Source organism: Rhodnius prolixus, unplaced genomic scaffold (assembly GCF_049639745.1).
Source record: "Rhodnius prolixus isolate KJV_2025 unplaced genomic scaffold, Rpr scaffold_5, whole genome shotgun sequence".
In the NCBI taxonomy this organism is placed as follows: Eukaryota; Metazoa; Arthropoda; class Insecta; order Hemiptera; family Reduviidae; genus Rhodnius; species Rhodnius prolixus.
The window spans coordinates 22,569,445-22,641,533 of NW_027411624.1; the positions used below are offsets into that span (position 1 = coordinate 22,569,445).

General features: G+C 33.9%; 1 protein-coding gene across 3 annotated transcripts; it reads right to left on the reverse strand.

The window, feature by feature from the left end:
* Window positions 1–47,257: 47,257 nt before the first annotated feature.
* On the reverse strand, window positions 47,258–59,378 carry LOC141458009 (uncharacterized). 3 transcript variants are annotated; one of them, XM_074135483.1, is made up of 10 exons: window positions 59,185–59,378; window positions 58,920–59,096; window positions 58,672–58,806; window positions 56,218–56,479; window positions 56,007–56,145; window positions 53,517–53,615; window positions 53,296–53,392; window positions 51,205–51,328; window positions 50,671–50,767; window positions 47,258–47,490 (listed from the first exon to the last, which is right to left on the reverse strand). In XM_074135483.1, exons 1-9 carry the CDS (start codon window positions 59,251–59,253, stop codon window positions 50,703–50,705), a joined length of 1,167 nt encoding a protein of 388 aa, XP_073991584.1. In that variant the 5' UTR covers window positions 59,254–59,378; the 3' UTR covers window positions 47,258–47,490; window positions 50,671–50,702. The 3 variants fall into 3 exon arrangements, with proteins under 3 accessions (XP_073991584.1, XP_073991582.1, XP_073991583.1); XM_074135481.1 differs by having other exon boundaries at window positions 50,671–50,838; window positions 59,185–59,375; XM_074135482.1 differs by lacking the exon at window positions 58,920–59,096 and having other exon boundaries at window positions 50,671–50,838; window positions 59,185–59,376.
* Between the last annotated feature and the right edge of the window lie 12,711 nt (window positions 59,379–72,089).

Genomic DNA, 72,089 nt, shown 5'->3' on the forward strand with positions numbered 1-72,089 from the left:
CTCCAAAAATCATTGATAAAATCCATGATATGGTGATGGATGACAGAAGAGTGAAGGTGCGTGAGATTGCTAGTGCTGTGGGCATCTCGAATGAACGGGTACATAATATTTTGCATCAACATTTGGACATGAAGCTATCCCAAGATTGGTGCCGCGATTGCTCACGCTTGACCAAAAACGAAATCGTGTGAAGTGTTGCAAGGACGGTTTGCAGCTGTTCCAGAAGAATCCGCAGGACTTCAAGCGTCGTTTCGTCACTGTGGATCACCCTCGGACTACTATTTGTTCCACAATATGAAGAAATGGCTGGCGGGAAAAAGATTTTATTCAAACGAGGAGGTGATTGCAGAAACGAATGGCTATTTTTCAGACTTGGACAAATCCTATTATTCGGAAGGGATCAACAAACTAGAGCAGCGTTGGACGAAGTGTATAAGCTTAAAAGGAGACTATGTTGAAAAATAAAAAAGGTTTACCCCAAAAAATTAAGTAGTTTTTATTTTTGCACGGACTTTTCAAACGACCCTCGTATAACTTTCATAATCAGACTTGAATAATTGAAGAACGTTAACATAATTTGTTTATCATTTGAAATAAATTTAAGCAAAAGTATTTAAGGTTCAATTAAATTCTTAAATATTATTATTATTACTATTATTCATTTACTAGAAAGGATCTTAACTTTAGTATTTCTATAATATAATGGTGCCCATTGTTCAACTGTTGGATTGAGCAGATGATTGTGAGAATAGCAGTCAAATTTGTGTAATTATCTACATTGAATATATATTTAGATAAATGATGTTTTCTAAGTGGTGAATATATTGGGCAGATCAAGAGGATGTGCTCCGGGCTCTTTTTACAGTTTAAATTACAGAGGGTACAGGCAGTGCTTGTCTCGATGGAATGGTATCCATTTCTATTTTTTATTCTTGGAAATTTGTCACTAGAAATTCTCAATTGACTAATCATCCTCAGTTTGCCTATAGCACATGTATAGTGAATGTATACCTCTGGGAGTCCTAACAAACTTATCTTTCTGTATATGCTACTCGTACTTGTTATTAGTTATTAGTACGAGTAATTAAAAATTTAAAAAAATATTTTTCTAACAAAATATCCCCAAAAATAATGTCAATTTTGAGGAGATACTGTTTTGAACTAATACTTCATCTAAAAACGAGAAAAAACTAACTTAATCTAATTAGAAGTTATAGTTTAATGGTGAATAATTTTATTTTGGCCTTCGCTGAAATATTAAGAGGGACTCCTGAACATTTGCCACATACTTTTTTTTTTTTTTTTTTAAATACCCGTAAACATTTCATTAAGAGGGTTTCAGGGAAGTAGGAGTCACAGATGAACGCCAACCTAGAGTTAAGTAAAGTCTATTTTCTCTAAGCCTATTTTTTCAGGCGGAGTTTAACATCCAACTACCAAATTCGGTGTCAAGGACGGTGGTGGATGCTCAAACTTAACTAAAAACAATTTTTTCTAACAAATAAAAAGTAGTCATGTGCGGGATTCGAACTGGGGATCTTCTACACACAACGCCATGATCTTGACCACTAGACCAACACCTGCCCCACCTAGTGAAGGTAGTAACAAGTGGAACAAAATTGGAGAGGGACATAAGGCGCCCTCTTCTCAAATCTCTTCCCTGTTTTGATTTAATTACTTCGTAATTTGATTAGCCTTTTTTATGATTGAATACTAAAATAAAATAAAATAGCTTTCAATTCTCATTATGCCGTTCATATAAAACTGAGAATGAATCAATTACAGAGATAAAAGCATGTGATTAAGGAACGGCTGGTAAGTGCTAGTTTGGGTAGAGCTGACCGCGTCACAGATTATAGAGCGCACAGCGTGTTCAACCAAGATATCCCGCCTAGACTACCAACCATGTTCCTAATACATATTTAAGTGGTAATCAGAAACTATGTATTCCACTTTGTCCAATAGTATAACTAACCTTCTTTTATTCAAAAAGTTCTCTCCGCCACTCCACTGTCCGATGCCAAAGTATATACTTTAGTTTTTTTTTTTTACTTGGGACTCACAATCTGTTTCACTCCTAGTAACTATACCATAATGAGTAGATCCTCAAGCACGTTTGTATAATGATGCTTTGATAACAGGTTACAAGTAAATACTAGGGCACCTTTTACTAGATTATTGTGTTTACAAGTTTTCTTCTTCTTTGCTTGAACGTAACTTCTAAACTATTGTTACCTCAAGGTATTCGTTAGTGACGCCACTATGAGCCCCCTAAGGTGGTATATATATGTACTTAGTAATCACTACGTTCTTATAACAACTCATTTTAACGTGCCGAGTTGTTCAACAACGTAGATGTTGAATAAATTGTTCAAACAATACACGCGTTTCTTTTAACGATGAAAATGTAAATTTCCAAACTCTTGCTGTAGAATGTAGATCATTTTATTCAGTACCTTTTTCCACCTTGTATACCGTATATTTATCTTTAAGATAATTTTAACGATTCTCTATCTTTTCTAGTTTTAAACAATAGTTAGTTTGTAGATTATTTGCTTCTTTATATAGACAGAAATTACCAAGGCGGATACTAAACGAAATATCAACACGAAATTGTTCTTAGATAAGAAGTTTAAACACCAAATTTTGGTTTGTTTAATTTGATTCTCTTTCAGACAAGAATGGCGCCCTGAATTAGGAAAATTTACCAGAAATGGGCGCACAGTTAAGGCTCTTGCTATAAATAGTTAATTACCTCATCATAAATTGGTAACGGTGTAATGAGTTTAGGAATAAACAGGCAAAGAAAAAGGAGTTTATCAGGATTCGCTTTTTCTAAGAATGATGTGTTCTCTAGCTGCAGGTGATTTGAAACAACAAGACATCAATAAAAACCATTTTCAAAAAATAAGAAGTGAGTTCTTATTTATCTTTTATTTTTGTTTATTCATTTACCGAATCAAGGGAGGCCCTAATCTCACGCTTAAATCTTTCCCCCTAAAGGTACAACTGCTCTTAATTAACTAAAACGATAAACTATGTCACCTTGAGAAGCGGTGGTAAGTTAGATGGAAAGAAGCATCAAAAAGCTTCTTTTATTTTGTTTATGAATACAGTCGAACCTCTCAATAACGGACACTGGCGGGAGAAAGCAAAGTGGCCGCTGTTTGGAGGTGGCCGTTAGAAGGAGTGTAGGCAAGTTTCATAATGAAAAAATATGTTGTTTTTTTCAATCATCTATTTAAAAATTGTTTATTATTAATAGATTTAAAAACGTACATAATTGCATAATTAGTTAGCTATATGATATGCATCAAATTTTTCTTAATTATCCAAAAAATTGATCAAAAACTACATATTATTGACTTATTTAATCATTTTTATAATATAACATTTATTCGTAACAATAATAATTTAAGGTAAAATTATCATCATACTATCATCTATTATTAGAAAAATAGAACAAACTTTTCGGCAAGTTGACGATGGCTCGATTTGTTTTTTGCCAACACATTTATTTTCTCTTCTAGAGTTAACCACTTACGTTTGAGAGACATATCGGAAAAAATAATATTGTTCGTCCAAAGTAGTATTGAAAAATGATTAAAATGGTACAAGATGTATGAGCTTATATAGAAAACTTTAGAAAAAAAACAGAAAAAATGAAAAGCTTGAATATTTTGATCACCGCGACAAACGAACTTTTAATAATGAGGTGGTTGTTGGTGGGAGGTGAAACATATAATCCGTTTCCCAAAATCAATGTCCGCGGTCGCTATGTAGAGTGATTGTTAGATGGAGGGTTTTTTATATAGAAAGTGTATAGGGGTAAAACGGGGAAATCCAAAAACTGTCCGTAAATGGAGGTGGCCGCTAGTGAGAGTGTCCTTTATTGGGAGGCTCGACTGTAGTTTAAAGAATCATTGCTGAAACTTGCAATATTATTATTAAGACAAAAAGTGCATATGGCCGTTATGTTGGCCACCTCCTATTGCTGGGCAAAAGATTAACCTATATTTCAAACAAAATTAATTGTAAAAATTACTTTTTTTTGCCTAAATAACTTGTAGTTTAGATTACAGTGTTTTATATTGTCTAATTCATCAGTTTATTACTTACATAAAATAAATTATTAACTTGAATAGCACAATTTTAAAATAAATTAACTTAATTACCAATAATTGGATAGTATTTTACCTTCTTTAAATTTAGTACCCTTGTTAAAATAAATAATTGTAAAGCTTCAAACAAACTATTCTTAAGGTTTCCTCAAATTGGATTGGTTTAAAGAATGGGGAACCTTTAAAAGTAGGCTAAGGGAAGCTAAGACTTCGTCTTAAATCGAAATGAAACTGAAGCAAACATTTTTAATAAAAGAAAATAAAAAATAAAACAAAACAAAGCAACTGGGAACAAGAAAATGGAAATCATCTTAGCTCTAAAGTATTTTATGCTAGTAAATACAACTTAAAACTATCTAATAAAATAATGCTTAAACCCGCCCAAGGAATGTGCAGGTGCGCCAAGTAAACTTAAGATATACACAAGAGTGGTAAGCTACAGAATGAAATGTTAATAGTATGCAGCTGTTCTGTGCGGTAGAGAATAATCAGGTTAATTATTGATGGTAAACAAGTTAATAATGGTGTACTGGAAGTCCAACGGTCAGTTGAAGAGTTTTCAAGTTAAAGGTTGCTACAATATGTAGCAAACTAGAACAGCCTATGCCATCTAGCGGATATTTTGGTTACATAATAAAAAAATAAATATATTCCTTATGTAGAGCACCTTAAAACATTTATTTATTTTCTATGAACTCTCCATTTTCGAACATTTTAAAGGGAAAGCATTATTTTCTCTTATCATAAAAAAAAGCAAAATAAAAACATTAAAACTTATGACATCAAATACAAAATCTTAAGCAAACCAAAAAGAAAATTATCTCTAAAAGCGAATAGGTTTTTAAGTAAACCTAGAAACAAAAAAAAAGTGGTAATATCACTTGATAATAAAAATAATAATAGGAACAGATAAAGGAAGAACAAGCGAGAAGTTAGTAAAGGAGAAACTTAGATATAGTTAGGTAAATAGTAGAAAGAAAAATAAAGTAGATAGTGTGCTCGATAGTCCCGGTAGTGTTTTGTTCGTTGAGATAACGTTAAGAGGAGAGTTTTGCAGAAGGATAATGGGCGAAAAAGATCACTCTGTTGAAGTGATGATGCTATGTACATCCAGAACTACGGGACAGAGGATAACTACGGTTGTGAAGAAAAGTTGTTCCTCTACAACATTGTAAGAGAGTATAATGTTGTCTGTGACGCCTGGGTTGCAAAACGTGGTCACTGTTACTACCACTTTTAATGGCTCGTAATCGGTGCACCACAACCAGGGTAAAAAGCCAACCTTAACTACACGTACAGAACTTGCTAAGCACTGGGTGGTTGCATGAACGGAGGGAGATTTCCTATTTAATTTTACTAGTCGCGTACCAATGATGAGAATCTCTCAACCTCTCGCCTGTTTATGGGCTCCAGTTACGGCCGTCATTAGTGAATATTGTGGTTCCATGAGGTACACACCTTTATCTTTAATCTTATTTCTATCTACCCATACCTCTTATTCAATTAAATTATTTTTCTTTTAATTATTTATTACTGGCAACGCTCAGGTTTGTTGAACTTAATTAATAGATATTTGTAAATATCTAAGTTTATTAATAAGTGCCAATGCTTTGTATTCAACAGTATTCCTCCATGAATGACCGTTGATGAGCCAGTTTTACCTACGTGGCTAGTCTACATCAGAGTAATTCCACGTAATTATAGCATTAGATACAACACCTGCTGAAAATAAACCTCCCTTGAAAGCAACCCCGTATGCTATTTAGAGTATCCAGTAGTTAAAATGGCCATTTGACCACATTACTTGCGGCTGTGTTATTGGTTATGGTTTTTTTTAGATCAGTTACGTGTCTAATAGGCATCAGTGAATACGAGGAATAGAATTTTTGTACTAAAGAATTAGGAATTTAGAAGTTTCATATGCTTTAAAAATAACTATTTTAATGACTAGAATTCCGGCGAGGTTCCTGTCCATCTGTCCTCTTCAACTGCAATCCTCTTCCTTGTACAGATCTGGTGCGCTACCTTGGGCTCTACATGGACAAACGACTCAAGTGGAACCCACATTCTAGACTTAAAAGACAAGCAATGACAAAACGTGCTGAAACTTCTTTACAGACTTCTTGGACGACGCTCTAAATTGCCCTTAGAACTCAAACGTTTATCATACAACACTATCCTTAAACCTATGTGGGCTTACGGACTAGAGCTGTGGGGTTCAGCCAAACCTACAAACATACGGACAGTACAAAACATTTCAGTCAAAACTCCTCCGACAGATAGCTGACGCTCCTTTCTACGGTGACTAACCTCACCCTTCACACCGACCTTAACATTCCCTTCATAGACCAACTCGCCAAGACTAAATACCAAAAATTCCACACTACTCTCTCGACTAACTCTAATCCTCTTGTACTGTCTCTCACTTTTTCTGACATCCCTAATACTCCTCGCCGACTGAATCGCCAGTGGCCCCGCGACTTCCTTACAGTCTGAAGAACTAAATCTCTCCTCTCTCCTACTCATAATCTCCTCCTCACAATCTCCTCTCTCCTATAGAGAGTGCTACCGCTGGGTAGCTTCTCTCCTCCCGCACCAGTTCATCATAGTCTTCATATTTACTTATTGTATACTGTATACAGATTGTAAATAACAAAATAAATTTAAAAAAAAAAATGACTAGAATAAAACGAGCGATTTAACATGTAAAATACAGAATATGATTGGCAATTTTAACGGCTAGAAAAAAATGACAGCATAACAACACGGTATAATTTAGACTCTTTTACCTGCTTACTGATACGACAACTATTTAACTCTGTACTAGCTCCAATATGAACTTATGCACATTACCTGGACTGTCAAACGCACCAACCTCAATCGTATTCAATCCTTACAATCCAAAATCCTACGTACCATACTCTTCTCCCTTTTACATCTCAACACTCGCCAAGTTCCATCTGAATGTTTGACATCGGCTATCCAAAGATTCTGTAGTTAATCAGCAATCAATCTTTAACGCCTTAAGAGACTATTAAGACTATCATCACTGGATGGCCGCCGTTCAAGATATCAAGCCAATATACTATATGTACTCTGGGCACTAAGCCAACGCGCATACATTATGTATATCTCATCTTTTTTACTCCCTGTAAAAAGCTGTACAATTGGAAAATTCTTAAATAAAAAGTCAAAATTTTAAACGCAAACTGAATAAAATTCAGTGTAGGTACATTAAATGGTCATAATAATACCTATTTTTTTATTCACCAAATAATAAAGATTAAACGACCAAATTTTTTCGGCCATTAAATAATAAATAGTTTATTTCAGACACCATTTTGATTAACTCCTTGCTCTAATGTAAATCGTTAAAATAATTCAAGTCAAATTCAGTAGCAGGCGCCAGAATGATAGCGGTAAATTTATTTAAATTTATATAATAAACGGATCTTCTTTTTTTTATAAATGTAACATTATTTCATATCATTTCTCAATTTTTTGTTTTATGGATTTACTTCGATTTGTGCAGCGAACGGCTCGTATAATAATAGATAGATAGATAAACTTTTATTCAAACTATAGATAATTTGCAAAGAAACATTTTTACAAAAGTAATAGCCATTGGCTGTTTGTCAGGAGTGCTAATTGCAAGTAAGGATGTATATCTTTTACATTCAACTGAAAATTGTACAATAACAAAATGTAAATAATAAAAATAATTAACAGAATTTTTCCCTTTAAAATTATATTTTTATTTGACACCATCATTAATCCATCCACCAATTAGTAATTGAATTGGCTAACCAAAAAGGAACGATAAGCTAGGAGCGTCTCTTATAAAGCCAGCCAACATCACCCAATTTGCACCATTCAAATACCTCAACATTTCATCTTCCGATAAGGTCTGTGCACCCAAAGAACCTCATTCTTATAATTTTAAGAGTTCTACAACAGCCCAAGAAATGGAAAACATCCTCGGCTTCCCTAAGGACACACATCGAGCACATCTTCCCCATCAATGTTTGGTTTGAAATTTAAATTGAGGGCTTCAGCTTTAATCAAACTACTGATTTGCGACCTCTCCAGTCCCAGATTCAAATAATCCAATTCTAGGGACAGCCTCTTATATATGTTGTGGTAAATACCATGTGGAGGCTCGCTATTTATAAGACAAATGGTAATAGGGCACTAATCCCTTATAACGTTCATTTCCTTTTCTAGCTGTTCCACTGAGGCAAACATTTCGCTGAAGACACATCCAAATTTATTAGCTAAATTCATCCAGTCCTTGTACCACAGTATTTTCTTTTTACCTATTTCTTTGGCTATTAAAGAGGTCAGGCGGAAATCTTTATAATTTAGGGTTTTTATTACGAGGGTCGTTTGAAAAGTCCGTGCAAAAATAAAAACTACTTAATTTTTGGGGGTAAACCTTTTTTATTTTTCAACATAGTCTCCTTTTAGGCTTATACACTTCGTCCAACGCTGCTCTAGTTTGTTGATCCCTTCCGAATAATAGGATTTGTCCAAGTCTGAAAAATAGCCATTCATTTCTGCAATCACCTCCTCGTTTGAATAAAATCTTTTTCCCGCCAGCCATTTCTTCATATTGGGGAACAAATAGTAGTCCGAGGGAGCCAAGCCTGGAGAATAGGGGGGATGTGAAACGAGTTGGAACCCTATTTCCATTAATTTTGCGACCACAACTGCTGAGGTGTGAGCTGGTGCGTTGTCGTGATGGAAAAGGACTTTTTTGTGGGCCAATCGTGGGCGTTTTTCTTGCAGCTCGGTTTTCAAACGGTCCAATAACGATGAATAATATGCACCTGTAATAGTTTTACCCTTTTCCAGATAGTCGATGAGGATTATTCCTTGCGAATCCCAAAAGACAGTCGCCATAATCTTTCCGGCCGAAGGAACGGTCTTCGCCTTTTTTGGCGCAGATTGCCCCTTGGTAACCCATTCTTTAGATTGTTCTTTGGTCTCAGGAGTGTAGTGATGTATCCATGTTTCATCCACAGTGACGAAACGACGCTTAATGTCCTGCGGATTCTTCTGGAACAGCTGCAAACCGTCCTTGCAACACTTCACACGATTTCGTTTTTGGTCAAGCGTGAGCAATCGCACCACCCATCTTGCGGATAGCTTTGTCATGTCCAAATGTTGATGCAAAATATTATGTACCCGTTCATTCGAGATGCCCACAGCACCAGCAATCTCACGCACCTTCACTCTTCTGTCATCCATCACCATATCATGGATTTTATCAATGATTTCTGGAGTAGTAACCTCAACAGGGCGTCCAGAACGTTCAGCGTCAATTGTGCCCATATGGCCACTCCGAAAATTTTGAAACCACTTATAAACTGTTCTAATCGAAGGTGCAGAGTCACCATAATGTTTATCAAGCTTCTCTTTAGTCTCCTGAGGCGTTTTGCCTTTCATAAAGTAGTGTTTAATCAACACACGAAATTCTTTTTCGTCCATTTTTTGAAAATCACTCGACTTCCTCGATTCAAACGAATGCCAAACACAAAGAAATAGACCGATCTGGCTGAAACTTGGTGTGTGTTCTTCCAAGAGATGCTACTAACTAAACAACCTCGATACGCGCCAGTGGTGCTATCTCTCTGACTTTGCACGGACTTTTCAAACGACCCTCGTATGTATCTTAAATGAAGACCAAATGTGAAGACATGAATAGGCACACAGTTAGCCTCTAAATATGTCACATAATCCGGAATATTCTTGGAAAGTCTGTAAAGGTCCTTTGAAATGTTTCTATGTTATCCACGAAATGATAACCGTTAACAAAGACCGTACCACCGAATAAAACACGCCATATTTAGAAGAAAGGGGAATAAGGTCATTTAGAAATAAATTAGATCAAGCAGATTAGACCAATCTGTTTGGTTTGTTTGTTCATATAATAATAGTAATGTTTAATAAGCCACCATCCCGAATTCCATGACGGGGAGTGTAGAACTTAAAGCCGTGTCTAAATAATTAGTCGATTACTTTACTAATTCAATTATTCGGAGTTAGAATCGTGAGAAGTCATAGGGAATATTCATAAATTTTTCTGGTTAAACTATAGATTTTATCTTTATTCATCAATAACTGATTTAATTCTCTAAACATTTACGTTTTAGTACGTGTTTATTTTTCAGCAAACAATTTCAGACAAAGTAATTAATTCACACTTTTCACCCCAAAAAAGAGACAAACGCACGCACCAAAAAAGAGAGAGAAACGTTTCCGTAGTGAATAAATAAAGTAAAACAAAGTGAATTGTGAGGGAAATACTATTGTTCGACCAATTGTTCGCGCGGAAATGTGTCTGGTATCAGGAGCGTTTGATCTTTTAACGAATAAAATTGCCCTCGTAAAGCGATGTGATTACAGTGGCCATTGTAGATCTTCGTGTATAAATATTTCAAAGTAAACAGGATGTTCAGCCTGTTTGCATGACTCTTTTTCATTAGTTTGGACTTGAACATTTTCACTATCGTAAAATATAAATTTAACTAATAACAAGCGACCAAATAATGTCAAATGGTTTTTGCAAAAAGTAGACAAAAAAGCCGAACTGGTATATTTTTTGTTTAACTGATTTGAGCAAAAGTGTTAATGGTAACATTTTATCCGAAATTTGTAATTTGCTTTGTCTTTTTTTTTTTTTTTTGGCCCTGGATAAACATGTGAATATTTCAAAATTGCTGATTCCGATCTCCTTATCTTCATAAGCACTGCACCAACACCAGCCCAACTATGGACTAAGGGAAGGAGTTTTTCCATAAAAGTTCTTATATCCCGTTCTTACATCACATTATATAAATCCCGTGTAAGACCCCATCCTGAATATGGTTCAGTAATTTAGAGTCCGTTTTACAAGGTTCAGGACAAGTACTTTCAGTGGTTAGCTTTACAGCTCACTCTTAATATTCCTCCACTAGCCACCAGAAGAATTTATTATGACCTCTCCTTCCTCTGCAAACTTCTCCATTCTCAAATAGACTGTCCTTACCTTCTTTTTCTAATTTCTTTTAATATCTCATCCCATACTACACGACATTCTTATCCGTTAAATTCTTCTGGCGACAAGTGGAGGAATATAGCTGCAAACATAATAGAAGAGCTTGGTGCAAAAGGAGTTATCTACCATTTTTTTCAGAAAATGTGTTTAGTGGCGCCCCCCTATTGTATGTTCAATTCTACATCTTTTGGTGCATAAACGAGTCTTTATGCAGACTCGTTTATTATTACTTATTCTCTAATCTACGAGTATGTTAGATTTGGAGCAAAAATGAGTTTTCTACTGCAGATAACTATCTTTTGTTCCAAACAGAAAAGATGACGCAATCAATCAAACAAAAATTTTTATATTAGGTTTATTTAATGTTTATATTAGGTAGGTATTATTATTTTTCCTTTTGACGGGCATAATAATATACATATCTAACATTCGCTTCGACAAGACACAAAATGCCACTTAAAAGCTCAAAAAACAAGAAATCTGTTGACTAAAGTACTTAATATGTACTCAAGTTTTACTGAAAATTATGATTTTGGTGCAAAAAAGAGTTAGCTGCAAAATAACTTTTGCTTTTAGCAAGCCTAAAAAAAGTGCCCTAGAAAGTTCAAATTGAGCCCCAAATGACCCCCATCACAGTATATTAACTAATCCTTACAGCAGACACAACATAAGGAATACATCTTAAAGCATATTTAGTTTTTTGCCCCTACTAAAAATTTTTAAAAACTTTAGAATAACTCCTTTTTGCATCAAGCTCTTCAATTACGTTTTTTACTCTCCTATCTTTCGTATGATGAGGACAGCCCATCATTTCAACTTAGATTTCTTTGGCACAGATATACAAAATTTACTAAATAAAGACAGATGTCAACTATTTCTTTGAACTATTGGTATTGTATAAATCTGTATAATAACCTCTAAAAGATAAATAAAATGCTAAAGCCTAATTACAAACCTAAATAATAGACTGAGAACTATTTGTATTATTTATGTTATTATTATCGTTGTTTCTGTAAATTGGATTAATGATCCGTTTTTATTTTAAAAGAAATAATAATAAAAAGAGAAATACGCAACAGCTGGTGCTGGATCAGTCCACGAAAAGGGCGATTCTTTGCTTACCATCAGCATTAGAGGCCCTTTTAAGTATGCTCAACATTATTAGAAAATTCTTGGATCTGTTTGAGAGGTAGAAAGGGTTCTTTTTTGGATGCTTTCGGTCTAATATTTGGGCCGTCGAGGTGCTAATTAGTACCGTACATATGTACATCACAATACCACAAAGTGAACAGACATTGCGTTAGCCCTGGAAATAGAACTCGAAACCCCGGAATACCTCCTACACATTATACGCAGCTGCAGAGCCTCTTTCTGTAGCCAAAAATTAAGGAGAGCTTGTCTAGGGTCACCACTCCCACCGACTGAGCTAATCTCTAATATTTTTAATACAGTATGACCAACTGTTATGGTCATAAACTAAAAAAAAATATCATAATAATAACTTTATCTGACTTTCACCAGTTATACCATATAGACGTTATAGTTACAGGAGGCGAACTGCTAACAGCCTATAGTTATAGGTCGCATAGATAGATTTATGTTCATTATCTAATGACAACCCACTTTGACGTCGGTTATAAACGACCCCTCCATTAATTACCTACCATAAATCTTGTTTCCTCCCACTTCTCTCCGCCACAAACTGATGATCACTATCTCCCCTGTTATAATCACTATCTTTACATGAAATTTGGATAGATCATTTAAGGAACATTAAAGTTAGAAAATATTTTTCCGAATTAACCATCACGTTTTTGTATAAAATGTTCTCCTTTCTGTTTTTTTGCATGCAGCAATGCCAATTTCCAGTGAAATTTAATTAACACTGCATTGCCAATCTGGAGTCAATTTGAATCCAAAAAAATAGGAATGGTCTCTGTTTCCCCACATCTCATAGCTATCCCGAAATGCACTTAGATATGCTATCCCCACTCTCTCACCATTCGATAGTCACGGAGCTGAAGACCGTGGAATTCTTATTTTCTTTTTGCAGATTAGTTTACTTGAATCATAAGAGCCATTTTGACTCCAGATTGGCATTACACATACATATATCGGAGTCATTTCGACTCCTGATTAGTAGTAGTAAATAATATTTATTTAAACAGAAAAAAAGAAAAATTACATTGTTTGAATATTTTTTTTTTTTTTTTTTTCGGCGCATCGACGTCTGTGGCCATTAGCGCCTGCTCACAGTTTCTTTCTCACATGAAGGCCACTAGAGCTGGGATGGTACCCTATTGTCCTATCGGGCTGCCACACACATATCTTGCTCAGCAAGGCAGGGTGGAGCCTAGGCGAACGGAAGCAGACCGCGCTCCCCTCTTATTGTTTGAATATTATAATAGCAATGGATAAATCCGTCTGCCAGAGTTTGGTTTATATAAACACTATACACAATTCAAATAAATTTTAAAAAATTAGTGAAATAAAACAAAATCAACATATTACTAAACTAAAATAATGATAGGACAAGAAAGTAGACAAATAAAAAATAAATAAATAAAAATATAAAAAAAAAAAAATGAAAATACTTCTCAATACAAGACAACCAACTTAAAATAATTTCCTTCTTTATGTTTTACATAATAATCGCTCTTATCACCTCAAAAATTACAAAGCACTAATTAACTCATGCCTGTACTTCCAGGCACATTCCACGAACCTTATTAAAGGTTTACACTGAGCACTATTAGTTAAACAATTAACAATAAATGGTGCAGTAAAGGTATCTAGCCCAAAAATATTACGCCGGAGCTCCGCTAATATAGGGCTTAGGCACAAAAAATGATAGAGGTCTTCCCGCTCATTTAGAGTACACAAGGAACAACTTTCTTTGAGAGAGTCTCTTTTTTCCCAGGGAGAGATATTCAAATAAACTAATTCCCCCCTTAATTTGAATAGCCAACGTAGCTCATTCATATTCAAATCAGAACTGCCCACTTTGGATATGCAGAATTCTGCGTCAGCATCTAAGAGCGTCTTATAGAGCAAAAAATGTTCTGAGTTCAGAGCACGCCTCACAGAAACTCCCCGAAGATCTGTCTTCATCTTCAATAGGAGTGCAGAAAGTTGCCCCTCCCAACTTGACAAATTTTGCAGGGACGCGCTAAATTCCAACGAATGGTTACTCGCAAAAGTAATCCACTGTTTAAACCACAAAGCTTTGCCCCTTAAAACGTATCTAATATGCAGACGAAGAGTATAAAGAACAACGGGCTCCAGGGAAGCTTCAATGTCCAACATATAATTAGGAGTACACATCGGAAGACCAAATAATTTTTTCAGAAAATATCTCTGAAATTTTTCAAGTACTTCATAACTTTGATATCCCCAAACTTGCGCTCCATAGCAGATAATTGAGCGAAGAACACTATAATATACCTGGTATTTAGACCGTAAAGGGATTTCATTACCTACAAAAAAAACGAGACCAAATACTGTTTAAACCAAATTTAGCTGCAGAAACTCTGTTATTGAAGTGCAGTTGATATGATAAATGAGATGTTAAAGTGACACCTAAATATTTGTAACTATTAACAGTGTCTATTCGCTCACCCCTAAAAAACCATTTTTCATCTGACTTTAATCGGCCGCCCCGCCTAAAAACTACAATTTTGGACTTTTTCAAATTCAAAAAAAGATGCCACAGTTCGCAGTATTTATCCAACAAGTTAATATTCCACTGCAAAGCCGTAGGATTGTCAGAAACGAGAGCCACGTCATCTGCATACATCAGGACTTTAACTTTAATATTCCCCATGTGAACACCGCCTTCCAGAAATGAGGGGAGTTCGTTAACGAAAATAGAGAAGAGAGTGGGGCTTAAAAAGCAACCCTGCCTCACTCCACTGCCTACTGAAAAAAACTCAGACATACCTTGCGTACCTCGGACTGATGAGCACGCGGCAGAATATAACTTTTTTATTGCTGCAATAAATTTAGAGGAGAGGCCAAGATTGAAAAACTTCAATATTAGCATTCTATGGTCCACGGAGTCAAAAGCAGTCTTCAAATCCACAAAAAAACAATAGATTTTTTTTGTATTCTGCAAAAACTTGACATTAATAAGGTTAGTTAAAGTGAAGATATGATCAATAGCCGAATACCCCCGTCTAAAACCTGCCTGGAACTCATTTAATATATTATTTTTCTCCAAATAAGCTTCTAAACGCAGCCGAAGCAGACCTGTAAATATCTTTGCCATTGTGTTCAAACAAGAAATACCCAGGTAATTTGTAACGGCATTCACATCTCCATTCTTGAACAAAGGAAATATTATTGCTTGACTAAATGATTCCGGAACTGTTTCTGTATCATAAACATAATTAAACAGAGCTAATAATTTATTAAGAAACACGAAGGGAGCATTTTTATAAAATTCAAATACTATGCGATCAACGCCGGGAGCTTTTTTTTTTTTAGTATTACTGATAACATTTACCAGTTCCTCTATTGTAAACGGAGAGTCCAACTCGGGAATGGCAGTATACTCCTGATTAGTAATATAAGTAGATTTTCTGTTATTTACTTGACTCCAGATTACCAATTTGCAGCCCATGTAGGGAAATTTACTTCTACTTCAAACCCTTCTGCTGCCTCCACGCGAAGAATTCTGAGATTTTCCTCTTGATATTTTTGAGTGTCATAAAATTTATATTTCCATAGATTATGAAAATCGAAAGCAAGATTCATTCATGTTTATTCTTTTTTTGGGCCAAATGTTATAGCGGTATCGTACAAAGGGAAGCTCAATAAACTGGGTTGCTACACTCATCTTTACATAATGATTCAGTGAATCGAAATTTGTGTGCTAATCGTAAAACTTGAAGGTAGTCATTGTGTTTCTTTTCTAATATGATCAACATTTATTGCCTAATTGCTTATTTGATAAATTTACATAATTTTCATAGAAAGTATCAAGGCACAAAAAAAAAAGCCTCTTTCTAGAATTGATTTTCTGTCCGAATTGCAGCAAAAAACTTGCAGCGAATTAGGTAATTTCCGAACCGTGCCAACAGCGCACAGTAATTGAAAAAATAATGAATGTAATTATTTATAAAAATTGAAAATGTCCTTGATCTGAAGGCAGTCAATCAGGATTCTAGAAAATACAGAAATTACTGCGATCCTAAGTTGAAGTTAATTCCTTCTGCGTGAAATGTTAAAGCCGATATGTGGACAAAATTTGTTTTTACGTTCTTAATTCCTATTCTTTCTCATCCTTTGATGCAAATTTTATTATTAAAATTGAAATCGATATAAAAAATATAAAAATAAATTATGGAGTCAATATGACTCCACATTGGCAATAACTGACTAAGTTCGAGCATTGGCAATGTGGTGTTAAGGGGTTTATAGGCAGTAGGATTTATAACCATTCCCTCAAAATAGCCAATACTGTTCATTATACTGAATTACCAATTCTATAGTATTATTAAGAATCAATAGTGGGACTGAATTTGAAGAAATTTGGCTAACGGGAATAGCCATATTACAGATGAGATATCTCCATAATTTTGGAATAACAATGGGCTTCTGAGATTCTATTTAAGATGGTAGAGTGATTACAAACACAAAAAATTCCAACTATTACTAGAAAAACATTTGTCCCGAAAATTTTGTTTAAAGTATTTCTGAGAGAGGAACTGGGTAAATTCTGTCTAATGTGATAAGAATTAAACATAAAACTCAAAACGAAGAAGTTAAAAAAAGAAAAAATGAGTTATTTTGAGTTTTTAATACGCGAGATTAATGTCCAGTTTTTGTTTTAAGTGTTCTTGATGGCAAAAACTTTTATAAAACCGTTTTTGGGAAGGTGAGTGAGGTAAGTTTTTGAAAAATGATTTAAGGAAAAGTCTATCATAATGTTTCCCCATTTTTTTGTTTCATATTCTGTTTAAAACAGCGAAGTTTGTGCAGTTGCTAAAGCACTGGTACAGAATTATTCTCCATACACATTAATAAATTGTAAACAATCGAACAATGGAAAGTCGATTATTTTCACATCAATAGTTTCAGTTACATGTAACTGAAGATGTTTATTACACTGATGAAACTAATCCCTCATACAAATACATACACAGAAACGCACATATGTGCTCTGTACAAGTCATAATCATTTAATAATGCAAAATGAATTGCACACCATTATTTGAGAGAACTGACTCACATGGCCGCACCCCCCGGACAACCTCTATATATTGCTATACATCATCGTTTTGTTATTTATTAGCAAGCCGTCATATCAATAGTTCTGCACAGATAACTTACCATATACATGTAACATGTCCAACGACAGTAGTTCATGTCAACATTGTACCACATTAAGAGATAACAAGACTGTTTAAATCATTCATATTAATATTATTTAGTTAGGGACACTTGTAATAAGTCTGACAGCTTGTAGAGATACTGGTAACAGCGAGGAACTTGCTTATCCTGTACTATAGAATATAAATTACTATAATGAGATAAAAATTCAAATTTAGAACAAAAATAGTAATAATAAATAACCTTGGTAAACAAAATTAATGATTGCAAGCTGGCTAACAGCCCTGCGGAGTTTTACGTTGTTGACAAGACTTAATAATATAAGCTTTGTACAAGGGAATTATTTATTAGTTAGATCATGTTATGCATTAATGTTCTGTTACATTGATTTAGTTTAGTTTATTTTTTAAGAAATTTTATTTGTTTTCGCAATGTTAAACATATATTTCATGCAATTTACTATTATAATTATTAGGTTTTTTTAAATGCAATTTATACTTTTATGATATAATTTCCTTATTTGAACTTATCGTATGTTACAATCAGGATTTATATCAGTAAATGGTTATAAAAATGCGTTCGAGAGTATGCATACGAATAGAACCTGGACTACCCACTTAAAATTATCAAGCTACACGCTTTATTATGTACAAATTTGTATTATTATTATTTTTTTTTGGCGTTTATTTTTGCTACAATCAGTGATAACAGTAACAATAAATAACAGAAGTATACGAGTGGAGAAGTTACCCTGTGGTAATACTCCAAAACATTAGTCTATTAGTCGCTCTCTTCACTTCAGAGGAGATCATGAGGCCACACTGTCTCTTAAGACGTCTTGTCCGGATTATCAGGAAGAGTTCTTGAAGAAAGATTTTTAGCTAGAGGAGGAACGGGGAAGATGAGAAACGCAGGTTGAAGTGGAGTTTTCTGTATTGTGTTTTCAGCAAATTGTGTGACAAAAGGAATGTTAAGGTCAGTGTGTATAGTCAGGTTGGAGACAAAAAATGGAGCGTTTACAATAGTTCGAAGTATTTTAGACAGAAGAGATTGAATTCTGTGGAGATTGAAGCGTTTGGTTGAATCCCACAGCTCTATTCCATACGCCCAGATGGGTTTCAAAATTGAAGTATAAATTAGTCTTTTGTTGTCCAGAAAGAGTTTTGATCTTTCGTCTAAAAGTCTTTTAAGCGTCTGTTCAGTTCTGTTCTTTTTAGTCTAGTGTGGGAGTTCCAAGAAAGTCTTCGGTCTAAGTAAAGCCCAAGGTAGCGGGCAACGTTCACTACTGGTAGAGGTGTTAGGTATAGAAGACTGGAGGAAGAGTAATTCGACGAAGAGTGAAGGTGATGTTTTGAGACTTGGTTTCACTAAGCTTAATAGCCCATCTCTTGAACCACTGTTCTAATGCAAATTTGTACTCGTATTAAAAAAAACAATTTAAAGAAAATTGATAACTTGGTAATGAGATAAAGGCTTTTTTATTGTTTTCTGTAATATTGTTTTTCCCGATGGAATTTAAATTTTACAATGCTCGTAATGATTATAGAACTTACATAATGATGGCCTTATTTCCCAAGGGTAACACAACAATATCAAGCTTACTCATCTAATAATGATCTCTATCTAAACGTTGTAATCATGAGTGCAAGGCCCTTTTAGGCCAAGAGAGGTTGGGAAAGTGAAGTAAAGAAAAAAACCGCCGCTAATGTAACCGGTGACGCCATAAAGAACCTTCTAGGGTGCATTAAGGAGACTCTTTATCATCGGCAGCGCACACCTGACTGATATTCTAGTGACTGGTCTAGGGAAGTTTTAGGATGGTGTCTGTCAATTGAGGTAGTAAGCGAGAGTGACTGTAGAGACATCATACCTCCGAGGAAAGGGCGTTGTGTTAGTGGGGTGTACCCAGATATACGGGCATGACATTAGTCCATTACTCTGTACATTATATGGAGATCTATCATTATTATATTTCATTACCGGACGAGGGACGGCTTACAGCCTAGAAAAGATATTAGGGCCTCTAGAGAGTAAGAGAGAAGGATAGATTATAAAAAAGGAGGGTGCAGGCCTATAATTTGTAGCCCCTCTTTCTGGCACACAGTGAAAGGATGATTAGGGTCGGCTTTGCTCTTCCGCCAGCGGGACAAGGTGTATTATTATCATAGTTGGGACTATATAGTTAGTGAAGACAGGACGGTAGCAACCGGCTGTCATGTCATCTCGCGCCTACGAGCACACCAGGGGTTATCTGTTTGTGTGTCGGTCTAACAGACCTAACAACAGAACACAGGTCTGTTAACACTGGACGTGAACAGTGTATAGCACAAAACAGGGCTCGTCGGCATGCCTGTGGGTGGTTGGATCAGTCACGATTGAGTCTCTAATCATAAAGAAGAACGGTGCGGTTGTTGAAATGTTGGCACATTCAAGCATAACTGACATAATCAAAATAAAAACTAGAAAAGCAAAAAAATAAAAATAAAAGGTAATTTATCACGCACAACTCTCTGAACATAGAGATTATTATCATTTTGGTACTAGTTCGCATACATTACTATTCTAAGGGAGATACAAAAGAGAAGTTGCCGCTATCATGCACAGGTTTGTGTTTGTTAATTGATTTTATCATCAAATAAAAAAGAGAGCTTTATTTGCTGAACTGCACGGACAAAAACTGAAACAAATCTGGAAAAGAACTGACCCAACTTGATAAAAGATAAATTTCCTTGTAACCTCCTACACAAATAGGGAGAGAAAATGCAGTTGCTGCCAAGATATGAATAAAAATGATCCGAAATGTTCAAACTAAATTCCAATCCTTCTAATCCGAACATTGGTTCGGTTAATTTTGAAAGTAGAAGTTCAGAAAAAAGGGAAAAATAGGATAATCTCGGGTAGTTTGACCAGAAATTCCTTATTTTTAGCTTTCAGAGTTAGATTTTCATGCCAGGAGTTGATCACACTCATTAGGGCGGCTAGTTTTGAAAACAAATCACACAGTAATTTGAAATCAACACATTCAATGGCTAGTTTAAGGTTTTGGAGAATTTAGTTTTAGAGGCATTCGGTTCATACAAAATTACAGATTATTTTAGAGTTAACGGCACCTATGTAGACTTGTTATCAAGAAAAATTTGATACGTACATTCCTCTTTCTAGGGGTAAGAGCGTGCCCAAATTTCTGTTCTCTATGTAATCTATCTCTTTTATTTACAGAGAAAAGCGATCTTCCTAGTCCTAAGGGAACGTCCTGAGCTCATGTGCAAATGACCTCACATGTATTATCCAACCCAGCCATAGCAAAAAAGAATTTTAGAATGAGAAAATATGGAATTTCCAACAAAACTGGTAATGATTTACGTTTTTTAACCATTTTTTCAGAAACTCTACATCCACAATTAGCCGACCTTAATTGCTTTATCCAGTTCTGGCATAAAAATGGAATATTACAACGAGAAAATAAGGAATTCCTAATAAATCTACTGTATATTTTCAAATTTTTCATTTTTTTTGGGTCCACTACATCCAAAACTAGCCGCCCTAATGTGTATGATCAATTCCTGGCATGAAAATCTAACTCTGGAAGCTAAAAATAAGGAATTTCTGGTCAAACTATCCGAGATTATCCTATTTTCCCCCTTTTTCTGAAATACTACTTCCAAAATTAACCGAACCAATGTGTTTGATCAACCCCTGGCATGAAAATCGAACTGTAGAAGTTAAAAATAAGGAATATCTAGTGGAACTAGCCAAGAAATTCCATTTTCTCCTTTAATCTGAACGTCTACTTCCAAAACTAGCCGACCTTATGTGTTTGATCAACCCCTGGCATGAAAATCGAATTGTAGAAGTTAAAAATAAGGAATATCTACTAAAAAGTAGCAATAATTTATTTATTTTTACCATTTTTCTGAAACTTTACATCCACAACTAGCCGTCCTACTGTGAATTTACCAGCTCTGGCTTACAAATGGAAAAAATTTCTAGTAAAACTAGCAATGATTTTATATTTTTCATTACGTGCAGTTCGTGCGGCGCCGAGTCAAAAAGGTGCCGAGCTTTACCCTTTTAAACTTCAAACATAATTGTTATATTACTGCCAATAATTGCGAAGTAGTCTTCTCCTCCTTCTTAGTCTTTAAAGAATAAGATGAGTTTCTTCGCCCTTCTACTCAGTAAATACTCTATTCTTACTTGGAACTTCATAGCGTAAAGAGATTATTATTATTAACTATTATAATAATAATTGGTTATTTTACAAAGATGTTGTTATTAAAAATATCCGGTAGGACAGTTGAGTAAGAGTTGATCGCCAAAAGTTGCAACGAAAATGCGGTGCGTTGAAAAACACCCAACTTTTGACCATTTTTTTCCTCTTTTCCTAAAAAAGTTAAAATTCCCAATTCATAATAAGTTGGTTATCAAGTAAATTTTAACGTACTCTGCCGTACATGAATTAGAAATAAAAAACAGAAATAATTATCACATACAAAAAAAAATAATACAACGATTTTTTTTGTTTTCTACGACACTAAAAGAAATTAGAAATAAACCAGATACAATCTACAAAGAGAGAGAATTAAAGAGGTGAGTTTACATAAAACTAAATTACAAGGCCATCAATCATACTAGTTTATAGTTAATATTTAGTTAAAGGTAAGTTCTGGTGTTTAGGAGAAAGCTAGTCAGGTGTTACACAGATAATTGCTATGAGCCATAGTGTAAAAGCACGCAACAGCACCATTCACGCTATCTTTAGAATTTCTCAGCAAACTACTAACAATAAGATATTGCAATCTTCTTATTTCTTTATTCTCTACTAATTTTTGTACAATTTAATAATTTTGTAAAACAATTGCAATCGATAATTGTTTAGTAAGTAAATAATAGTCTATAATGCATGAGTAATTAAATAATTCAAAACTAGTATTTAGAAGAGAATTTATTTAGATGAGTCTTCATTGAAATACAGACTTTTAAATTCTTTGGGCTATTTTTTTATTTCATTTTATTTTTTTATTTGTAAAACGTTTTGTAACGGACAGTTTCGAATTACACACAGCTGATTTATTAGTAAAAGATTTTAAATCACTGACCAACATGCTTAGAAAAATTTGTGGATATGTGGAGAAAAAAATAAATCTAGTTTTCTAAAACTAAACTTCTAAATAAGAAAAAGAAAAAAAATCTACCGAATAGGCATGTAAAGTAGGGTGACAATTTTATTTAATTTTCTCATTGAGGCTTCATATCACTTACCTCAGTTTCAATTTTGAACCATGCAGTGAGTAGCGTAGCTAAATTTGGGTGCCCAGCTGCAATTCTTTAGGCAGAGGAATACAGTGTAGCGAGGTTTATTTTGTTAAGTACTTTTCAATAAGCTAGTCACTTTTTTTTGGAAGTAAAGAATTTTACATTGTTATATCGTGTCTCGCTTTTTACAATGTCGCGAGACACACCAGTTTTTACATTACGAATTTGGTCACCTCTTTGTTTTACCTTCTACAAACCCAAAAAATTATGGTCTCATTTCAAGAACACCTGAATCATCATTAAACTTTAGGAGCGCACTTAGGAGTAATTTTATGAGGGAATAAATAAAGCATAAATGTATTGCGGAATTCAATTAAAATTTATGTTGAATTTATAATCGAATATCGCTTCAATTGGAACGGAGAAAGCCTAATCTAAGATTCATATTGAATAAACTTTTTGTTTGAATTTGTATTTGAAATAAGTATTCAAGAAAGTAGATAGATGTCTTAGAATCTAATACTAGAAGTATATTAATAGTATTTATTAAATAAATGTTACATAAAAATAAACTTGTGACAATAATGTCGGTATAGACCTGTAAAATAAATCATCTGCAATGAATTGAATCTGCTCAAAAATATTTAATAGAAAAGTAAAACATAAAACAATAGAACATAAAATAAAAAAAAGTCAACTTAAGAAGTACTTAAATAATGTAACAAAATATACTAATCTATATATATAAAAATGAATGTGTGTCTGTTTGTTTGTACTCGATAGATTCAAAAACCATACATCCACTCGCCGTGAAAATTTGGGAAATTATTAGGTATATCCCCGGGAAGGTTTTTGCAATTTTTTTTTAAAATCAGAGTTGGGGTTCTAGGTGCTCCCGAACAAATATCCCAAAAATATCAAAATAAAATTTAATTAGTAATATTTGTTAAAAGTGTAACCATGAAAACCATGAAAAACAGTTTTTTGCAATTATTAATACGAGAATAAATTATACCGAAGATGGTGGAAAATCCATTAAACTAAAAGTACTCAACAATACTATTGACGTTGATAATCGTTGGGTAGTACCATATTCTCCATTACTACTAAAAACGTATAACGCACACATAAATGCTGAGTACTGCAATTCAGTGAAAGCTATAAAATATATTTGCAAATATGTGAACAAAGGAAGCGATATGGCAGTGTTTGGAGAGGAAAATACAACTGCACCTAACGATGAAGTCACCCAATATCAACTGGGACGCTACATAAGTAGCAATGAGGCTGTATGGCGTATTTTATCATTTTCCATTCATGAGCGATGTCCAACGGTTGTTCATTTAGCAGAAAATGGACAGCGTGTGTATTTTACATCAGAAAATGTACGTGCAAGAGCAATGTCACCACCTCCAACAACATTAACTGAATTTTTCACATTATGTAGAAATGCTACCTTTGCAAGGACACTACTGTACTCTGAAGTAGGGATAATTTTATTGTTAATTTTCATTTCGATGTATTGTATACATTTGGTCATTAATAAATTATGTTTGAGGTATCAAAACTGCCTTTTTGTTAAACACAGCAACGTGTGAATGGGTACAACTAGTATAGAATAAAATTTAGGGAAACAACTAAACATGTAGAAATAATAATATAATACATTTTTGACAAGGAAATACATATTTTTAGACAAATGATTGTTTAAAAATACTGATTAGATTTTAGAAGTTGCTTTACTGTAATATCGTCACCAAATTTCAGAAAGTGACTGAAAGAAACTAAAGGCAACCTAAATTTCAAAAGAAAATTATGTATTTCAAATTTCAGAACACAGAGCAAATCTGCTACTGATCCTCAATCCGTATCCCAAATTACATCAATGCATACATGACAGCACCATTCAAAAGACTGTTGGAATAAGCTATTTATACCCAGATTAAGTACACCAGTACTACTATTGCACAAGTACTTTGATACTCATGTGGTCAACACTTTGTCATTTAAATAATGGCTATCACCTAAGTTAAAAATTAAACTCCAAATCAGGCCATCTAGATCACAAAATAATTTTTAATTTTAAGTAAGGAAGACCAGAATTTTCACAAAACAGGCGATTGGATGCATTTTACTTGTACCACAACAAGAATGGTCATTTTCTTCATTATCCTAGTACTTAGATTGAATTTTGCAATAATTGTACTCTTGTTTTTTAACCCAATAAATATTTAGATTTCCATTGCCACCAGTTTGGGAAATATGAATTCTTTCCTGTTGAACAATTTATACAGAGAAATCACACGACAACAGAAAGTGCAAATGAATTTCATAAAGAATTGTTTTGCCCTGAAATAAATCAAATCAAAATGGCAAATTGAATGAAAATGGTTGTTTGTTGTATTTTGAACATTAGATGGCGGAACTATGGTACAGATTTGAGCATGTTGGTTGTCTAAGCACAATGAACAACTCAAGAAGAGACATTTGTCGGTCGGTAACTTTGACATATACAACCATTATACCATACTGGCACATATCACACCGTTATGACGTCATACACTTATTTTCAAACCGCCTGTCAAGGAAGTTTGTCTTTGATTATTATGAAAACAAACAGACCCTATGTTATATAGACATGCGTAGAAACAGAGAAGCCCATGTTGAAAATAGGTTTCCCCTGTAGTGTTCTAACAAAACTTGACGTTAATGACAAATCTTTGCTTCTCTTATTTTGTTCACCAGATTTATTTAACATCATAATATAGTATAATTAGTAATTATGTTAATTTATATTCTCAATTTCTTTCAGATTACATCCTCAGGAAACATGAAAAGCATACATACTTTCTTGGTAGATCTTTGGCATGACCTACCAACCCCATTTGACAGCATACTTTTCGCTAGGATTCCCCAGTCTCAAATTGTTGATCCAATACCTACAGAGTTCTCGGCTTATTTATTAGCTATTCACAACCTGTTAATTCCAAAAGTTTATTGGGTAGTTCAAGAAAATCTGTGGTTTCTTCACATTATACAGCATATTTTTTTAATTAACTAAAGAATAACACACAATTCTAAACTCGTTAAACGAAAAGCCTTTCTTTCGAAATTGGTACCTAACACTCATTTAACCTCGTATAACATGTTTATCTTTATATTTTATTTTATTATTTATAAAGTAAATTTTATATTTTTGAATATAGTTTTTAAATTAATTAATTATTAAATTACACGTTTGCAAAACGTGGTACTGGATTTGATGTTTCTGATCAATTATATTCTAATGGTAGGTGAATACCTTTCATAATGCCGACACTGTTTTGACGCCTATTTTTTGCATTAATAAGAAATTTCTGCATCAATTTTTAAAATAACTACTATTAATGATATACCTTACGAAAGGTGTTTGAATGTAGATGTTTTTCAAGAGTAGTGCACATTTTAAACTTATATACTTAATATTTTTGAGAAAAGTGAAGTCAAAGTTTTTTTGAAACAAATTAGAAAGTTGTTATTTCTTATGTTTGGGCCACAAATTGAAATACTTGATATTATTATTTTGAAATATCATTTAGCTTATTTAAAAGGAAATTTAACCTTATTTCTAATGAGCTTATTGAAATTGCTTTAGCTTTCGTAGTTTGAGAAATATAGACAACTGATTGCTAAAAAGTGGTGATACCTTGAAAAAACATAAAATCGAAAATATCTCTTAAACGGAGCAGAATAGAGCCATAGTTTATATAGATTTTTTTTTGTTGCAAATGATGCACAGAATCACGTCCCGAAGTTTCGTCCACTCTTCCGTGTACACCCTGTACCATACAGAGAAGCAAAAATATTTACTGTGATTGTTTATTGATACAAAATTTTACCATTAACAGCGACTTTAATTGTTATCCTTTTTTCCCCAAATCCAAATCAATTACTACTTAGATTAATGTAATTAAACTTTGTAAGTTTCATGCCTGTAAATTTACTTCTTCTGGGTAGTAAATTATTTCTAAGTTTAGTTTAGATTCAGTGCAAAAGGAGGGTAGAATTGTCGCAGGAGCTAATCGTAAATTCCTGCAGTCTAGCAAACTTCAATATTAAGCAATGACAAACAGATTTTTAATTACTGCACCAGTTATAAAACTTCTTATTTTTTTTCCACTAAGTTGTTCATTTTCTTTTTAGTTTTTCTTCATTACTAATTAGTATGCAGTTCCAGTTAGGGGGGGACTCTGCCCTAATCTGCTTCCTTTCACGCCGTTCATTCCCCACATAAGTTTTGGTGGTTTCCAATTCCATTAGGAATCTTCAGGCTCTATCTTAATGGTACTGTATCATCACGTCTCTTGAGTATCTTACTTGTTCTCAGTAGGCATATGAAATTGTGCAGGATTTTTCACTCTTCCAATAAGCATTCACTTTACACTCTGTCGACGGTAATTTCATGAAGGTAGCCTTTCATCATTGAAAGGAGCTCCAAAATTTATGCTGCAAAGTAATCATCAAGACTTTAATAACTCCAAATGTAGTCCGACGAAAGCTTTCTTCTTCTATGGCAACGCCATCTTAGAAACTGGTGATGTCACCATGAGAAGTGAGGAGTAATTATTGGTTGAGCTTTGGTTATTTGCTGTTTCCATGGAGATTGCTGTCACTATTATTATTGTGAAAAATACCTTTTTATTTATTTTGGAAACCGCATAATATTTTTGTTTTGTTTACATTCCCAGTACAAGGGGATACTTAAATGTGTGAATACAATACCAGTATATATTTATCTGTTAATGATCTAAAATTACATAGAATACAATGATATTAGGACAATGCCTTGGGATATTAACTGGAAAAGAAATTGGCCAGCGATGGTTGGTTTGAGGGGCAGTCTATTTTTTATTAATAATATTATTATACATTTGATATATTTCTTCTGTCTAATATAAAATAACACCTAATTCCCTGTCAACAATATGTTACTATTCTGTTTAGTTAATATTACATACATTTAGGCGCGCAGAAGGAGAATAGTAAAATAAAATATAAAAAAAATACTAAGACCAATCCGGTATTTTTGCGGTTGAAAATTAGTATGTCTAACTTAACTGAGTAGTTATTTTGTTTTGTAAGCTATCATTATTTTGATTAGCATGCTCTCGTCTCCACTTTAATAATCATTCTTATATTATTACTATATATATACATACATAAAGGTTTCTTGTATTCAATAATATATAATTTTGTAGAGGCCCAGACTTGGTAATTTTCTACTCGGTTGAACTCATTCGCTACACTAGACTTTAATTGACTACTTAACATGTGAAGCTTTTATAGGAGCCGTAGATAGATAGTATGGTGAGGCTAAGTGAAAAATAATAGAATATTACAGTACTTTTGTAATAATTTAACAAAATAGGCTTGTTTAAAGAATAAAATTCTTTTTAATAAATCTATTTTGAACTAATAACTGCAGCTGTTAAAATCTACATTAACCAATTCATTTAGAAAAAACTGTATATTTTTACTGAAAAGACAACTGATGAAGAAGTGTATAATTCAAATGATCCAACTAACTAAACAATTGGTCAGGTTACACTGATGGCTCACAAAATAATTTTAGACATACCACAGTAAAATTGTGATATAATTTGATCAAAAAATATCCACTTCTTTAGAACATTAGAGTTTGCTAGATGAATTTGAACTTTTCAAAAACAATTCTGAAGCAAAATCAAAACTTTATTTCTGGTAGATATCGTTGCTGAGAATCTTCAAGATAACGATATTTTTTTTTCATGTTTACAAAAATATAAAGGATTGCAATTTGCAGCTGTAGACTCTGTACCATAACTGTGAATCCTTGCATAAATGTTGTATTTCAAGACTTGCCATACTGTTGCTTCTTTTTGGGAATTAGGAAGTTCTGTAAGAACTTCTTTTAAAATTTATCTTGACACTTTGTTGTTTTAAGTATGTGTCTTAACTGCAAATATTCAGACTTCTTTTTTTAACAGCACAAATCACAATTGTGTTGCAATTAGGTTTGCCTAAAAGACTTTCCTAAGTTTTCGTTGGCATAGAATTGTACCATCCTCTACTGATATGAAGCTGTCCGACAACCTCTTGGAGTCAAAAGCTAGAAGTAATTACTCAATTATAAATGACTAAATGACGAATTATTGTTTGTTTATCGATTAAGGAGATAATGTTGCTTAAACTATTTTTTGTAAACATGTTCTCAATCTTACAAAGTATAGTGTTGTAACTAATATGAAAGAATATTTTAAAATGAAAAAGTAATGCGTTTACTTTTCAAACCAAAACTCCTGGAAAATTTTTATATGCACTTCTGGTTCCTATATCTTTTCTATTATCAAGCACTATATTAAATTATTTAAGAGAACAAACAAACAAACTGATTTAACACGTAATAAATAAATAAGAGATTAAATTCTTGATTTAATTTTGCCTATTGACTAGATTTAGGACATAGTTTGAAACTCATAAGTCATATTAACCAGTTAAGCGTGTTTGACGAGAATTCACGTCAAACCAAATCTTTATTATGGTGAGTTCGACGTATATACTCGTTGTGAAAAATATAAAGTTGCCATTAACTATAAAAAGTCGAAATTTTTATAAAATACAATAAGAATATTATTTGGTGGGATGTTTCCTTTGTCTTACCAATAGAACTGCCAAGTATCTTATACGGAGGGGGTGGAGGGAGCCAGCCAAATGATAAGTGGTTGGTACATGTTTGGTCTTCGCATTAGAGATTGGGGAATAGAAGCTTTCAACCCTTTTGCAATGCCGTTTTTACCTTTTAGATAGAGGTTCAGACCTCAGTACGAGCATGATTTCATTTTGCCCTGAATACAAAGCTCTTTTCTACCTTGTAAAAGCTCTCGCGTCCCTAGATAACTAGAGCAATGCATACGTGAAGCGGTGCAAGATTTTGAATGAGCACAGAATGCTCTCTGTAATCTCAAGCCCCAGAAATTGCAGAAAAAGTCGCTTGCAGTGACTATTACGACGTTGTAAACTTTTGGTTGTTTTGCCCTGCGTTCGACGTGTGTACACGTCATTGTCTGATTTTAATTCCGCACACTGTTGGTTTTTTTTAAAAAACTAAATTCCACGCTGAACTGGTTAATAACTCGAGCATATTTCAGTTAATTTAGTTTTTCCGTTTGAAATTATTGAAAATTCAGCGAATAACTCAAGTATAAGGTTATTTATTGGAAAAGAACTGATTAAACAAAGTGCAGCGATGCTAGCTAGCAAACTCACTAGATAAATAGTTGAATTCATTTTGCAAAAACAAATTTTAGTTGAAATAATAACAAAATAGATGAAATTAACTAGCAAGCGCTGTAAATAAGACTTAATTAATAACAAATAATGTTTTACAGTTCACCAGTGACGAAATACTGTAAGTTAGTTTCCATTGGTAAGTACGTGCTTTCTTGTTAAATTGTGAAACATCCAAACATAAATATTTCATTAGTTTAAAGGAAGGTAATAAAAAATAAATAATTACAAATGTACTCTCCGACCATATCTTTTACTACAATTTACTCTTAACGAAACGCCACATAAAATATGTCTAATTTCTCAGACACATTTGTTTGCTAATAAATTTTAAAAAATTCGACGCATTGCCTTGCTCTAAGCAACGTCTACATAATTCACGATTAAAAAAATAAATAAAACGACGTTGACGGTAATGACATATGTCAAAATTATATATGTGTGAATTTGTGACTGTGCCATCGTGCGACCACACAACTGCGCATAAAATATAGCTAATCTGCATAAAAATATCCTCTAGACAAGGATTGATGCTGTACTCCATAACAACATGTGGGGTAAATTGAAATTAATGCTGTTTATTGCACAATAAGGATGACTTAGCATGCACCAAGTTAATATGTTAACTTTTGTAGACAATAGAAAAAGGAAACTTTGTGTTTTTCTACTGTTTTGGTATTTTCTTTTAGTAAGAGAGTATCTGAATCGTTCAGATTCGCAATTCGGAAATATCATTTTTGAAAATATTCTGTTGAAAATATATATTGAAAATGATGGGTCTGCATCACAAAAAAATAGAAAAAAGGCCCAATTTAAAATTTGATATTTCGTTCAAGTCCCAATCATTATGTTTCAAATGAGGATTGGTCAAAATTGGCGGAAAGAATGTTCCACTTTTTACACACATCGATATGTAACTTTTACTTTTGTGACTTTTCTAGAATAAGATGAACTGGTGCGGGAGGAGAGAAGCTACCCAGCGGTAGCACTCTCTATAGGAGAGAGGAGGATGTGAGGAGGAGGCCACTGGCGATTCAGTCGGCGAGTAGGATTGTTAGGGATGTCAGAGGAGGCGAGAGACAGTACAAGAGGATTAGAGCAAGTAGAGAGAGCAGTATGGAATTTTTGATATTTAGTCTTAGCGAGTTGGTCTATGAATGGAATGTTGAGGTCGGTGTGAATAGTGAGGTTAGTCACCGTAGAAAGGAGCGTCAGCTATCTGTCGGAAGAGTTTTGACTGAAATGTTTGCACCGTCCTTACGTTTGTTGGTTTGGCTGAACCCCACAGCTCTAGTCCGTAAGTCCACATAGGTTTGAGGATAGTATTGTATATTAAGCGTTCAATGGGCAATATAGAGCGTCGTCCAAGAAGTCTGTAAAGCAGTTTCCCACGTTTCGTCATTGCTTGTCTTTTAAATCTAGTGTGTGGGTTCCACGTGAGTTTTTTGTCTATGTAGAGCCCAAGGTAGCGCACCAGATCTGAACAAGGAAGAGGATTGCTGTTGAAGAGGTCAGGAGCCCCGCCAGAGAGTAAACGTGTCATGCTGGGCATTTCTGTGGATTCATTTCAATCCGCCATTTCTTGGCCCAGGATTCTATTTTATGTAAGTGTGTCAAGGTAATAATATAATAAAATAGGAAGACATAGAAACTAATGGTTTTATTATTAACCTTATAGTTTGATTTATTATAGTTATTATTTAATTTTTTTTTAAATTTAAGGTGAGCCAACACCATCCCTGGAATGAAAAGTGAGCTGTGAGAAGCTCCTGAGAGAAAATCTAAGGGCCACAGTTGGATTCGATACCTGGATCTCCGCTTTGCAATCCAGTATGCGCTAACCTGAAATAGTGAGCAAATCACTTCCCTAGGAATGTTATTATTACTATTATTTCAACATTTTGAGGGAGGAGCATACCTTTAAATACCTAGGTATTTTGTTTCCTAAGTCGGGATGCTTTAGTCTAACTTGTAAAGATATGGTCTCAAGAGCGACAGGAGCAATATCGGCTGCTAAAAGTATTTTCTCTGGATCTAAATTAGCTTCTTGGGCTTGCAAACAAAAGGGTTTTGATAGCTGCATTTGTTCTGTACTGCTCTATGGTAGTGAAATCTGGGCGCTTAGGTATACTGATCAGATTGAGGTGGTGCAGACAAAGCTCATCAAGTCATTGTTTTTTTGGCAGCGTAATACTCCAGGTTACATGGTCAGAATAGAGACTGAAAGAGTCAAATTAAAGTATTTTGTTTTTAAACGTGCGCTGAACTGGTTGATCAAGCTGTTAGGTATGTGTAGAGACAGGCTACCGAAACTTTGTTATAATAAATTATTACAATTGGACAGTTCAAATGCTAACATTGTAAAATATAACTGGGTATCCCAGGTCAAGAATTATTTTTTTAACCTCGGTTATGAATGGTTGTGGTACGAACAGGATGCCAGTTTAATAGAAAAATTTAAAGAAAAAATACTGTGCGACCTGAGGCAACAATTAATTACTGACGATTTGGTTAGAATTAATAATTCTACTTATAGTTCAGTTTACAGTTTGATAGCTGATCAAAATCAAAATTTTAATTTATATTTGAGGTTCAATGTTTCATTTGAAATTACAAGGGCAATCAGTCAAGTTAGAATAGCTTCAGACAACTTGTGTGTTATCTACACTAAAGGGAATCGTTATGAAATTAACAGCCTTGAACTTTGTCCAGTATGTAACTACGAAAAAGAGAACTTGGCTCATATTTTTATCAACTGTCCGGGCTACATTGTAATGAGGCAAAAATACCTTTCCAAATATTTTCCACTAACTGCCGAAAATGTACTAATTTTTAAAAACAAATCCCATAGTATAAATGTCTATAAATTTATTATTGGTTGTATAGATTTTAGGAAATCTTTGTTAGACCTGTAGTTCTGTTTTATTTTCATTTTTTAAAAAGAATAATTTGTTTTAGTATGTTTTTTAGTTAGAAGTATTTTTATTTTTTGAACTTTACAGTGATGTTTAGATTTTTTTCTGTTTTATTATTATCAAATATTAAATTTGTAAATATTAATATTATTACTTTTGAATGTAGTTTAAGCAGAAATGTAAATCACATTACCACTCACCATCTACGAGGGGGTACCCAAAAAAAACCGGAATTATTTTTTAAAAGCTATTTATTTACAAATTTTTTACAGAACAACCTTATCCCCTTCAAAATACTCTCCATTACAACTAATACATTTGTCCCACCGGTGCTTCCACTGTTCGAAACATTTTTTGTAGTCATCTTTAGAAATGGCTGACAGCTCCTTCTTCGTTTTTTTCTTGACCTCTTCAATATTGTCAAATCGGTGACCTTTCATGTCATTTTTCATGCGTGGAAATAAGAAAAAGTCGCACGGAGCCAGGTCAGGCGAGTAAGGTGCATGGGGCAGCGGAACCATGCCATTTTTAGCAAAAAACTGTGTAACAGAGATGGCTGAGTGTGCAGGTGCATTGTCGTGGTGGTAGAACCAGTCTCCTGTTTGCCACAAATCGGGTCTTTTTTGGCGAACACTATTGCGCAATCTTTTCAAAATTTCCAAATACAAGGTTTGATTGACGGTCTGACCTGGGGGGACAAACTCTGAATGGACTACGCCTTTGGCATCAAAAAAGCAAATCAGCATTGTTTTGATGTTTGACTTGACTTGACGACATTTTTTTGGTCGGGGTGAAGATGACGTCTTCCATTGGCTCGACTGTTGCTTTGTTTCTGGGTCATAACCAGTAATGACCTTTGACAGAAAGTCTGGATCAGTTTCAAACTGTTGTTTCAAAGCACGACATGTTTCAACTCGATGTTCTTTTTGATTGTCAGTCAGAACTCGAGGAACAAACTTGGCAGCAACCCTTTTCATCCCCAAATCTTCCGTTAAAATTCGCTGAACCGAGCTCCAAGATAACCCACTACTCTCTGACAGTTGATCAATTGTCTGTCGACGGTCTGTGAACACCAGCTCTCGAATTTTTTTCAACATTTTCGTCGATTCGGGCAGTTGATGGACGTCCAGAACGAGGTTTGTCATCAATCGACATGTCGCCATTTTTAAACCGAGTAAACCACTCGTATATTTGAGTTTTTCCCATAGCGTCATCTTTGTAAGCTGTTTTCAACATTAAAACACTTTCAGCAGCATTTTTGCCGAGTAGAAAACAAAATTTCAGAGCTGCACGTTGTTCACTTAAACTTGCCATCATAAAAAACGAAAAAAGAACAAAACAGCGCTGGTAAAAACAATCACTGCAGATGAACAGAACAAGCCAGGCAGACAACACAGGCAGGACTGAACTGGCAAGGAATTGCGCTATACACGCCTAGCGGCAGAAATGCGTACTACATAAGCTCCATGCGCGGCAACGCAATTCCGGTTATTTTTGGGTACCCCCTCGTATATGTACAAATGTGTATTTTTATAGATGTAAAATAAAATAAATAATAAATAAAAATAATAAATTTTGAGGGAGGAGTCTTTCTCCGGAAATCACCGGAGAGTGTTCTTTCTTTAATGGCAACTTATTCACGTCTCCGAACAATGAGCAATTTATCATTATTAATTACATGAGAAACTTTCAAAAAATAAAATGATGTTTTAGCAAATTTATAACTTTCTTCAGGGTAAAAAGGATTTTTTGAATGTAGGAAAACAGTCAACATCTTGACTGACATTCATGGTGATTTAAATTAGAATTTTTTTAAAAAAATAAAACAATTATAATTTAGAATTTTAATGATTTTATAGAATATTTATTTTTCATAATCTTAACAGAAACAGATTTTTCATTCTTCTTCAGAGCAGGTATCATCAAAATTATACAGAGAAATGTGAGTTTCAATGACTAATAGAGTTTCCGTTATTTAGTAATTTCAATGAATCACAATTTTGTCTAAACATCTCAAAGAAAATTTGATTATATTACCTTATTCGTTTGGAGGATTCATCTCTATACAAAAGATTTAAGTTTAGCCAAGGCCAGGGGTCGGCAACCTATTTTAAGTAGAGAGCCATTTTTCCTTAAACAGTTTTAATAAATCTTACCAAGAGCCGCAGAGATGATAGAGTAAAAAGCTCTTTCATTGTTTTATATATTTATTTTCACATATCGCAAAGTAAATATACAAATAAATAATAACTTAACGAATGAAAAGGCGGCAGTCTTACAATATAAATCAAGTACTTTATTTTGATATTGCATAATTCCATTCAATTTCGAACCTATCACATTTATTATTATTTTTGAAAAAATACCTTTAATAAATGGAATTTTCATTCGTTTCAATAAAATTAAAATATACAATATATTTTGGGCAGGCTGAAGAGCCACACAATTTGGATAAAAGAGCCGCATGCGGCTCGCGAGCCGCGGGTTGCCGACCACTGGTCTAAGCTGTTCAACTAAGTAACCGTTCACTTATTCTGGTAAAGTATAAACAAATAAAATCTTCTTGCTACAATTAATCTTTAATCAATAATAATGTTAACAAAGATAAGGTATACATCTTTTAATCCATCTTTCATGCATAAACAATTAAATAATCCTAACAAGTGAGTCAAGTAACACCTAACACAAGGCCTTTGTAGCCATTATTAACTAACTAAATGTTCAAGTATGCCTTAAATTAAATTAATTAATTGCAAGCGCTGAAAAAATCCAAAACTATGATTTTGGGGACAAGTTTGATTATATTTAAAATTGATTGTGTTCACCTATTTCACCTATTTGATGTAAGAATGCTATTCAAGGGCAACCTATTCTTTAGGTTTAAATTTTAGAGGTAAGTTGAATAAAAGGTAAATTTTATCTCTTTCTAATTCATTCATATAACTAATTGTGTAATTTTGTGGTACAATCATGTGACTTATTTCTAAGTTACTTTATTTATCAACAAACTAAATATTAACTTAAAACAGTTCTCATGTAAAAAATACATTTGCAATATATAATTTCTTAGACTGTAATATCGGCTTCTTTTGAAACTATCAACAGTCTGTACTTACATCATGGAAATAAAAGTTAGTTTCAGTAAACTTAAATCAGAAAATAAATAAAATATAAAATAATCAAAGATTTTCTGATAAAAATCAAAATCTAAAAGAATTAAGTGCCACAAAAATGTACTTAAGCTAAAATATAATCGAGAATAATTAAACTAAAATATTATCGAGAATAATTCGTTTGGACATTTTGAGCCGAGTTAAAACGTTCCTTGAATTAAAAATCTCGAGAATTATTATAGTTAGACAAAGTCGTGTGTGAGTATTTTCATAACATTTTTTATTATGTTCTTAAAATGTAAAAACAATAATAAATATATTGGGATGAACTAACCCAAGTAAACATTTTTGACATTTAAAAAGATTAAGGGGGAGGTTATGGTACTGGCTCGCCGAGGACTTGATAAAGTGAGCGCAAGTGTGTTCTGATTCTATTCTTGGGCAACTCAGTGGATTCTAGAAGGCACCTGTTCTCTGCGTATAGCCGTCATTCATTCAACACAATCCCACCAACTATGCCGCTCTAAGTAACTTAAATAAATGTCCTTCTCATGTAAAATCCACTACATACTTTACAACATACTGTATATCTAATGATTGAAAATAAACGATAATTCGTTTAATCTGAAACATTTATCAGAACCAACTGTTAGTCATTAATTTGATATAAGGTTGGTTTATTAATCATTAAGCAAAATATCATGTGCAGCATCATAATTTTCCAAAGCTGAGTGCAGTACTGCAAATTGTACAAGAGAAATAAGATCCGCAAAAAGAGCCTCTTTATTAAATGGAAAAAATACGTGCAGATATATACAATAATAATACGGGCTATAGTCATAATTGTACATATAACACTGCCGGCAGGATAGTTTGCATTTTTAAGACAAAATTAGTTCAGTAAAACTTGCCAAAAGCTTAAGTTTGAGAATAATTTTTAGTTTAAAACTTCCCACAAAGTGTCAGTACTGCTGTAACAACAAAGAACTGGCTTGCTACATGTAAAATAATAACAATATGAATCATATGATAATACGAATGCTAATAATATGAATAATAGGACTGAATTTCTAAATTTGAATGAAATTCTGCCTGACTAAAAGTCTAAAAGTTCCATTTTACCATATAGATTTATCCGAATTTCAAAATTTTCTTGCAAACTGCTGAAATTATTTTATTTCAAACTTTGTGCATAATATCAAACACATAAATCGACAACTTTAACTTAAAACATTTTTACCAATACGACAGTTGGTTAATGGTTGATCGTCAAAAAGTGTACAAAAAACTGTTGTTGAACAACACCCAAATTTTTACAATTTGTTTTCACTTTTTCTATAAAAGATTAAAATACCAAATTTTGTATAGATTTCCCTTTTAGAAATCTCTATGCCCCTTAAGGAGAAGAGTTTGGCCCACGCAAGTAAGACCTTATCTAAAACTATTATTACTAACATTTCTATAACATTTAGTCCGATTTTAATAAAATTTAGCACAAAGAAGTGGTTAATAAAACTTCCCAACGTGATTCTAAAGTGTCGTAAGGAATCTCATACGCCCTAGAGAAAAATCCATAATCGGTATATTTGAAGTTCAATTTCTCTTCGCTTTTATAGGAGAAAAACTGTAATCGCGGTTTCATTTTTCAAACTTTTTTTAAGAGGAAGTACTGTATTCGCAGTTTAATTTTGCTATTTATGTACAAATACCTTCCTATTTTATTCAAAACGTTTCCTAAGAAAATTGTATTGGAGGTTAATTTGAGACCCGCAACTACAAGCATTCATTAACAAGATCTCGCCAATTACGTTTATCAACCAATATACATAACTTTTTTAAATGTAGGTTTTTGTTAAGGTCATAGTTATTGAGATATATGTAGGTGATAAAATTTTAAAGGTTTTGAAATTGCAAACCTTTATATCTCTTTTCATACTCCTCAGATTCTAATCAATTCTCTACCAAATTGCAGTGAAAGGTTAGCTCTATAACTGGTCCAAATCGCATTGTTTTAGTGATTATATTTTATGAGATATAGAAGGTTAAATTTCAAAGGTTTTAAAATACTTTCAAATTTCGAACCTTTATATTTCTTTTCGTGTTGCTCAGATTCATAAATTCTTTACCGAATTGTAGAGAATAGTTAGCTCTATAACTGGTGTAAATTGTACTGTTTTATCGATTACAGTTTATGAGATATTAGAGAGGTAACATTTTGGAGGATTTGAAATCATTTCAAATTTCAAACTTTTATATCTCTTTTCGTATTGCTCAGATTCTAATGAATTCTTTACCAAATTGTAGCAAAGGTAGTGGACGGAGGCAGATAAGAAAGATAGTTTACTATAAATGATTTTTATTAACCAACCATTAAATGTAATCCAATGCTTATAATTGAACCGAGCCTACAACACATCTTTTGCTTTGCGTACCTCGTATTATATTCATAGTTTTCTTTGTTAAAAGATTGTTTAGATTACCGATGTTTGTTCCATCGGCGTTCATTTATAGTGAACTTGGTTACCTCCCAATTTTCACGCATACTTTCAAATTACACTGTAATTATATTCTTAAGGTTTTTAACATGCCGGATAGTAGACTCCCTAAACTTGTTGCTAAACATATTGTTGAGAAGCAGCTCTATTGGTTTAAAGATATCTTGAAACTAATGGATCAATGTGAATTAAATTTGGAAATTAATTTAAGTAATATCAACAGGTGGAGTGATATATTTGGTCAGCTGCAAAATAGGATTAGTTTAAACTTCAAAGCGCAAACTGCGAACAAAGTTATTGAACATGATTCTTATCCCTTATATAGAGCGCTTAAGTTTGATCTTGGGAACAATCATTACTTGCGTTGTAACCTGCCCCTGGAACACACGCGTTGGCTAATGAAGGCCCGAGCGGGTATATTGAAGTTAGGCAGCTCTGCTCCTTACCAAAGAGATGAAAATGATACTTGCCAATTGTGCAATGATATTGTAGCTGACGGTGTGTATCACTTTATAGCAAGCTGCCCGAGACTATCCGACATTAGGCTCGGATATTTTGGCCAGCTGCAACTATCTGGAGAGGAAGCATTGGCATACATGAACGGTCGTAACTGGGTCCCAACTGTTAGTTACATCAAAGCTGCGTATGTGCATGTTCTAAATTACTCATAGACTCTTATTTATTGTATGATTTGATTACGATTTAGAATTATACAGTAGTATTTTTACTTGATTAGCTAACATTAATACTTTTATTTTATATTTCTGCTGCTCATTTGGATTAATATTGTTTATAGTTTATTTAGTTATCTTGAAGCATATTTTCTTCATTTCAATGGAATTTTTTCTTCTTTTTTTTCGACTCCACCGACGGTCTATGACCATGGTAATGTCTTTTGATTGTTTTATTTTGAATTGTATTTTTCTTTATTAAGCATGTAACATTTATAAATAAAGACTTTAATAATATATTCATAGTTATGAAACATTAGTTTAATTAAAAAATAAAAGTGTATTCCTAAAACTATCTTGTTTCATCAGAGGTTCTAAGTTATTGTGTAGTTATGGTGTGGCTGCCACCTCCAAAAAGATATTATTAACCAAGACAGAAGGTAGCCAAGGTGCAGCAGATGACAACTCGTTTTTCTCCATTTAATTCATTTTTAAAGAGCTTTGTGATGAGGATCATTTATTAACCTAAGTTCTATTAGAATAAAAAAAAAAAAAAAAAAGGAAGACCATTAGTGCTGCCGTTCTACTCGGGTTAAAGTAGCAGATTAGCTAAACTAGTTAATAGATAACATAAAATTAATCAAATACGAACTAAAAATAATAATTTTTTTAAAAGCAACAGAAGTTGGCAAACTACTTCATATGGTAGAATGAGTTTATAAATGAGTGGAAATTAATTAATTAATAATTTAGATGAGCCCACCCCAGTGCACATTGAGTATATTATTAAATGAAACCTACCTATTTTATCCAGAACTAAAATAAAAAATTTGTGTTGTTAATTACCAATACCGGTAACTTCATTATTTATTTTTAAATCCCTTGCTGGTTAAGAAGAAAATCAGGCTCCAATTTTCTCTTTTATTTCTCTCAACAGCTGGGAAAATTCTTTCCCAAATTTATATGCCCTGTCTGAGCCAAAGGAACGCACTGATAATTTCTTGCTAAATGTGGAAGGTTATGATTGACATAGAAGTAAATACTGCTCAACTTTCCAATCTTGTCTTTTTAATTAGAAGAAATATCGGGAAGTTTTTCATGGGCAAGGTATGTAGCTATGATTTTAGAGTTTAGGAATGAATAAATGAATTTTTTTTTTTAAATACAGTGAGTTTAAGAGAGTAGCGGATAATAAACTTGTTTCCCTTGCTCTGGATTAAGATATTTTCAGCCTCCATTTTAGCAACTTATTGTTGAATAGGTGCTCGTAAGAGCAAGAGTTTTGGTCCCACCAAAACTTTACTGTATCACTTTTAGACCAAGTGATCTGCTGCTTCTTTTATCTCTGAATTCCGAATATCCAGCTACCAGACGAAAAAGACTTCATTTTGCCCACCAATACTCGTCAGGTTTTTCTAAGCAGTTTAACAAGTTATTCTAAGGTTTTAGCAAGCTTCATTGAACTTGATAGCATGTAAAATAAGTACTAATAGGTTAAAAATAATTTGCAGCGATAATTATTTGATTCAACCTAAACGAAATTTCATTTTAAAACACAGTTCGCAACGACCTTGCTGAAGAATCACAAAGATGGATCTTTGCCAGATAATATAAAAATAAGATAATGATCTCTGAAAGAAACATCCTTTACCATGTTTACTATATTTAACCATATGGTATTATTTACCTTATAGACCATATTTGCTGAATAGAAGAAGTAATTAACATAGAAATAATTATTTTATTCAAAGAACCGGAACTTTATTAGTTAATACAACTGAATTACCCGGGAAGTGGGCTAGCCACTTCTCCAGGGAGCTTGGCGTCCCTGCGGGTATCCCGGTCTAACAACACATCAAACATTTCCCTCCTTTCCTGCTTAACATTTTCACACTACACCTAGGGACAACTTAATTAACTACGCCCCAGTTATTGTGTTTACCCTACTAATGGGCGAATGTCCTGAACGAGGTGTAAAGACTAGACAGTGTAAAAATTAAGTTAGATCTTTCCGAAGTGTTAAAGGCACAAGATCGAAGCAACCACAACAGGTTTGAAACAATTATATCCTGTTTTTATTTAGGCTAAACTCAGCAAAGAGTCAAACTACTGAATAACAAACTGAAGTTATTGTCGAGAATCCGCTAGCCTAAAAAAACCTTCAGATAGACAGATTTACCTAACCAAATGCACCTCAATTGCAGTACAATCTCAATCAATGGTAAATCAAAACTAAATTTTTATTAATTTCAGGATACTTTGGGTCGTCTTTATGCCATTTAACGGTGTGAAAAATAAAATAATTATCAGTGTAACATTTGGGTTAACGGTTAATATTCATGTAATCTTCACACTACACCTAATTTGGTCGTTGGACGTACAAAGCCCGCTCAAAAAAATAGATATTACTTTATTATATATGTATAAAATAAAAAATGATGAATGAAATTATAAATCACTTAGAATAAATTTAATAGGGCAATTGGGTGAATAAAAATATAGGAAAATTATAAGTGAAAGTTGAATTCTCTACTCAAATCTAGGAAATGGAAAGAAAACCCTAAACCTGCGAGAGTAAATGTTACATTAGTATGCATTTGAATTGAGACGTTTAATCATTTTTGGTAATTGATAGTAGTAAACAACTTACCGTTGCGTTTCAAAATAAAGAAAAAATGAGTACATAAAGTTGACGTTAGAAAGCGCGAGTGGTAACTAGTTAAGACAAATTGGAATAACAAAAACAAATATTTTTGTCACTTGACTTCGATTACGTATCTCAAGGTATGAATACTTTTTTCATTTACTTCGTATTTTTGCGTATTTATATTTTTATAACATTAATTAAGTTTGTAAAATTGTACTTGTAACTCTGAAATGTCACGTTAGACGGAAGAATACTTACTCTAACCCTGGAACTGATGTTGATGAATTTTCTTTATTGGTAAATTCAGTAATAACCTTAATAATGATTAATGAAAGAGTCCCATTCGCCCTTTAGTTTAAGAGAAATTCCCTTTCATTAAATTAGCCCGGAAAATATTTTAAATAATAGTTGTAGAACACCAGTGTTGTACTGAAATAAGATCGTTGGAGTAGTTGTTACCAGATCCAGATAAAACTTTTTTTAAATAATAACTAATCTTCAGAAAACTTATTCTATGTATTATACCTTTTATTTTTTGTACTATTATATGATAGTTTATCTCTACTCAGGTGTTAAAAGACATTTGCACGAATCCAATTTTATTAGAAGTTTATACCTTTGACCCTAAAAGATGGTATTCTAGAATTGGGGGCATGGCCTCCTCCTTCTTGTGGTTGAAGGAGCACGTCTCTTGCTGTCTGATAACTAGTATGAACATGAACAAGTCTTGGAGAGTTGAAAGGTGTGCCACTGACAGCCAGTGGTTTAAATAAAAAAAATCCCAAAATTCTTTTTCATCTCACATATCATCCTATACTCACCTACTTCTCCAACTGCTTTTTCACTCCCATCGGCGCTCAGCCCGAGGGTAACCCGTCAAGTTGTGGAACAGTCATGGGTTGAAAAAAAAAAAAACTTATTAAAAGTTTTACCTACTTCTTAAAACTTTTTTTCTAATAGGGAACTTGTCAAATACCTGAAATTGAGTTTTAAACTAAAATACAAATTTGAGATCTGCTGGATGTGCATTATGTTTTTTTGGGAAGAGTGATTGTTCAATTGAGAACAAATATTTCAAATAAATAAAAGCTGAAAGCTACCATTTCATCGTTAGTTTCGAGACAAGGATGGAATTCAGATATTTTTTAGTAAATAAAGTAAAAATCCAACTTATTATAATGAGTCATTTTTCTGATTCGTTCACCTCTTCTTTACAATTTCCTCTAAATATTTTGCTCATCCAAAGATTTGCATTAAATATCAGTTTAACTACACTGATGGACAAAATTAACGCACCACCCTTATTTTTTTTATTATTTCCAATTTGTGCAAATTTTGGACTTTCAAAATATTGTTGGCTGAAAAAATAAGCCATTTGTAACTACGGCCATCTGAAGAATTTAGGCCTATTCTCACCTCATCTGTAAAGAGAACTCTCTTCCAGATGTCTTAAGTCCAATTCACATGTTCACGTGCAAACTGAAGCCTGGTCATTTTATGAACTGTGGTAAGGAGAGGGCCACGAGCAGGATGTCGGGCTTTAAGGTTACTTTCATTAAGTCTTCTTCTAACAGTCCTGCTGGAGATGGAAACATTTCGGACTTGCCTCATGAGACTTTTTATCTCATTTCCCGTTATTCTCCTGTTTCGCAAAGCCAGGTGCCGGATGTGCCTATCGTCTCTCTCTCTCTCTCTCTCTCTGCTGTACATCTCTTCTTGAATGACCTCTTGTCTCCCTAAATCGCTTTAGACAAGTGATGTACGTCAAAAACAAAAGCGGAAGATAATTTATTTAATTTTAACTAAACAAAAACTGAGTGGTGCGCTAATTTTGTCCATCAGTATATTTCTGGTGTAGATTTGAATTCTTTGAAAATTACTTTGCTAATTTTCTTTAATAACAAAAGAAATGTCTCCTTTACAAAAATAATAACATTACATTATTTATGGGTTCACATGTGAGTGTCATCCCTTCATTTCCCGCAGACAAACTAACCTAAATCTCTCAGTTTCATCTGAACTTCTCAATAATAAGTAATATTAATTCAATATATTTATTCGTTGTCGGAGAAAAAATAAACCATTATTAGTGACAGCCAGAGTGCGTTGTGTAAATTATCACATATACACAACCAGTCTACAGGAATGAATCACATTATCGCAGAGATTGTAGAAACTATTGCCATTTTTAAAGAGAAGGGAGTCTGCATTAATTTTTTGTGGGTAAGGGGTCATTGTGGTATAAAAGAGAATGAAATTGTTGATACACTTGCAAAGGAAGCCACCAATAGTGGGGGAAATGGCTAATTATAAATTACCACACACCGATATCAAGGGTATAATTGCAAAAGCAGCACTACAAAAATGGCAGACAGATTACAATAATGGTGATAAAGGTAGATTCTATAAAACTATGGCAGATCAGTTACCTAGACAACCATGGTTTAAGGGAACTGTCACTAATAAATGGGTTGTTACGACAATAAGCAGGCTGAGAGCGAACCACGCGGTGTGCGGATCGTATCTACACAGGATCAACAAAAGGTCCTCTCCTCTTTGCGTAGATTGCAATGAGGAGGAGGATTTCAAACATGTAATAATGATATGTCCACGTTATGTGGTAGAAAGGAAACGAATGTTTGACGATATATACAGGTATTTAGATGCACCATTTCGCTACGAAGACATAATATTCTCCACCAACATTTATGTGCTTAAGTCGATAGCAGAGCTAGCAATGAAATATGAATGTATTTAAAAGCTATAGCCGAATTAGAATGAATGGAAGAAAATGCTTAGAGAAGGATTACGTGATTTTAATTTTGGTTAAGCTATAAGGATGGCAGGAGCACAGAGTGCTGCTCCATCCATTAGCAGTAGTTTATGTAAATAGCTGTATATAGTAGAATGATGAATGTGTGAAGCGAATGTATTTGTAGGTAAGAATGGAGAGTTAGTGATATTCTAGTGATAAGCACCTAGACGATGCTGGCTGTACGGCGGAAGCCAATGCCAAAAAAAAAAAAAAAAAAATAATAATAATAATAATTAGTAATAAACAAATAATTTTGTCTTAAATTTAAAATCATTGCATAAACCAGTTTTATTGTACTTTAAATTTTTACAAGTTACATGACAAGTCATATGATCTGTATGAATATTTAAATGGCATTTGAAAGAAAGGTTCTCACAGAACCACTTGGTATCAAACAAAAGGAAAACAATGAAATTTTGATCTTTCCATCTATATTTAAGTTCTTTTTTCTTGTACTAATTATATTAATAGCAATTGCTAGATGTTTACATATTAGGTCACTAAATAATGAAATTGATCTTAGAAATGAACAGCAAATTACAGCAAGTAAACATAATATAATCGGTCGCATTTAACATGGTGTAATAATTTATTTAAGCATACAAATTTCTCGGAATATAACTACTGTTTTTCCCTTTGTACCAAAAAAATCCTTCGCTTATTTTATGGCATAATGAGGCACCTTTGAAATATTTATAATTTCGTGACTTGTTTATACTTGAAAGAAATTTTTTGTCAGGAGTTTTGCGCCGTAACAATTTGGGAACTATTGGCGTAAAGAGTTAAGGAGAAAGAATTGGTTCATATCCCCAAACACAAGAACGGAAATAAGAATTTTATTAAGTAATTAGAATTTACGAGTATATGGCAAGCCTAAATAAAGAGGGGAAACAACTTGTTAATTAAATTACCATAATAACTTTAGTCCCTTCCGCCGGATGTTGATTCAAAGCTCTTTTTAACTACCTGGACTAACTTTTTAAACTGTGGCAATCTTTCCGCTTACTTAAATAACACCTGCAAAACTGTTATAAAAATACTAAAGTGATTTAAGAAATTATAATTTAGCAATTTGTAAATTTTTAAGCATTTTTATACTGTTTCTTTTTTTCTTTCGATTATTTTTGTGCATTAATGCTTATCGAATTTGAGTAAATTTAAAAATGTGTAGCAGAGACATTAGCTAATTATTGCTGAGATTTAAAATATACAAACTTAAAGTTAGCTGCCTTTGGTGTAATGAACAGAGGAGCTTTTATAAAACGTGATCTCGGGTAGGCATTAAGGAAAATCCAGAAACAAGAAAGAGTATTGGGATGCAATTCTTTTGAGAAGTTTCAAATCCTTATAAGGTAGAAAAAGAGCGAAGTTTGCATATAAAAGATGCACCCTTCTCTTAGGCTGGAAACATAGTGGAGCGGCGAGCAAAGCGGCGATGATAGCGAAGAGCGAAGCGGCAAAAACAAAAACTAGAAATAGATAGAGTTGCTCTATCTTCGCTTTGCTCGCCACTATGCGCGGTCCCATATGTTAACTTCTGTTTGATTTCGCTGCTTCGCTCTTCGCTATCATCGCCGCTTTGCTCGCCGCTCCACTATGTTTCCAGCCTTAGAGAGTGTAGAGAGAAGGATAGAGAGGGGATAAACTGCACTAGTCAACCCAACTTCATCCTTGTCCGCCGCCATGTTTACTGAGCCAGAAGCCTCCTTTTTACACTACTCAAAACAGTTTAAGAGTAAGTGATCGGTAAATTAGAACTCTATTTCAAGCAGCCTGTAACTTTCAACTAAATTTTTTGAATCGTCGACCTTCCCAAATCAAAATGAGCTAATCTAATGGTAACAAATCATGTGGTAACAGCTAAATTCCATTAAGTTTTTGAATGGCCAAGTTCAATGTATGAGAACGTTGTTTATCATGTTTGATGTCCACATATTTTCGTGTTGTTTGAAATCAGAACTTCTGATCTAAAACTGCAAACTTAAATATAACCTACACTCAGTTGAGTTTTGAGTTGCCGTTTGGGGTTAAAAAAACATAAGGAATTATTTCATTTTAAATCCAATTTTAAATTTTCAAAGATGCAGTTCAAATTTAACATCTTTGTTTTTTAAAAAAAACTGATGGCGTTTTCTTCAGAGCGGAGCTGATTAGCCCAACTTCCCCTGATTAAGCCAGGACCTCCACTTATTTATCCATCCACAAAAAAAATCCATAAAAGAATGGATTTTTAAGTAAGTTTCTAAACGACGTTGAGCGTACTTTTTAAACGTGGTTTTCTTCTCTATTATTTTTATTTGAAACATCATGGAATTTCAGTTAAGGAAAGGAGTTGTAATTGGCTCCTCTCAAAAGTTTCATTTCAGTACATTTTGTGTAACCTATAACTCATATAGGTTATCAGTAAGAATCAAATTCTAAAGTGAAATTTTAAATTCTAAATTCTAACGCTGAGCTTTTCTCTTCTCTTCTTCAATTTTCGCTAACATTTTTACAAATATGCAGCATCAGCAAATAAAATAAGCAATAAAAGATAGAAAAATAAGATTTCTTTTAATATTATTGCACTAATTTTTATTATTTTTTTATTTATTTATAAAATTTTCATGAAGCCTGCTGTCCTCCTATGTCAACGTCACTCACACTATGTTGGACACTATTAATTTCATCGTTTCGTATAATTTCTGGATTACTTGCAGAAACGAATACTGATGGATAATTCCTGTGGTAAACATTCTCTATTTTCGGAAGAGATTGTGCACTTTCAGTTTTCTTATGACCTGCACATGCAATACAAGAACAAAAATTAATTATAAAAAACTAGTACATTGCACTTAATTTATAATTTACATACGAGGGTCGTTTGAAAAGTCCGTGCAAAGTCAGAGAGATAGCACTACTGGCGCGTATCGAGGTTATGTTTAGTTAGTAGCATCTCTTGGAAGAACACACACCAAGTTTCAGCCAGATCGGTCTATTTCTTTCTGTTTGGCATTCGTTTGAATCGAGGAAGTCGAGTGATTTTCAAAAAATGGACGAAAAAGAATTTCCTGTGTTAATTAAACACTACTTTATGAAAGGCAAAACGCCTCAGGAGACTAAAGAGAAGCTTGATAAACATTATGGTGACTCTGCACCTTCGATTAGAACAGTTTATAAGTGGTTTCAAAATTTTCAGAGTGGCCATATGGGCACAAGTGACGCTGAACGTTCTGGACGCCCTGTTGAGGTTACTACTCCAGAAATCATTGATAAAATCCATGATATGGTGATGGATGACAGAAGAGTGAAGGTGCGTGAGATTGCTAGTGCTGTGGGCATCTCGAATGAACGGGTACATAATATTTTGCATCAACATTTGGACATGACAAAGCTATCCGCAAGATGGGTGCCGCGATTGCTCACGCTTGACCAAAAACGAAATCGTGTGAAGTGTTGCAAGGACGGTTTGCAGCTGTTCCAGAAGAATCCGCAGGACTTTAAGCGTCGTTTCGTCACTTTGGATGAAACATGGATACATCACTACACTCCTGAGACCAAAGAACAATCTAAACAATGGGTTACCAAGGGGGAATCTGCGCCAAAAAAGGCGAAGACCGTTCCTTCGGCCGGAAAGATTATGGCGACTGTCTTTTGGGATTCGCAAGGAATAATCCTCATCGACTATCTGGAAAAGGGTAAAACTATTACAGGTGCATATTATTTATCGTTATTGGACCGTTTGAAAACCGAGCTGCAAGAAAAACGCCCACGATTGGCCCACAAAAAAGTCCTTTTCCATCACGACAACGCACCAGCTCACACCTCAGCAGTTGTGGTCGCAAAATTAATGGAAATAGGGTTCCAACTCGTTTCACATCCCCCCCTATTCTCCAGACTTGGCTCCCTCGGACTACTATTTGTTCCCCAATATGAAGAAATGGCTGGCGGGAAAAAGATTTTATTCAAACGAGGAGGTGATTGCAGAAACGAATGGCTATTTTTCAGACTTGGACAAATCCTATTATTCGGAAGGGATCAACAAACTAGAGCAGCGTTGGACGAAGTGTATAAGCCTAAAAGGAGACTATGTTGAAAAATAAAAAAGGTTTACCCCAAAAAATTAAGTAATTTTTATTTTTGCACGGACTTTTCAAACGACCCTCGTAATTGAGGATCCTTGAATAAATATATTTATTTATTGTGTTTGTGGTCTTGTTTGCAGCTTAACCATAAATTAAATATGTAATAATAGATTTCAATTATAATTCCCTTGAGCATTGTAACCATACGTATGAATAAATAAAGGGATCAATTAATAACAACAAAAATAATAATGCCAATTCTGAAGAGTAAGAGTATTCTTTTCATCTACAAACTGCTACAGATACTGCCAGTCATTTCTTAATTTCCAAGCTTTTCTCCATAATACTGACTATTCATGGAAGTACTAACATTTCTAGTCACACAAAAGATCACAAAATATTAGGTTTTATACAAGCAAAAACGTTGTTAGCACTCCATTGCTTGCCTCAAATTAGTTAGACAGCGGCACAAGTGACGCTGAACGTTCTGGACGCCCTGTTGAGGTTACTACTCCAGAAATCATTGATAAAATCCATTATTTGGTGATGGATGACAGAAGAGTGAAGGTGCGTGAGATTCTACTAAGATAAAAAAAATAATGTGGAAGAACTGTGAAAAAGAATTTGTATTAACACTTGGAAGAGACTCTATCACTCTGGCTTCACTCTCCTGATAGGCAAGTTACTGTGTGTTGAAGATACCTGGAGCAACAGTATGTGCCATCGTTCTCTAATGGATTAAGTAAAAGAAAACCATAAGTAGGCGAAAAAAACAAGGTTTCAGTTATTAATAATAATAAATAATACCGAACTAAACGATGTTTTACTAGAATTATAATAATTAAGAACTAATGATTGTAACTAATCAAGCTTAAAAGCTATAAACATAGGTAAGAGCTCATTGTTTGTTTTGACGAAGACTGCTAAGAGCTAAAGGATGTATCTGAGCTCCTAGAAGCTGAAAATTGTGTCTGAATTCTTGATAGCGGAAGAATATATCTGTTTTCCTGGGAGCTGAATAATGTATCTTACCTTAATTTTAGAAATATTTTAAAGTTATTCTTCTTTTATTGCTTTACACCAAAGTTTGGTTTTAAGTTACTTAAAACGCTGGCCAATATGGGTTGTTTCATTCCACGATCTAGGAATTCAGATTCAAATTAGGTATTTACCATCCAGAAATTCGACTCTCTTCACTTAAATAACCTTGGTTCCTGAAATGGCGACTGAAAAGTGAATATCTGCTTCCTTTTGAGGGGAGAATGTCCTTTTGACTGCCTTGGAAATCATCCAAGTTCTGTACATGTTTTATTGTAGGCAGGCTGTTCTATTATGAACTGTACCCAACAGTTGTAACTGTTGTAACTAGTCTTTTTCTTGAATATGTGACTTTTAACTTCAATGAATGTTTTTTCATTTTGAAAATCTTCAGCCATTTTGTATAAGAAATTTTACAGAGGTTCATACACCTTATAACTTACGAGGTATGAAACATGTGAGAATAGATTCACTAGAGACAGAAAATCGTCTGGATAGACATGTTTTCCCCGAAGTACGATTTCTAGAGCACTTCTCATGGTTGCTGGCAACAGTAGTTAAGCAGTTGTTTTATCTTTTGCATGATATCTAAACCATACTTAAAATCTTTAAACTACGGTTGTTTTTACGAGGACATTCTTGGATTTACAAATTTCTTGCATTCGAAACTTCTTTTCACCATTTATAGAGAGAGGGAAACTTACTGAACTCCTTAGTGCTTAGTTTACGCGTAAATTTTTTTTGAAAATGATTCTCAATGTTTTCAAGGCAAGAAATTTCGTTTAATGGTAAAACTTATTTCACAAAAAGATAATTTATGATGAGAAAAAGACTAAATAAATAAATGATTAGTGATACCTATAGGTTTAATATTGGTTGGTATTTCTTGGCTATAATTCGATGGCATCACCACTGGCTTGTTTAGTATTGGAGGCACCGGTAAACAGGCGAATGGCTGCAAAATACTTGAAGTGGAGTCATATGGTAAATGTGGCGGCAGTGTGTAAGATTCATTCTGCCATTGCCCTTGAAAAATAATAATAATAATAATAATAAGATTAATGGATAAACGTCAGCTTATGAAAATAAGGGATGGTACCATCGGCCAAATCGCATTCCCCCTCGTCGGCTAGACCGATGATGTAAGAGGGGAGCGCGGTCTGCTTCCGTTTGCCTAGGCTCCACCCTGCCTTGCTGAGCAAGATATGTGTGTGGCAGCCCGATAGGACAATAGGGTACCATCCCAGCTCTAGTGGCCTTCATGTGAGAAAAGAAACTGTGAGCAAGCGCTAATGGCCACAGACGTCGATGCGCCAAAAAAAAAAATAATAATAAGATTAATCTAAGATCTAATTTTTATAGCACTACAGTTAAATTACATCATCAACTTACAGTTAACAGACTGATTGTTGGTACAGATTTCTTTATTCGTTTCTGCAATTAATAATTTTCTTCTTAACAGTGAAGCTTCTGTTTCGGCCACTTTGACTCGCCTGTCTAATTTTAATTTCAACATCTGAAAAGTAGGTAATATATTTTTTCTGCAACCATGTAGGGAAGTTCTCATTACTCAATTAAAATCAGCTGTGTAATGCCCAACTTCCCTCACTAGTGGGGAAAATTCCCATTAGTGTCACTTTCCGCACTAGTGAGTGGAAAAACTTTATTGTGCTTCCTTGATATAAGAAGTTTTGTTATTAACATAAATATTTTCTGTAAAACTTTAATAAGCTTATTTAACGTAACTAAATAATTAAAAAATGAATATTAAATAATAAAATAAATAATTAGATATTTTTAATTATAACAGTTAAAAAGGTTATAGTGTTACCTTATAGAAATTTAAAATGGATTCTTGTGATTCCTGTTTAGAAAACACTCCTCCATCAATAAAAGAAACAGCAGAAAATGTAATAAGTAATGTAAATACCTAAGTAATGTAAATAATTGTAATGTAACAATAAATGTTTATAATAAATAAATTACTTTTTGTAGACTGTAAAAATGAAATTTTTAATTTTTTTAGTTAATAAATCTAATGGTTGCAGAAAAAATATAATATTTAACTCGAGTGTTCAGTATTTTCCTCACGCGAGGAAAAGTACTACTTTCCACACTTGTTAAATAAATAACTATTAGTGACAGAAAAATAGCTGTTTATTTGAGTAAAAAAAAAGAAGTTTACCTAAAAATTAATTTAGATTTGATTTTATTTATTTATTTTGTAATATTCGAAATACTGTTTTCACAGAAATAAATAGGTGAGGTTCTGAACGATAGAAGATAATGTCTGAATATATTTGTATGTTTTGACGGAATATTTCAAAAATAAAAAGAAATTAAAAACGTCGTATTCCTTTGTAGCTTCTGATTCAAATATTTTGGCCGGAATTCGACAACTGATATATCGACTTTATTCAATCCATTTATCATTTTTTCATTTATTTTTTACGATTCAATGAACTATGTATCACTCTTATTTGAAACATACTCCTGGGTTTTTGTATACGGGTTTCTTGGAGGTTGCTATGTTAACCATCCCTTTAAAGGAACCCAACAGAATAATTTATTATTTTGCTATCTACATAACAGGGTGTTCAAATGTTAGACCGTAGTAGACCAGTATAGTCAAATTGTCTGTAATAAGTTTCCACAAAAAAAATCAAGGTCCCCTAAATTCCCAGATAATTGTATACAAAATACAATAAGTAAATAGGAGGTGAATGAGATGAACTGGTGCGGGAAGAGCAGGAGGAGAGAAGCTCTGTATGAGAGAGGGGAATGTGAAGAGGAGAATATGAGTAGGAGAGTAATGGTGTTTAGTTCTTCAGACAGTAAGGAAGTCGCGGGGCCACTGGCGATTCAGTCGGCGAGGAGTAATGTTAGGGATGTAGGAGGAGGCGAGAGACAGTACAAGAGGATTGTAGCAAGTCGAGAGAGCGGCATGGAATTTTTGATATTTAGTCTTGGCGAGTTGGTCTATGAAGGGAATATTGAGGTCGTGGTGAAGAGTGAAGTTAGTCACCGTAGAAAGGAGCGTCAGCTATCTGTCGAAGTAGTTTTGACTGAAATGTCCTGTACTGTCCGTACGTTTGTAGGTTTGGCTGAACTCCCACAGCTCTAGTCCGTAAGTTCACATAGGTTTGAGGATAGTACTGCATATTAAACGTTTGAGTTCTAAGGGCAATTTTGAGCGTCATCCAAGTTGTCTGTAAAGCAGTTTCGCACGCTTCGTCATTGCTTGTCTTTTAAGTCTAGTGTGTGGGTTCCACGTGAGTCTTTTGTCTATGTAGAGCCCAAAGTAGCGCACTGGTTCTGTTACAAGGAAGTGGATTGCTGTTGAAGAGGACAGGTGGACAGGAACACCGCCGGAGAAATTGATATTTAAATTTTTAATTTAGTAATAATATCAACAAGTCGTTTATTAAAAGCGAACAAATTAGTAGGTAATTAGTTATTATTTAAAAAAAAAATAATCTATACCCAATTTTCAATATCTTTAAGTTCACATTTTCTTTGAAGTATTAGAAGTTGTCGATCTTTTTGCAAATTAAGTTTTGTAGACTCTTCGTTAATATTTCTGTAACAGAGAAATCTTTTATTATTTTTTTTTAATCTTTTAAATTTTGTAAGCGTTATGTACTGGATCATTTCAAGCTATTTTTTTTTTTTAGTCTACTTCAAAAAGTCTTAAATTTACTCACTTTAGATATACATTTTCTTCTCGCAGATTTTTCATTTGTCTAATGAGAGACGCGTCACTTGGGTTGTTCAGCCAGTGCTCTTCTTTTTCTTTTAATTCTCTACATAAAAAAAAAATAGCCTATTGTACTTTTTCACTTCAGTGTTTTATTGCTACTTTATTTTTTACTTCCGTTTTATAAAATAATAATTGTTCTAAACTAAAATGTTACTAAAATGGTAAAAATTGACATTTGAGTAAATTAGTAATGATAAGTCAGTTTGCAAAATCCCAGTTTTCTGCATTTACACCCCTCTGTTCGGGGTAGGGTTTTATTAAAAACCAAAAAAATCCATATGATCTTGAAGCTCAATAAATGCGCAACTTTTTCTGAAATTATGTAATTCCTTGATTCATTAACCATTGAGAAAATGCAATTGAAAATTTTAACAAAAATCACCGAGAACGAAATTTTTAGACATTAAAGTAAAAATTTCATTGTTATAAGAATCGTTTTGAGGCTCTGTACCAAGCAAATTTATAGGAAATTTAATGCTCTTTCGTTTGGAATAAGCAGATTTGTTGTAGGATATAGGATAGAAAAGTTACGGCCGTTTTTATGGTGGAAAACGCGAATATCGACGGAAAAGTTAAAAATGCAAATACGAGGGTCGTTTGAAAAGTCCGTGCAAAGTCAGAGAGATAGCACCACTGGCGCGTATCGAGGTTATGTTTAGTTAGTAGCATCTCTTGGAAGAACACACACCAAGTTTCAGCCAGATCGGTCTATTTCTTTGTGTTTAGCATTCGTTTGAATCGAGGAAGTCGAGTAATTTTCAAAAAATGGACGAAAAAGAATTTCGTGTGTTGATTAAACACTACTTTATGAAAGGCAAAACGCCTCAGGAGACTAAAGAGAAGCTTGATAAACATTATGGTGACTCTGCACCTTCGATTAGAACAGTTTATAAGTGGTTTCAAAATTATCGGAGTGGCCATATGGGCACAAGTGACGCTGAACGTTCTGGACGCCCTGTTGAGGTTACTACTCCAGAAATCATTGATAAAATCCATGATATGGTGATGGATGACAGAAGAGTGAAGGTGCGTGAGATTGCTAGTGCTGTGGGCATCTCGAATGAACGGGTACATAATATTTTGCATCAACATTTGGACATGACAAAGCTATCCGCAAGATGGGTGCCGCAATTGCTCACGCTTGACCAAAAACGAAATCGTGTGAAGTGTTGCAAGGACGGTTTGCAGCTATTCCAGAAGAATCCGCAGGACTTTAAGCGTCGTTTCGTCACTTTGGATGAAACATGGATACATCACTACACTCCTGAGACCAAAGAACAATCTAAAGAATGGGTTACCAAGGGGGAATCTGCGCCAAAAAAGGCGAAGACCGTTCCTTCGGCCGGAAAGATTATGGCGACTGTCTTTTGGGATTCGCAAGGAATAATCCTCATCGACTATCTGGAAAAGGGTAAAACTATTACAGGTGCATATTATTCATCGTTATTGGACCGTTTGAAAACCGAGCTGCAAGAAAAACGCCCACGATTGACCCACAAAAAAGTCCTTTTCCATCACGACAACGCACCAGCTCACACCTCAGCAGTTGTGGTCGCAAAATTAATGGAAATAGGGTTCCAACTCGTTTCACATCCCCCCCTATTCTCCAGACTTGGCTCCCTCGGACTACTATTTGTTCCCAAATATGAAGAAATGGCTGGCGGGAAAAAGATTTTATTCAAACGAGGAGGTGATTGCAGAAACGAATGGCTATTTTTCAGACTTGGACAAATCCTATTATTCGGAAGGGATCAACAAACTAGAGCAGCGTTGGACGAAGTGTATAAGCCTAAAAGGAGACCATGTTGAAAAATAAAAAAGGTTTACCCCAAAAAATTAAGTAGTTTTTATTTTTGCACGGACTTTTCAAACGACCCTCGTATCTTGGACACTTGGAGAATTGGGCCAAAGTGAATAGAATATTTTTTATTGCATTTAAGCTGCTGAATCACCTCCCCAAGTTTCGACCACTCCTCCGTAAACACCCTGTATAGTTCTCTGCACATTGATTGTGTTCGATCGTCGATTTGTTTCCTTGATTTCATCCTAAATACATAAATAAAAATATTTTATATAAAAAATATAAACCGTTACGTAAACGTATTCACGTACAACACACGGCCGTGTCCATGACACAGCCACACGTTAATTTTAGGGCAGTTCTGGTGATTAAGATGAAAAAAAAATTGGGTTAATTCAAATACGAGGTGCTCTTACTATAAGGTCTAAAAGCCTGAATATCCCGAATTTTATCCTTAATATCCCTAATATTTGAAACATAATTAATTCTAAAAAATAAACTTATTGTAAAACCATACATTACTGCCTACGACACCAATAATGCAAGTGTCTATCCGAGACATCTATGCGCCACATGATCTTGAAAGTAAAAACAAAATATTTATAATTAGTTTTCCAAAAGAGTTATACATACGCTTTCAGTGCAATATTTTTGTCAGAAAAATAAGTAGACAGAATATCAAACGTAGTAAATGCTTCTTCTTTTTCTTTTTCTATTATTCTCAGTTTTATGGTCAACCCTTTTATTTCATTTTTCAGAGACTGCTCTTTCTCTGAAAGTAAAATTTATTCTCAAGCGAAGAAGGTAAAACAGAAATTAATTTTCAAAAAAAAGATGTAATTACCATCAAACGTTTTCTTTATTAATAATAAATTTTCAATTTGTTCTTGCAATTCGGTAATTTTCTTTTCAGATGTTAACAAAGATAAATGAATTTCTTTAGTTTCGAGCCAAGTAAGTAGGTTTTCCATGTCGTCCAATCCATGCAGTTCTTGTAAAGCGATTTCCAATAATTCTTTGTTCATTAACAAATTAGCACAACCTTTCCGCACTCTGGTTATTTCTTCTTTTAGTTTCATGTGAGTTAGTTGACTTTCTTTCAACGCCTGAAATAAGATAAGATAGTAGATGGGACGGGACCTATGCCCCATGGCACCGCAGCCACAGAAGACTTATTGTGTCAGCCCCTTCTTAGTTCTAGTAAGCGAACCCTCCTCTCCTAAAGAGGTTGAGGACTTTCTCTACTAGTTCTTTTTGCGCTTCTATCTCCTTGGGCCTCAGCGTTCCAAAGGTTTCATAGCGCAAACGTTCGATTGCATTGCAATCGAACAACAGGTGAGAGGCCGTTTCCTCCTCTTCCTGACATAATCTGCACAACGGCTCCGAGCTGATAAGCCCCACCTTGCGCAAATGTTTCTTAAACCTACCGTGCCCCGTGAATAGGCCTGTAATCAGAGTAATCTGATTTCTGCCCAAACACAGGGTCTCTTTGGATCTTTGCTTACACAGCCAAGGCATCAAGGTCTTGCTGTGTTTAACCCCAGGACACATCACCCAGTTCTTTTCGTGCTCCCTCCAGATCCAATCTCTCTGAGAGCCGCACGAACCGAACCCCTGGTGATCCCCAGGACAGGCTCTGGACCGATGAAAGGAGTGTTAGCTCCATTCCTGGCCAGATAATCAGCTTTTTCATTCCCTTCAATACCCACATGACCCGGCACCAATTCCAACCGAACTTTGTTGTGCCGCGCCAGTAGTTCTAGGGCCCTCCTGCATTCCCAAACCAGGGAAGAGGTCATTCTGAAGGATACGAGGGCCTTCAGTGCAGCCTGGCTGTCCGAAAAGATACGAATCTCCCTATTTCTAGGTTCCATCCGCAGGTCCGATATGTCCAAGTGTACCTAGGTCGTCATATGGCTTAGCCATCAGCGAAAAATTCTCAAGTTTGTCTAAAGACAAACTCGAAGCCCAATACAAAACGCCTGAAATAAACTAATATTCAGGTCATAGAGATCGGTTTGAGAAAAATCTGAGCCAACATTCCTTCGGGACATAAATTAACTTTCTAAGATTTTGAGTTAGTATTAAACAATAACAAGACAGAATTAAATGGAGAAAAAAGAAATTTTGCTGTGCCTAAGGCATCTTGAGAAAGATATAACTCTCCTAGATTCTGTCAGATTTCTCAGATATAATAATTTAGAAGGAAGGCTGTGAACTGGATTCATTTCATTATAGGTTGGCACAGTAAACTTATTAAGGTGGCAAAGCATTAATTCTTCTCCAAATAAATATTTTATAAACAAAACAATGTAAATGGAAATTGGTAAAATTCTTTCTCAGAAGCCACCAATTTGGCTAACTTGAATATCCATGAGCGTAAAAGAGATCCTGCTTAGGGTGCGTTCCACTAAGCGCTCACAACGATCAAAATATACCTTCAGCCGTTCCACTTGACGACCGCGGTCGTGGCGAAAACGTCACTAATGACGTCATTATTTTCGCTCACGCGAAGCTCACAACGCCCCAACTTAAGAGCTGGGTCGTAGTGGGCGTTCAGAAATTTGGCGCAATTTTTAAAAGCAAAGATGGCGACCGAAAAACTTATATCATGTAAATGAAAGTATTACCTCAAGTAAATAATTGAATGTGTTTCTCGAAAGTCTAAAAAAATTAATTAAATGAAAAATTACTAATCCCTTTACATACTAAATCACTGAATAACGACCAATTACACTTTGATAGTTAATAATACGTGGCCTAAGTTTTCACTTTTCACCATTGCGATTTTGTAAAATTGCATTCCACTCTTCATCGGAACTAGATGAAGAACTTTCTAAAGCATTATTACGTTGCATTAATAAATATCCTACTGTTGCCACAACAGACACTTTAATTTTATTTAAACGTAAATTTTATAAATACTTCACGAAAATGTAGTATAAAAATTGAATTACATATATATAGATTTTTAATATAAGTCAACTTTACCAATAATTAATAAAGTTTATTATAACTGCTTATAAACGGGGTTAAAATTAAAAAATAACCTCTTCAAGCTGCTGACTTATTTTCGAGGCCGCCATTTGTAATGTTTACATGAACGGTTAAAAACGCCCCATAATCCATTCCACTTGAGTTTTCGATTGTAACGCTCGCAAGCAAGTGAAACGGGCAAAACCACGGTCGTGAGCGTGATCGTTGTAATCGCTTAGTGGAACGCACCCTTATATTTTCAAATAAATCTTAAATGCTATGCCTTCTTGATATGATTTAAATGATTTTTAGATGGTGATACCTTTCCCATTGATGTGATACGTTCTTGATAATACAGCATTGCTTTCTGATTCTGATCAATAATTTTATCAACTTCTTTTGACAAATGAATCCTAGCCTTTTCGGATTTTTTTAAATCTTTCTCTAATGCCCGCGTCTATTTCAAATAAAATAAAGTAAAATGAATAAAGATGAAATGATAATTTTTTTTTAATGAATATTTTTTTTACATTATAATAATAGTAAATGTAAGCAATTTAATGATTTTACCACTTCATTTTTATCATGGTCTTTGCCGGTGGTTGAATTAAGGTTACTACAATTCAAGGATAGGTCTGGTTCTGGAGTTGAAAAGTGATCCCATACTAGTTTGTTCCATTCTTTTACACTATGTTCAAATAAACGCATTTTTTCTTCAATTTTCCCTTCCAAAACTATATTTATATCCTAATTTTGTTGATGAAAAACAGAATTTCTTTTAAAAGAAACCCCAATTTTATAAAGATCAAAATTAAAAGAAATGTGATATACTCACTTCAACTATTTCTTGTTGATCTTCTTTCATTTCTTCTGCCATTTCTTTATCAAATTTGTTATTATTCATATTTATTTTATTTATTTTTTAACCAGCCTGTATTAATTTAAAACTAAATTTCTTTTTGAGAATTTATAGTTTTATTAGTATTGCTATTTATGCAATAAATTTGTTAACATATGAGACTGCACTGCCATGTGTCTTTTCTTCCACACATGTTTATTTAATTTAGTATAATAATTAGTTTAATTTAGTATAATTTGCAGCTCTCTGATGTACTGTTGCAGTTCTAAAATTACTGTCAATGAATACTTTTCTTATTATAGAAAACAACTTTTATTACAATTACCATCAACAATAATCATAATACAATACTGCTATTAAAACATATGTTACCCTATCTAAAACATTGATAACTCAACTTCGATCCCTTACATCTCCCTCTTTTAATTCGCTACTTTAAAGTTAAGAACAATCGTAGTCTTTATATTTTTCTGGCCTTTTAACCTTTCTTATGAATCGTCTATTACGCCATAGTTCTCTGCAAATCTTCTGAATTCTCTTGAATCAAATTGTTTTCCACCATCTAACCTTACAATTTTTGGGATACCGAAACGTGCAAAGACAGTTTTCAATAAGTTGATCACTCCTTGACTGCTTAATGATTTAGGATGAAATACAAGGAAACAAATCGACGATGGAACACAATCTATGCCTATACAGTCCGTTGTCGATGTAGAAGCGATTTCATCATCCACTTGCATAATTTCAACCGCCCCAGCTGCAAATGTACTGGACACCGTCGTTGATCCGCTCAGGCCGCATTCATTCTTTTACGTTCCTCGGCACAGCTTGACTCGGTCATATGGTGTTTTATTATTACCATTCGATTGTTCTTGAGAAGTCCTTTCCAACTGTATACGATCTCTGTATTTGGTTTGGGCTTTTCGACGCGTAAAGGCCGACATTGTATATTTTTGATAATATTTTTTTATTCTAACACCTTATTATATTCACTGTCACTATTTTACACTAATGTTTTATATACAATCGATAGATTGTGACGACAGCTGACGATTAAAACTTAAACGAACATAGTAGCTTCTCCGAGTCAAAATTTATACCATTTGCAAATCTCGATACGCAGCAAAATTATCTCAAAATGGCGGCGCTTCCCCCTCCACCGCCATACGTCACAGTCCTCGCTTATCGTAATGAATTCTTTGATCCTTTAGCTATCCAGTAGTCTAATTTAATTTTGGATGTAGACTTAGATACGAAACTATAATACCAAACTGTATCCCCCGATTTTGTTATCTTTAGTTTTTTTTGGATTGCCTCCATATGATAACAAATTTAAAGACGTATTCACGTCAAAACGATTCTACGATTTCTAGAATGATGACTACCCAACACTTTCTTATTTATTTGGAGGGATTTATTCCTTGAAAACATGTTAGAGGACCTTCAATTTTAGTTTTACCTCATTATGGAAGTTTAAAGAGCAAATAATGTAATGTTATTTACTGGATAACTGGCAATGTGCCTTCTCATACGTATAGTTTGTGATTATTTTTTTAAAAGTTTTAATTACCGATAAAAATAGGATTATTTTCATACGCTTTTAACTCGAAAGCTAATGCATCTGTTGTAGTGCATGTTGAATATCAACTAACCAAAAAGGCAAAAATATAAATTCTTCCATTTGATTTTGAACCTCATTAAAAATTTTCCTCTTGCAATAAATACAGTAAATGAAAGGTCAATGCGTCTAGCAGAGAATATAGTGCGGTCATTTCCTCATTATTGAATGATTTTAGAATAATATGGTGGATCAATTGAAATGCAATCTTTTTAATTCGTTACCCTTTTTATATGCGAAGAGACCTCAATCTTGGAAGGGACTGTTTGTTCTTCATAAATATTTATACAGGGTAAATTACAGATAATGTAATGTCTAAACTAACCCAAATCAAAATTAGCAGTACTTAGAAGAACAAACACAGTTTATTATCAGCAAAATGTAATAAAAATTAGCATAAGCCGAGCGGTTTGAGACAAAACCACTCACTGTAATTTAATTTTTGACTAACCCAAATACACTCATGCTTATCCTACATCCAATTAGACATATTCTAACACCATATTTTCGAAATTTCAAATCAAATGACATTTTCTTCATGATTTTAAGTTTATACATCATTTATATTTACTTCCAATACTAATCTTCCAATATTTTATTCAACTATTTTGTATTAGCTTGATTTGTTTTACACTAGGTCCATTGAAGAGCTAAGATGGAATAGTTTAGTACACACCTTGGTTGTGCAAAAAAAGTATTTGATCTGTCTCACGAAGCCCTCAGCATAAAAGAAAAAGAATTGCATCTCAAAAGTAATCCTCCGACTTTAACAGCCCAAGCTAAATTAAAACTTAAGTTTTATCTCAGAAATAAATGAGCCGTTCCACTGCACAACTCAATTAAGGGGTTATAGGCAGTCAGAGGCGCCAAAAAAGTCATTTTTTGGGGGGGAAAACGTGTTTACTTTTTTATTCGGGAACTTTTGCGTCATATCAGTCCATGTTTAAAGAACTTATTGTAATTTTTTCGTTACAAATTAATAATAATTGTACTAATGGCGAATATTTTAATGCAACACGTCAAAAAAATGCAACCCTCTCGTGGACATGATATCTTGAGACTGGGTCATCTGAAATCAAAATTTCGAAAAGATTTTGTTAGTAGATGACTTTATCTCGTACTTGACCGAAGGATTTAGAAAAAAATTGAATTTTTAATTTTTGGGACAACTTTAAAGTTTGATTCACGATTTTCACAAAAAAAAATTGACCATTTTATGTTTGTAAAACAAGTTCTATTCATTGAAAAAAAAAATCCTTCGTCCAAGTACGATTTTAATATGTGTAAAAGAAATACGTAAAATTTCAAAAAGATCGGTGCAGTAGATTTTGAGATATCGTGTCCACCGACTTTGAAAACGTAGTTTTGAGAAAAACGCGTTTAAAGTTTTCAGCGGTTAAAGGTTTGCGAATAAAACCTGGATAATCTTTTTTTTAACTTACACAGTGTCATCGATTCCAGGCCCATAAAATAAGTCCTCCATGTCTTCCAAAATGTCCAAGTTTTCCGATTTCTGCTGTCTGTGTAGGATTCTTGCCTCCCGCGTAGCAAGTTGAGCTCTGTGCTCAGCGATGGTAATTAGAACGGTCGGGGCTTGTAAACACTTTCACTCTTACAATTTTGCTCGGATCGACTTGAAATTTTAGGACAACATTCCTGAGATACTATACTTTAATATAAAAAAATAAAATAAAAATCGATTTTTTCAAATTTCTGACTGCCTATAACCCCTTAACTCTGTAAAACAAAAAAGGTGGAGAAATGCGATGAAATAATGTACATAGTTTTTTACAATTAAGTTTACAATATAAATTCAAATAAAACCATTATCATTCGTCATCAGTTGAATTACTGCAATTATTTACATTAGAACACAGGGTTAATCAAAATGGCTTCTGAAATAAATTATTTATTATTTATTGGCCAAAAAAATGTTGGCCTTGGTGGTGTCCATATTTATTATTTGGGGAATTTATTATAAATATAAAAAAGCTATGAAAGAACCGAGTGCTTTGACACTTAAATTTAAGAAATTACAAAAAAGTTAATCGATTAGTGTATTGAACGACTCAAATAGAATTACCATTGTCTCTTTGAGGATTCTTCGAGAAGAATCTTTCAGTTTAATTAACGACATAAACCATATTTTGCTAAATTAAACTTTAATAATAAATAAAGTAAATTTTATTTAGTTAATTATTATATTTAGAGTGTGTTGGCTTTTTTTTTAACAAGCATCGCGATTTGTTTCAATTGCAAATTAAAAATAAACTCAAACCCTCGTGTACAAGCAGATACTTTGGTCCACAATCCCTATTATGTAGACCCTCCAATAATATTTTATCCCTTCCAGGCAGTGTCTCTCCCTTATTTCTCCACATAAATAAAAGTTAGTGGTTTTTAAACCCAACACCTCTTCTAGTACAGAATCGAACGACCATCCCTTTGCTGCGCATATATTTCTCCCAATTGCTGGTTCCGAAAATCTACCGTCATTCCCAAACCAGCAGACAATTTTTCAACGTTACACTCCATGGTTACACCTCCTTCCCCAATCCATTGTTAATTGAATCTCGGTGCCATGGTCAACTCCTCCGCTACCTGCTAGCATTGCTTTATTTATAGATTCTTTTTTTTGTTTTTTTTGTTTTATTCGCTCGATTGTTGTGATTGTAGGGATTGTTGTTCTGCTGCCTCGATTTGCCCTCAGCTATAGATAACTCCTACCATTGTTTTTGTACGTATATTGTCGTTTTGGTTCTAGTGATGGCCGACGAAGGCATTAATTACGTGCGAACTACACCAACAATCTAACCACTTACAAGATGGACCACTATTATCATCTATATTGCTTGATGCTTCACAAGATCTGCTACTCTAAAAGAAGTAGTTTGTAAAAAAAATGCAAAAATGTATGAAACGTTTAATAGAAGCAGGCGAAACTTAGAAATACGAGGGGCACTACTTATATTTTGAGCCTTGGCAACACTGAGTGTTGTCAGGTGCTATCTGACGTTTCCACTTGAAAGTTTGACATTTTTGACCATAACCTTCTTCAGAACGTTTTGTTATTTGAGCGCGAATTGTGTTGTTTACAATCACTTTTGAAAATGTTCGTGCAATGATTTATTACGACTTTCGACGAGGATTATCAAGACAGAAGTGCATCGATCAACTTACTTCCACTTTTGGCGATAAAGCCCCATCCTTTGCCACTGTGAAACGCTGGTGTAACGAATTCAATCGTGGTCGTCGTTCGCTCACCGACGAAAGTCGTGAAGGTCGTCAAAAATCAGGTGTTGTGTCAGAAAACATTGATGCTGTGCAAAAACTAATAATGCAAGATCGTCATGTGACATACTGTGAGATTGAGGCAACCTTAGGCATTAATTCCACCGGCATATGTAAAAGATTGCATGATCATTTAGCCGTGAAAAAGGATTGTTCTCGTTGGACCCCACATAATCTGACAAAATCTCAAAAAGATGCTCGTGTCGATTGGTGCAAACAAATGCTTAAAAAATACAATGGCGGTGCTTCAAAAGACGTGTATAAGATTATAACAGGTGACGAATCATGGATATATGCGTATGAGCCGGAAACTAAACAGCAGTCGACTGTATGGGTGTTTCAAGATGAACCAAATCCAACAAAAGTTGTTCGCGCTCCAAGCACTTCGAAACAAATGGTCGCCTGTTTTTTCGGAAAAACTGGTCATGTGGCAACAGTGCCTTTAGAGGAAGGTAGAACGGTCAGTTCTGAATAGTACACAACCATTTGTTTGACGGAAGTCTTCGATGAAATAAGGAAAACAAACAAGCGTCGTCGGATCATTCTTCATCAAGACAATGCCAGCTGTCACACATCTCGTCTAACAACCGACTATTTGAGCACTCAAAAAATCGAATTAATGGGTCATCCGCCGTACAGTCCTGATTTGGCACCAAATGACTTCTTTTTGTTTCCGAACGTCAAGAATAAATTACGTGGACAACGATTTTCGTCGGCAGAAGAAGCCGTTGATGCATTCAAAAACCATGTTTTGGAGGTGTCTCAAGCGGAATGGAAAAAATGCTTTGACAAGTGGTTCGAACGCATGCAGAAGTGAATAGATCATAAAGGAGACTATTTTGAAAAACAATAAAGTCATTTTCAGTGACAAATTACTGTTTTTTTATTATTAGGCTCAAAATATTATATAAATAGTACCCCTCGTAGAAGCAGGCGAAACTTAGAAATAATAATCATATATTAAGCCAAGTAAAATACAAAAATACTTTTATCAAATTCAATAGGCTAGGTCTTCGAACAAACACGCGAGTTCCAATCATAATTTAAGATAATTAATTTAGCATATCATTGTGATGAGCGCGATAAATATAGCAAACAAAGACAGTGTAGTTCTGCTAAGTTAGTGAGGAATAGACCGGCAGCCAGCTACTGGCCATGGCTAGCTGCCGGAGAGGTAACTGCTTTTCCCCCATAACTCGGTTCGCTAATTCAGCGTGATATATCTATGCGAGACCTAGCGGATAGAGGAAGAGGTAAGGGTAAGATAAGCGGGTACAGAGTGGCGAGTTTGGTTGGTGGAAGGACACAGGTCCGGAGAGTAGACCCCGGTCGTAACTGTCCACTAAATCACGTTACCGTACCGCAGCAGCGTAACTGGCGCTCGCGGGCTAAGAGCAGCGCCCCACTCCTCGCATTATTCCACTCGATAAAGGAGTGGCAGTAACCAGATAATAACGATGAATTGTGTTTAGAAGCAGAGATTCTACTAACACAGGCCAACAATTATACGAGAATATCATAGTTCATTTCTCTAACCATAACCAGGAATCACCATACTTTATCCCCTTATCAAAGAGATTTTTTTTTCCAGGGTCATCAATTTCTAGGAGGCGCTAAAGAATATAAATTCAATATGCAAAAATTGAACGAGTATTTTACCTCTGTTCAGATTCATGGCCCATTTAATTGCCTCAGAATCTGCAATGTTCTATATTCGTTCTTTATAACATAAATAGAACAAGCCATTAACGGCTCGAAGCGCCTCTTTTACAAATTGGGTATACATGATGGAGACAATTCGCCGAAGACCAGATAGCACTTGCGCCAGATGCTTCTTTCACCTGATTGCAATGAAGCGTAAACAACTAAACAAAAACTAACTCAGTAGATGGCGTTTGACGCTCTTTCGTTCATTCAAACTTTAAAGTCATTTCGTCAGATTTACAGAGATCGCAAGATTTCAGTCCTGAAAATTTATGGTTTATTCCAGTTAGAAATAAGCGAATTTGCGTTATAAGAAAATACAAAAATACATATTAACTTCTTTATTTGAGAAGAAAACTCAAAATGTGGTTCAGTGCGCTAATATTTCTGTAATACAATAATTATTTAATGAAGAGTTGACAATTAATTCCACATCTTTGGAGATTAACATACTTTGAAATTGTCTTTATTGAAATATTTACAAAAATTTAATTCTTTTTGTTGTTTCAGACGTACAAAATTGGTCTATGACCGTATGAGGAATGTTGTATTAGCAATAATAAGCGAATAAGGAGGCTGAAGAGCCACAGGAATGTTTTTACTGGCCAAAAACTCGTTTATTGAAATTGCTGTGTGACAAGGAGCATTATCGTGAAGCAACACCCACTTGTTCTTGATGTTTGTCTCACACGAATGACCCTTTTTCGAAGTTTTTCAAGAACTTCTCGGTAAAAGTGTTGATTGACCGTTTGACCTTGAAGTAGAAACCTCTTTGTGGACGATTCCGAGGTTAACCCAAACCAAACATCAAGAACAAGTGGGTATTGCATCACGATAATGCTCTTTGTCACACAGCAATTTCAATAAATGAGTTTTTGGCTAGTAAAAACATTCCTGTGGCTTTTCAGCCTCCTTATTCGCCTGACTTGAGACCTTGTGACTTTTTTTCTCTTCCCGAAGTTGAAAAATCACCTAAAGGGAACTCATTTTGGGACAGTCGAAAACATTCAAACGGCTGTAACCGACCAGCTGAAGGCTATTCCAGTATCGGAGTTCGAGCACTACTATGAGGAGTGGAAGAAACGTCTCCAGCGCTTTGTGGCTTCAGAAGGAAGTTATTTTGAAGGTGACAATATAGAATTGTAATTCTTTTTGAATAAAAAAATTTAAAAAAAATCAGTCTCATTACTTAATTTACAGACCTCGTATAATTGAGATTTAAATATGACTCAATTTTTCGGAGTTGTAAGAGAATTTATGAATCAGAATCATGAGAATATTTGTAAGAAAATGTCGAGTAATTTCGAGTAATAAGTGTCAAATCTGTGGTAGTACAGAGACTCTAGCAAGCGAGTCACTCTTGCGAAATGATGCAACTTAATATCCACCAAATGTTTGACACGATAACAACCATCCAACTATTAGCCTTTTTGCAATCGAAAATGTGTTGAAATAAGTTTGTTTATTTATTATTTATTTTTTAAATATATACACGTATATATCCGCAGTGACATGATGATTAAAGCCTCCCCGGAGCTGTCATTGGCAGCACAACGTAACCCAACCGCACAACCTCATTGCACGATACACTGTGTGTTAGTATAACGGCTAGATAGGTCTGGTAATAGCGTGGGTTGTTGGCTGCAATTGGCGTAGCCTTTCTCCTCAACCTGACGTACGGGTGATGCATGTACCCACCACGGTTATTAGCACATGCACCGTCTGTCAAAGGTAGGCAATTATCAAGTCAATCGTCAATCCGAGGGTATTAACGTCATGTCAATAATGACAAATGGAATGGGGATCTATATGTGGTATCGTTAAACCCATTTCTGTTCCATCGAATACATTTGAAAGTCATTTGATTGCGCCTTGCAAATAATATTGTAGAAAAAATTGTACAAACATTCAAATATATTCGCAGTTCACAAAATCAAGATGTGTATTTCAGAAAATAAAAACAGATTTTGCTATTTCACTTCCCTCTTACAAAATTCATGCAACACTGAAGCAATTCAGTAATTTTCTCGCTAAAAATTAAAAAAAAGAAAACATAATCTGATAACTCAACACTCATTGGGAGCCAGGTTATGAGTTATAAAAATAGAATGATATTGCGCCTGATAGCTTCCAATCAATTATTCATTCACATACTCTCCCATCGTTCGGAACGTCACGAGTGAAAATTTTTCATTTATTACTTTAATAACTAGACAATCTCTATGTGTACGGTAAACAGACGGTTGACAACCAAAAACTGTCCAATTATTCGACATTATTTGTTTATTATTCGTTCGTATATCGAGAATTCAGTGAATAAATTCCATTCCCAATTCAATACATCTATTTTAACAGATACATATGACAATTTATCACACAAATTTGAAATTTTATGTAAATATTGAAATAAAAAAAAAAGGTAACCTCTAATTGTTTATATGATATGTAAATAAAAATTCAAATATGACAATTTAAAACTAGGTTATTGGAATTTGCTTTTAAATGTACTTTCATTTCATTCTCAAATATATTTTAATGATGCATTGTGGTTAGAAAAATATCTTAATACCCAAATCTAGTGTAATTTACTCACACGACGTCTAGCCGAAATCATTACTATCATAATAATAATAAATTTGTTGCTTTCAAGTTATCACCATAGCAAGGGGGTGAGCATACAAAGCTGATAACAGAATAAACATTATAAAATATTAATTTTTTAATTTGACATTAGTGCTGGAATCTTTTAAATCCTGTAAAATAGTGAAATTTACATACAAAAATACAAATGCGGGTATAAGAAACCTTATTTAGACAATATAATGGAAATCTTCAGCATCTTAACATATAGATAAATCACAATAATTATAATGATATTTTGAAGAAATGATTTTATGCCAGAGAATAATTCAAACACAAAAGTACTCGTACAAAAGAGAACAATAGTACATGTTTAAGCCCTACAATAATATTGATCTTACTCTTATTCCCTCGATAGTAAATTTACAAATATTGTTTGCTTTGATAACATCTAAGCACAATAATTTTTCAAATTGGGCTAAGTTAGAAACCTGCTCCTCTTGAAAATGAAATAGTACGAATTTATTTCTCAGCCAATCTAAAATTTTACATTCTGTAAAGAAAGACAAAGATCGTCCTTAGAACTAGCCTGATTACACAATTTACATTGGCTTTCAGGAAAAAATTTGTATTTCAGTCCATTATTACTATCATAATTTGAGAAGTTCCTTCAAAAGTTTAGTTAAATTTAATGCCAAATCTCTATCATGTTACATATTGGAATCATAGTGCTTTTCTAAAAAATAAAAAACTTACCAGTTCCAAATCTTTCGTATTTGGCCACAATCTGAAGTTCTTAAACATTGTTCTCTGAATTTAATGACAAAAAAAGCAGTCTTCTTTGAAAACCATGTGGCCTTAAAAACCATTAGGTTCTCTGAAATCAGTTATTAGGCTAGTATGGATAGGTTTAGAAATCTTGGAAATTTGTTGTAGCCAGAAAAAAGATCTTTTTCATTTGGGTGATCAGTCGTTCAAGATGTAGAGTAGATCGCTTAGCCAGGGAGGAGTTCTATGAAGTTTTCACGGGTACCGAACCTTTTTGTGGCATTGTACAATTCCTTGTTAATCCAGCCATCGATGAATAGGCGTATAACAGTCGCAGGAGTGGTGTTTGGGAGGGATTCCTGGCTAGAAGCAGATGTTTATCGAATGCAATCTACTCATTATTGTAGATTGCAGAAAAACATGTATCACTTGCGCCTGTCAGAGGATAGCCTGTTATGAAAAAGAAGAAACGATGTGGCAAGTATTGTGAAAATGCAAAGGATATGGCACAGGTTTCCATTTTCTGGATAAGAAAAATGCCTACTTTTCCAGTAACTGCCTCACCAGCCTCCAAAGTCTATTTAAATAGGCAGAGCTGAAAGAAATACTTTAACTAGTAAGTGCCACATTAGACGCTCCCATGTCGTCGTGGTTTATGGTTACAACCCATCGTAGAATCTAGTGTAATCCACAGTAAAATAAATTTTACGGGAGGAATTACTGTTATTTGTTTTGTGCAATCACTTACAAAGAGTTGAGCTAATAAAAACAAAAGTAAACTAATATTTCCAAAAAAACGTAATAAGTAAAAAAAGAAACTTTCATTAAATAAATAGTAATAAAAAATATAAATGAAACTGAATAAACTATAAGATTACATAAAATTAAGATTAAATAGGCAAATTACAATTTAAATCAATAAAGTTGGGCTCATCTTCTCAGACATTCTTTTGAATAAATAAAAACATAATTCATAATAAATTTATCATTTGAACCTAACAGAGAGTATAATACAAAAAGAACATCTTTCTAAATATTTCTGTCTAATTGAGTAATACGCTGGACAAATAAACAATATATGTATAATGTGTGTTGAATTACAACTAGACTGAGTTTCTCTGAAAAAGAAAAGAGATTTATTTGGCATTAACAACATTCTTAAAACATTAATTTTCAATACATAATTATTTAACTATTCTTCAATACCTGAAAAAGAAAAGAGAAACGACACTCAAAGCCGATAATTCACTTCACTCTTTTCAATCCTAACCTGTCCTTTTTTTCCTACCCACTCTTCAATCGAAGCTACGAGCATGCGCAGAAAGACGGGGGTGGAAATTTAAATATCTTACATATGTAGTAAATCTTCATACACTTTCAAATCACAAAACTGACAGAAAGTTTTTGGATTGATTGTATACTTATTGTTACTGATATTTAATGAAATACTTTATGTAGAAGGTATTTTTGAGTTTGCAAACTTTAGTCATACAGACCATAATAGTAGAGACTAAAATTGGAGTTATTAAGAGATTCTATATCTACATTCTTTAAATAAAGTTCATATTTGGACATTACTGTAGGGATTATTTTCTTAAAAACAACGGGATCTACTATAGACAAGATATGTGCTTCATCTACACTCTGCAACAAAATAGAAAGCCGAGAGAACCAATTATATTTGGGTAGATTATATAAACTTTGGCATAGTTCTTGAGTTGCTCAAGGCAAGCTTTTGGATATCTATTTCCATTCATGCTTAACAATTTTTAAAAGCCAGTTGAGAGCCCTATTCAAAATATTCATTATTATATGAGTTGTACCAGTCTCCAACCTTATTACATAATTAGGCTTACGGGAGGAATTACTATTACATCTGGTTATTATGTAAATAATATAAATAATGCACTTTTAAACAGCCACGCCGGAACTTATAACATCACAATTTTTATGGAATAATACATATTTAATGAAAGTCGATAGGTTTTTACTTAGCAAAACTGTTTGCCAAGTTAAATGAAGTTTGAAGCCATTAAAAATTAAAAAAAGTGTACCTTTTATTTAATGATAGGTACCATTTAAATAATAATTGATTTGTTATTATTAAATAACTAATATTAAATATTAAATAAAAAACTCACTTATGAAAAACTACGTTCATGAGGAAGCGGGCCCAAAATTCCCTGACCCTTTTGAGTGCACGATAAAGTATAGCCCAAGTGAAAAATAGACATTAATTTGATTTTAAATTAACGATTACACCATATTTATTCATATTCTGAAAGAGCAAAATAACGCTTTGATTTGCAGCTTTTGTTTTTGTTTTGTTTAGGAGGAATATAGGCAAAAACCATCATTTCACCCACTAGCCCACTCTTTCTAGTTCTTTTTTACAATAATAAAGAATATATATAGACGCCAAAGCTTTACTACAAAGATATTTCTGTGAGAGAAAAGTGAAGAAGAGTGAAGCTAGTTTACTGCCTCCATTTCAGTTGGAGGCCGACTGTTCACTTCGCCATTACAATCTTTATATCACCTTCGGGAACTGGAGCAATAGCAGAATCTATCACACAATAAAAGATATGTTATAAGTAAGCTTTTTCAGACCCTCTTCGATTATAGCCGCTGGGACCTCCCATAACGGTTAGTGACTTGCAAACCTCTTCTTACTTTCTTACTTCTAGTTTCATTTATTTTATTACAGTTCTAGATTATTTTTTATTTGATGTTCTTTAAAATGTATCTATAAAATCGTTAACTTTAATCTATTTGAATTTGTGATTGGGATCTGAATTTATAAAATTTAGGATACTTCAATTAGTTGTTTGATCTTAAAGATAATTCAATACTCAATTTAGTTAATGTCTGCAATGCAGTTACTGTTATGAATATCTAAGCACAATTTATACCGTTTCCA

What these genes read in the sequence shown, in the direction of transcription:
- LOC141458009 (XM_074135481.1), bottom strand. Translation starts at nt 59,253, where the DNA reads ATGAATAATAACAAATTTGATAAAGAAATGGCAGAAGAAATGAAAGAA. An exon ending in ATCAACAAGAAATAGTTGAA is followed by an intron (nt 59,097 to 59,184) that starts GTGAGTATATCA and finishes CAACAAAATTAG; the next exon opens with GATATAAATATAGTTTTGGA. An exon ending in AACCAATATTAAACCTATAG is followed by an intron (nt 47,491 to 50,670) that starts GTATCACTAATC and finishes TTGCATGTGCAG; the next exon opens with GTCATAAGAAAACTGAAAGT.